Raw genomic sequence first — 66,693 nt, forward strand, 5'->3', positions numbered from 1 at the left:
TCTTTATTACAATTAGGATAATAATACTATATTTCTCCTATAGTTACTATGAAGATTAAATAAGTTAATGCTTTAAAACTGTTCCCACATGCTTAGTACATAAAAAAATGTTTCTTGGAGCATCTGGGTGGCTCAGTTGCTTGAGTGTCTGACTCTTGGTTTCAGCTCAGATCATGAACTGAGGGTCCTGGGATTGAGCCCCACATGGGCTCCATGCTCAGCAGGAAGTCGGCTTCCCCTCTCTTTCTCCCTCTGCCCTTCCCCCTGTTCATGCACTCTCTCTCTCTAAAATAAAGAAATATTTTTTAAAATGTTCCTTAAATGTGGCGCCTGGGTGGTTCAGTGGCTTAAAGCCTCTGCCTTCAGCTCAGGTCATGATCCCAGGGTCCTGGGATCGAGCCCCTCATCAGGCTCTCTGCTCAGCAGGGAGCCTGCTTCCCCATCTCTCTCTCTGCCTGCCTCTCTGCCTACTTGTGATCTCTCTCTGTCAAATAAATAAATAAAATCTTTTTTTTTTAAAGTTCCTTAAATGTTATCTAATAGTTAATATTCTTACTAACTATTATTATTATAAATATTAATATTATTACCAAGCCTTACTTGGCCCTCCAAGATGACTGTCATCATCACTTTCTGAAGCCTCTGGTATTGCTAACGGGCAAGGGATGGAAGTGAATGGTAACAACCTTTCCCAACCCTGCTCAGAAATTTCCGATGTCACTTTGGCCACCCCACTTCCATATTAGGACTCTGATGCTGCCACCCTCTTGCTTTTCCCTGTCCTCCACCATCTTAAGATCTTTGGAAAATAATTTCAACTCCTTCTCCAGAAGAAAGAAAGACTGGGGACCTCATCCATGCTGTCAAATATGAATACCTCAGCTTGGCCAGTTCTGCCCTTTGCCAACTAGGCAGACCTCTTCGTGCCCTTCCAGTCGCCACCCAGGTTTGCCACCTCCTCAGAGAGACCTTCCTAGGCCACCTGACCTTCCTAGGCCACCTGACCTAAGAAGCCCCAAATCATGACCATGATTCCATATTTTATTTTCTCCATAGCATGTGCTTCTATTTAAACCTGCTTTATTCACTTGGATATTTACTTTTTTATTGACTATCCTCCCCCACACCCTAAGTAGAATGAGAGCGAAACTGTATTTGTCCCACTCACTGTTATGTCTCCCAGGGCCTGGTTCAGTGCTTGGCAAATGGGAGCTATTCATTTATGGTGGATAAAGAAATTGACTCAACCCTAGTCCCTGCTTGGTCACTCACAGTCTATGAAACTCTGGATGAAATACTTCGTCTCTGAAATGGGGAGGGCAAGACGAAATTTTAGGAGAGCTTGGAGTACCTGACACACTGCTCCCCTAATTATTAACTCTCTTCACCTCTGATGGAAACCATCACCCAGTGCCCTAGTCACCTAACCCACTCATTTCCTGGTTGAGGCAGATGAGGGCGAGAGAGATAGTTACTTGTCTAAGGCTACCTGGCCAGCTGCTTTGCTCAGGTCATAAACTCGTTTCTCTTCACCCCTTACACAAAAATATGGCTCTAGCTAAATTAGCTAGCTTGCCTTCTTCTGACCAGAAGCTGTGGTTTCAAATGCATAACTTCATGTAAACCATTTCTTCCATCTAGGATGTCCTCTCAGTCTCTTTGGAGCCTGTGTATTTCACTCTCACCTCGTCCAGGAAACCACTTAATTTAACTCAAACCACACAGTTTTGCTCCTTGTTTCTCAATTCCTACAGTGTGTGCTTATTCCATTTCTAGCATAAGAATTTCTATTCGAACTTGTCTTTTGCTAATCAAATGTTAAACCCTTTTCTTGGACTGGGCTATGGCCACACAGGACTAGACTAGAAACTCACCAAAACCTGGGCTTCCTTTACTTTTATGTCAGCCTCCATGACAGTCCCCAGAAGAGGTGTTGACTGCTGGCTAAGTCAAGTGGGTGCAGAAGGTTCCAGTAAGAAAATCAGCCCAAAGGGATGATGCATGGAGGCATCTACAGAGGAGGCAGCTACAAGGATTCGTTTTGGAGACTTAGACTTCACTTCTTTCAGATTGTGATTATTCAGTGTGAGGACCTGCCTACCTGGAAAACCAAGCATCCTGGACTCTCTCTCCAAATGGGTGGAAAAAATCAAGGAGAAAGAGAGTGGGTAGGCAAAGAAATAAGACACAAGCTCTATGGTCTAGGCAATATTTTAATGGGGAGGGAAGGGACTGAAGGAAGTCTTCCCATTCCACAGACCAAACAGTATTAATTCATTGGTTTATCATGTTAGGATTCAGATTACGTTGTCACAGAAAATAAATTTAAGAACTTACTATTTTGGATGCTTTATGTCTTTAGCATTCTTTGTCACAGATCTCTAAAAGCTCCAGATGTGTTTGAGTGCTCTTCGTGGAAACTGTGCCACAGAGATGGGCAAAGCATACCACATCTAGAAAAGGCATGGGTTCAAGGAAGCTTCTTGGAAGACTTGGGGAGGGTTGACCTACTGAGCTGCATCATCCCCGGGCTTCCACCAGTGCTGAATTCCTTGGCCAGTCTTCTCCCAGATGTGGAGACAGCTGAAGCAGCTGGAGATTCATCTGAGGCCCCGTGAATTATAACCCTGGGCCTGGGTCCATTCTTCTTTGCTCAGAGGAAATGTTTAACTCTATTTTTCCCCTCTCAGCCACCCACTCTGATTTGTTCTCTGGAGCCAAGTATTTCATAGAAGGCCCTCTGGTACTTAAGTCCTGTATTTGTTCTCTTGGACACTAGGAAGTTAGAACAAAGGGTCCTGACTTGGCTTGGGGAAACTCATCAAATCATAGTTTCAGTTTGCCTCCTGCTTATACCCTGAATCCCTCCTTATACAGTTTTAAATAACAAACACTACCCTTAGATCCCAGACTTCCCAATTTAACAATTCATTCTATAGATTTAAACACACACACACATATAAATTACTTTGGAGTTTTTGGGTCTTGAGGACAGAGCTAGCATTCAGGTTGGTGGAGGAGGAATATCTAGACTAGGGGAGAAGAAATGAATACTAAATCCTTCACTCCTGTCTGGGGTTTAGAGAGCAGTTTTATCTGCCAGTCTTCTATCCCCTTTGCTCCTCCCAGTACACCCTTTTCCCATCACCATCAACATGCAGAATAGTAGCTTCAAGATGTGAGCTTGAACTCGAGCCTCAGGCCATGTACCAGCATCAGTAGTAAAGAATCCCCTCCACCTTTCAGAATGTCAGACAAGTCTCCAAAATAAAACACATCATTCCTCCAGGAGGCTGTGTTTTCGTCCATCAGTGTGTTCTTTTTAATAAAAGTACTTGAGGGGCGCCTGGGTGACTCTGTTGGTCGAGCATAGAACTCTTGCTTGAAAGAGATCTCAGGATCAAGGAATCAAGCCCTGAGATGGGGTATGTGCTCAGCATACAGTCTGTTTGAGATTCTCTCTCTCTGCCTGTCCCCTCCACCTCAAATAAATAAACAAATCTAGGGGTATCTGGGTGGCTCAGTCTGTTGAGCCTCCAACTTTTGATTTTGGCTCAGGAGCCCCACAGCAGGCTACATGCTAAGCATGGAGCCTATGTAGGATTCTCTCTCCCTCTCCTTCTGCCCCTCCCCCTGCTCGTGCTCTCTCTCTCTCTCTCTCTCTCCATCTCATTCTCTCTCTCTCTCCATCTCTCTCTCAAAATAAATTAATTAATAAATAATTAAATTAAATAAATAAATCTTTTAAAAATATAAATACTTGACATACACGAAAGAGTATATGGTTTGTAAAATGAGTTCCTATATATTGCCTGACTTTATCCTCACAGAAATACTTGGGGATAGAGAATGGTGGTACAGGAATTATTAACGTCTCTGCTTTGGACAAGTAAAACTGAGATTTTAAAAGGGTTAAGGGACTAGGCAAAGGTCATCTGGTTAGGGAGTAGACAAAGGAAGACTGAAACACTCAACTGGTTTTAAGTCCTAGCCCAGCCTGTTTATTCTGTACCTCAGCCAGCTGTCTCTGTTCCAGTAAGACCTGCCATCTGCGTGTGTGCCTAGGACCCTCCTTGCCCCCATCGTGGCCACAGCCCTCCTGTCCCATCATAGACTCCCACCACGCGCAGCTCTCTCCGCATCTTCCTCCCATATACACACTCCTCACACTCCTGGACCGCATGCTCACAAGCTAGTTTAAATGGGATTTACTAGAACACAGTGACTTGCCTGGAAGCCGAGCCCTACTCTGGATCAACAACTGACTTGATGGCCCCAGTGTGACTGGTCTACTGTCTTTGGAGCCTTTACAAAAAGCCACAGTGAACTCTCATAACAGAGGAGTATTATTTAATTTGTCTTACGAGAACATTTTTTTTCTCTTGTATTCATCTTCACTTCCTCCCCTCCACACTATGGCACGAAGGGGACTCAGCTCACTGGAAGTCAGCAGACATCATAGTTTGCTCTGATGTTCTTCTTAACCATTTAGAGGCTGTGGAGACATCATAAATACTGTGAAACCTCATCCGTGAAAAATACCCAGGCATGTACATACACTCAAAATTTGGCCCATAAGTTTGGGAGATCTGTACTCCCAGAAGCCCATTCCCCAGCCCATGAACTGTGCCAGCCAAGTCCCACCTATGCCCAAACAGGAAGAAACCTGTCCTCACACATGTTGTTAAAATACTTGAAAATCAGATATGGCTTTCCAGGACCTGAGCCTGAAACACCAGCCCTTCTACGACTGAGAGATCAGGAGCGTGGAACAGTCAAGCCGACTGCCCAAAATTGCAGATCTTCAATCCGGAGCTCGGCCCCAGCTCTGTCTGATGTTGGATTATTTGGGGATGCTGCTTAAATGACCCGGTCTCTGGGAACTTTGAATTCCTCACTCATGAAAGAGCAAGAATATTCTTACCATCATCAGTAAGAACACAATGAGCCCATAGAGTAAGTAGCGTTATTTGGGACTCTTGTAATTAAAAAGGATGATACAGTTCTCACTTCCGGAGTCTGCAATTTATTTGATTTGTTCTGCAAAAAAAAAAAAAAAAAAAAAAAATACTGAGGTGAGCTGCAGGCTCTTGCTCCCTACGTGTAGGTAAAATTAGGGGGTAGGCACATAGCCTGTGGAAATCCAGGGCAGCCAACCCTTCCTGTCGGCACCATGGTCCTCCACTCTGGTCTCCTCCAAGCGTTCTTGCCCCGTCCCCTCCGCCTGCTACACTCCCTTTCTTCCCTACCCCACCCCAGCCCCCACCCTGCTTTCTGCTCTCTCTCTAATTCTTCTCATAGATCCTCACTTCCCTTCCTCAAAATTTGTTGCTGCCTGCAGCTTAATTTACGCTCAGGTGAAACACAACTGATAACAGCTTTAAAATGCTCCCCATTCACATATATTTACACTTAAAAATCATCAGAGTCTTTCTCAAAACACAGTTCTGATGGTAGAATTTCAGGCAGGACCAACAAGGCAGGGTCTTGAAGAGGGGTAAAGGGAGAAAGGAGTCTCACAAAGACCTTCCCAGGCAAGGTCACCGTTAAGGTTTTGAGGGTTGTATATAGCCCAGCACTAGGGGGCACAATTCTCATATACAAGAAACAAAACACCTGCATAGAAATGGATTCCATTTCTTCACCATACACTCACTCATCATACTTATTCCTGGACCCAACAGGTTGGAAGGGTTCTTACTAAATCTCCCAGGATGGGAGGACTTCCACTTCATAAGCTACTGCCCTCAAATTTTTTATCTGGCTTTTCATTTACAAATGCTTTGTGGAATTGCTACCTCATCTCTCCCTATCTCTTATTAAGCTAGTCAATGCTCACTGCCTCATGTCATGCTTCAGGCCTCTGTTTCACTCTGGAAGTGCAGTGGGCAGACAATGGGTAATGAGCAATGGATGTCATCATGGGCAGCTCTCTCACCAAGGTGAGAGCAGTGAGCCCAGAATGACAGAGAAGATTTCCAACTGTGAGTCCACAACCTAATATGCATGAGGCTTACAGGTGCCAGTTTTCTCTGATCCTCAAGAACATCAGAAACTAAAGGGCAGAAAACTCTGGTATTTAACTACAGTAGAACATAAAACTAGAGCTTAACCCAGATTAGTGGGTTCCAGCTGTCTGGGCTCAGACTCACCTCCCACCTACATGTGGGTCTAAGAGCAGAGACCAAGGCATCCAGCAGACCCCACTCTTCTCCCACCTTGGGTGCCAATGCTCTGCTGAGAAGCCAGATGTTATCTCCTTCATGAACGCTTGCTGTTCTTCACCTGCCCTTGCTTCCTCCTTCCTGACCTCCACGCAGCCTCCCTCATCACTGCGGACACCACCAAGAGGTGATGGGACATGATGATGTCATTTCCTGCCAACCTGACGGGAGCAGCCCCTCAGTTTGTCCAATACGTTCAAGCTGTGGTTGACGAGACTTCAAATATCAAGTTACTCCAAGTGAAGATTTTTCCCTTTCTCCCCTCCTTCTCTCCCAGCTACCCAGGAATCTCCTCCTTCCCCTCAGGACACCCCATCCTGACACTGTGCATCAGCCAACAGACCAACTGGAAGACACTTGCAGACACAGAGCACCATTGGGTGGGAATCACTGCCTTTCGTAAAGGAAAACCAAGGGGGCTTGTGCTTCTGGAAGGGCCCCAGATGTGGGGGAAGAGGAAGCAAGATTAGCGATCAGACAGGCAGATCTCACTGGGCTCTTGGAAGCGTGCAAAGAGAGAAGCAGAGGAATGGGGAAACTGAAGAGTAGAAATTGGAAAGAAAACCGCTAATTTCACATACGTTCACCCAGCAGAGTGCATTCTTACGGCGTCAACTACGCGTCTCAGTATTTGACTCCCAGCTGGCAATTCCTGGTCCCCGTCACTGCTGAGCTTCCGTGATATCCCAGTGAGGCTCCAGCAGGCCCAAAACTAAACTGATTAGACCCTCCTCTCCACATGCCCTGCACAACATACACGTACATGCACACCTTCTTCTTCCTGTTTTCCCCAACTTGGCCAACGGCATCTCTACCATCTCACCCCTTAACTAGTCAGCCTTATCTTCTCCCCACCCTGGCGTCTGCACCCCCCAACTGCTCCCCCCACAGGGCAAACTCAGAGAAGTCCCCGTGTGTTCCTCTCTGTCACCACCACTTCCTTAGTCCAGGCCCACGCCATTTCTGGAAAGCTTGTCCCGATGGGTCTCCAGCTTTCCAATTCCTCTCTTCATGTAGTGCTCAGTCTACATAATTGCTAGAGAGGTTCTTCTAGAAGATAAATGGAGTCATGTTACTTTCCTGCTTTAAGTCTTTAGGGAGTCTTCATCACCTCTGGAAGAAAGCTCTCGCCCCCCACCCCCCAGGGGGACAAACACACGCCCTCCTCACACACCACCCCAGCTGATTCTTCCAGCTTCATTGCCTGCCACTCCTGGGCAGCACCTTACACTACAAACCTGCAAGACTCACTTTACCAAATGTGAGATTTCGTGTGTGTGTGTGTGTGTGTGTGTGTGTGTGTGTGTGTGTGTGTGTTTAGAGAAAGACAGCATGGCTTGAAGCTCAGCTGCCATTGTAAACAACAAAGTAACAATCCAGACCAGGAAGTTCTTGGCCAACTGACTACTTCAGTGGAAACAAATGCTCATTGGGGTTCATCACCCTGGAAAGGCAACAGTACCTAAGACAGAAATTTGGGGCAAACCAGCCAAAATGTACAAGACCACCCAGATATCATCTTTGTATTTGGATTCAGAACCCATTTTGGTGGTGGCGAGACACCTGGCCCCGGCATGGTTTAGGAGTCCTTGGAGTATGTGAAAATAATGAACCCAAACATAGACTTGCAAGACATGGCCTGGATGAGAAGAAAAAAGACATCAGGAAAACAGCAAAAGGAGCACAAGAACAGAATGAAGAGGTTATTCTTCAGAGGGACTGCAAAAGCCAGTGTGGGTGCTGGCAGAAAGTGAGCCAGAGATGGGACAGCAGGAGTCAAAGTTCTTCAGGGACTTTATCTGTGGTGATTGTGCAGATTTTTCATTAGAGGATTAATAAACTAAGAACTTTAAAAAAGAGGGAGAGAGAACTTGGCTGGGAGTGGGTGACAGATGTCACATAAACCATATGAGCTCAGGTTCTGCTCTGCAGGGGAACAGTGGGATTAGATGTGACACTGGGCTGAGAATCCACATTCTAGTTCTGAATCTCTGGGAAAATGACCACGTCGCAGATCTCAATTTCCCTATCTGTAAAGTGAGAAGTTAGAAAAAGGATCTCCTACTCTCCGCCTCTAACGTCTGTGTCCCTTCAAAATCCTGCAGTGCCAGTGAATTTGATGAAACTCCAGACAGAGAAGACTGTAAGGAAGAATGTTCTAGGAAGGCAGGTAGGCAGGCAGGAAGGAACGAACGAAGGAACAAAGGACTCACGTGACTTCAAAGGGGCCTCAGTGGACAGCTGCACAATCTGCTCTAGGCTGAGATGTCTTTAAAAAAAAAACAAAAACAAAAAAAAAAACCTGGTTTTTTTTTTTAATCCAGAATAAAAGGATGCCCATTGCCTCCGCTACTCAAGAATACTTGAAAAATAAAATGAATGAGGCCTTAAAGTTCTCCTCTCCCACCCAATTCAAGAATCCTCTTGTAACACTCCTGCAGGTGCCCTCTGTTGTTGCTGGAACAAATCCAAAGATCAAAAAGCTCTACCTCAGCAGTCTTGCAGAGATGCACACGGGAAGAGGTAACAGGGCAATTACTTGGGAGGCCTAGCATGTGTCCCTGACCTTTCCCTCTCATGGTAGAACCACAGTGTCTGAAATTCTACCATGAGTTGTTTATCTCTGTTGGTCTCTTAAAATTCAGACACTCTTGGTCCTACTTGCTATCAAACAAAAGTGTTCATGATTTAGAGAATCCCCTTCTGTTCATGAGAGCAGAAGGTCAGGTGAGCACCCTGGGCAATTCTAAAAGAAAGGAGACACTGAGGATGAGGGGAAACAATGCCGAGACAAACTCCAGATATTTGACAATTATTCTGCAAGGGCAGGTAGGAATGCATGATGATGATGATGATAGAAATTAACACTGACGTGTGCTTCATATGTGCCAACTGCTCTTCTTAGGGCTTCACATTCCAACTTGCTGTGAACACATTTCTACAAAGCAGATCCTCTTTACAGCAAGTCTCTTGAAATAAAGACCTTGAATAAGCACCTTACCTCTCTGAGAAATTACCCTCCGTCCAAAGATCCTAGTTCCTTTCTTTCGTCCATCTTTCCTTCCTAAAACAGGGAGAAAGGGTGCAGCTTTGCAAGTAAATACTATAAATCTACTTGTGTGTGTGTCTGTGTCTATGTGTGTGTTATCAGATGCAGTTAAATAAACCCATTGTTACTAGAGATTTTAGAACCTCCTAGGATCAGCTATAAAAGATATATGTGACAAGACTTCCATCTAGTGGTTAGAATCAATAATGAAGATTTGGGGGCAACCTAATATTTACATTAATAATTAACTGGATGTGCAGAAACCAAGCCATCCTCGCAGTTAAGGTGGTCCCAGGCCTTGGAGACATCTCAACTTGGCCAGCTCTCCAAGACTGCCTGTAATCTGAGTTGAGAGACACTGGACTGATGAAGACCAGAAATCAAGGTGAGAAAAGAACAGTAGGAAGGAGAGAAGCACACGTTATGATAAACAAAACAACCGCACAACACCTCCTCCAACCTTCCCCAGTAACTGGGTATAAGAAACATATTAAACACTCAGCTTCTTTTGTGTACAGTTTTGAATAATTGCTGTCTCGGACTTTCATGGCATGATAGATATTTCTAACTTTTGAAACCGTTTTTGAAAAGGTTGCTCTGAGAGCTGTAAGAGGATAAATATCAAATTGCAACGATGCCACCTGCTGGCCATCATGTGGTAAAGCAAGTATGACCTTAACTTAGTATCACAATGTCCTTTGTTATTCCTATAAGACTCAGAATCCTCAAGTTACAGTAATATTCACTGACGCACAGCACATGGAATCTTGAGCAACTTTATATGTGGGGTGCCCAACACTGAACCCAATAACTTGGCAAGTAAGTCACTGAAAATACAAACAGCGGGAATAAAAAGGCTTATTTGTGTGCTTCTTGGTGTATTAAAATCCATTACAATCCGGTCAGCAAGCAAGTCAGTGTCACCATTACACTAAAGTTTGTGCTAGATCTGGTTCTCAGAGGTAGAGATAATAGGACTGGGAGCACATCCATCGAATGGGTGTCTGTAAGCACCAGAATGACCTGATGAAGGTAAGAAACGCATTCTAATTAGCTAGCACTTTACAGAAGTTAGGAAGTTGGAACTTTAAAAGTAGCCTCAGGGGCGCCTGGGTGGCTCAGTGGGTTAAAGCCTCTGCCTTCATGTTCAGGTCATGATCCCAGGGTCCTGGGATGGAGCCCCGCATCGGGCTCTCTGCTCAGCAGGGAGCCTGCTTCCTCCTCTCTCTCTGCCTGCCTCTCTGCCTACTTGTGATCTCTGTTTGTCAAATAAATAAATAAATAAATAAATAAATCTTTAAAGGTAGCCTCAAGAGTATGAATTAGTGGTTTCCCAAATACTGGGTGAAGTTCCAAAGGTTCCAAAAGATAGAACATTTAGAACTAAGAAAGAATTAGGCAGATTAAAAATACATAGGAATACTTGGGTACTTAACAGGTGACAATCACAAAAATTTGCATGTCAAAGGGAAAATAAGGTGAATGTCACCACAAATGTGATGTCAGAAGCCAAACATAACCTTCCTGGGATAGGTGCTCAGTAGTATGACAGATAAAAACCAGGGAATTGTCTCTCTGTTATAGGCAATGCAGGGTTATGGCCATTACACAATAGCCAAAATTATAGAAAACGAACACAAATTACGGCAAAAAGTATTATTTTGTTTAGAAAGAAAGAACTCTGTTATATTTAAGAGCTATAACAGTCTTTTGAGAAAATTTGTTTATTCCCTTCTCTGGGATCTCTAAAAATGAATCCTAGAATCCCTTCCAGCTCTGTAATGCCATGATTTAATCGTTGGTTCTAAGTAAACAAAGGAATGCTAATTCAGTGCAGGACACTGTCACCAGAAAATAATATGTTTAATTGCTAGTTTATGAATGTGACCAATGAATGTCTCCACTACTTATTAACTGAGCCACCCTAAGCAAGTTACCCTCACCTCTCTCAATCTATTTATCTGTCAGATGCCTTTTTCAGAGGTCTAACCTAATGACAGAGTGGAATAATGCTTGGGAGCTGTTCAGCACAGTGCCTCGCCCCCAGCAAGCACTCTTAAAAGATGGAAGCTCTCATTTACTGAGGAGTAAACGAATATTAAATTAAAATGAGCCTTTAGAACAATGCCTGACCCAGAGTAAGCACTCGATTTTAATAAAAGTTAAGAATTACAAATGAAGACAAACCATAAGTGACTCTTAATCTCACAAAACAAACTGAGGGTTGCTGGAGGGAGGGGTGTTGGGAAAGGGGGGTGGAGTTATGGACATTGGGGAGGGTATGTGCTATGGTGAGTTCTGTGAAGTGTGTAAACCTGGCGATTCATAGACCTGTACCCCTGGGGATAAAAATATATTATATGTTTATAAAAAATAAAAAATATATATATATTTTTTAAAAGAATTGCAAATGAAATTTGACAGTAATGCAGTTTCTTTACCTTCATACAGGGGGTATCATAGTATCTTGGGAAAAAATTCACCACTAACTATGCATCTTTGGGCAAGTCACTGAAACCTCTGCGTTTCTGTTTCTTTTCTGCAAAATGGGTGTAAAGTGGATTAGATGACGACTCACATGTTTTCCAATTTGGTTCTAGAAGGAGGTTCTAGACAATACCGGAGCTTAGTATACACAATAAGTGTATAATATACACTCTGTAAAACTCCATTTGTGAGCTAAGAAATAACTAGTGACCAACAGTACAATTAAAAACTTAAAATTGGTATAATATATGGTATAAAGTACCATAGACATAAAAGTCTTTTCATTATTTAAGAGCTGATTAAATAATGAACAATTGCTAGATACAGAATCAAGCACAAACATGGATATTTGAATTTGAATTGAATTGAAATTTGAATTTCAATGTTCATATAATTGCCTTTAAAGTTAAACCAAGAAATTATTTTGAGCCTCTCAATCTGTAAAAATCACGTAGTGAGTTTAAATAATCCCATATTCCAAATGTGAGGACTCCAAACTAATGTTGCTTTACTGTAACCGAGGAGTCAGCAAACATTTCCTGCAAAGGACCAGACAGTAAATACATTTTAGGCTCACTCAACCCTGCCCTTACAAGTACAAGAATAGCCCATGTGTAAATGAATGGTTGTGACTACATTCCAATAAATCGGTAATTGTGGACACTGACATTTGAATTTCGTACTGGTTTTTTTGTTTTGTTTTGTTTTTTTGACAGAGATCACAAGTAGGCAGAGAGGCAGGCGGCAGGGGGCCGGGGGCGGGGGGGGGGGAGCAGGCTCCCTGCTGAGCAGAGAGCCTGATGTGGGGCTAGATCCCAGGACCCTGAGATCATGACCTGAGCCAAAGGCAGAGGCTTTAACCCACTGAGCCACCCAGCGCACCCCTACTGTTTTTAAGTGTCATGAATTTTTTTTCTTTTTTTCAACCATTTAAAAAACGTTAACACCATTCTTAGCTTGTGGGCTATACAAAAACGGGGAGTAAAGGATTTAGCCGATGGGCCCAAGTTTGCCATCCCCTGCTGTAATTACATACTTTGGGAAAGAATGTGATAATATAGGAAATCCAGAATTAGCAGAATACCCCTTTGGGATTTGCACTGGTTGGTTGATCGGTGTTTGTTTTGTTGTACTGTTTTCATCCACTATTTTCCTAAGGGTTTTCACCACAAACCAGGGACCTCTCAGTCCTAGGGCAAGGGCATGCACTGGGTTTAAGCATAAGTAAGGCTAGCCTGACACCTTGAGGTCGCTCTGCAAGTGGCAGGTGCCCCCCTGGAAATTGACTAGCAAGGAGCATCTCCTGGGAAACATGAATCCAGGAGGGGGCAGCCTTGCAGACTCCACTCAGCAGTGAGCCAGCTAGCAGCTGTTGTTATTGTGGAAACGGGGCAGGATAAAGTCCTCAGATCACTGTCTGACTTCTCTCTCCAAAGGGCTGTGTTTAGGGGCATTTCATACTATTGAAAAAATAAATAACTTCCAGAGCCTTCCCAACTGAGACCAGAGGGCTCCAAGGACATGCAAGACTTTCCCTGGTCTGGATAAGTCCCCGCCTGCAGTTATTAATACATTCTGTAGGAGAGAACGGGGTATGGAACACAACAGCCCCATCCCTCTCCTTTCAGATGCTTACAAAGGAAAAAGAAGGGAAATGTGTAGGGCATAACTGCTACTGAAAATCAGGAGTTTTCCTCTGGGAGATGGTGATAAGGGGCTTTAAGAAGCAAAGGCCAATGACGGAAAAGTTACAATAGGCTTGAAGTAAATAGGATTGATCATTGCCTGTCTGGGTCAGACTCTCCCAGGACTATCATGCCGTTGTGCTGGGATGCAGTGTTTTGCTCATTTTTGGAAAAGGATTGTAGGTGCAATTCTTTCCATATCCCTCTCTGTCGAAGTGTTTCCCCGAAACATCCAAGACTCAAGTTATTCTTGTCTTGTAAATTGTCCGGGAAAAACAATCCTACAGCTGCTAGTTCATCCTTGCATCTAACTGAAAGCCATCCTTCTGTGTTTCCCAGAAGGTAGACAGAGAGGACCCTTGGAGGGAATTTGGCAGGGTTTCCTCCCGGTTCTGTAGTCACAGAAGTATTTTTGCATTCGTGAGAGCCTCCTCTTTGGAGGTAACAAAGCGCTGAGGGTCTCACATGCATGTTGAATAGCCATCAGTTCATGGGCTAAAAAGCAAGAAGGATCTCAACCCTCAGTACTCCCAACACAGGCAGAGAACTGGGTATAGGGGATCTGGCTAAGGACTTAAAGGTCCCAGTCCCTGTGAATCTCCCGCACTGACAACTCAGAACAAGGGCAGAGAGGGGCGACTCTAAAGCCTATACCTAGAGAGAACAGGACACTGAATCAGATTCAGAGCTGTGCCATTAAGACGGGGGTGCCACGAACGGCTGAGCTTTGTGGTCCTTCGTGGAGACTGTAGATCATGCCACTCGGCTCTCTCTCTGAGATGCAGTCCCCTATCATCCTAGGAGGAGATGACAGGGTGGGACAGAAAGAATCAATGCTCACACATTTGCACCCACAGCTGTGGGCAGTGCCATGAGAGGGAGCTTGCCACTTTTCAGGAAGCCCCCCAGGGAACTGAGCAGTACTCAGATCAAGGGTTCAGGGCCCAACGGGCAGTTGCTGAAGATCTGCTGCCCTCCTAGGGAAACGCTCACCTTCCCTCTGGGAATTCCTCCGGATTCTGCTTTGCTACCAGCCACACCTCTGGTAATTAACCACTGTGCTGGGCTCTGTCCTGCAGCCGCTGGATAAATCAAATATCAGAGTCCTTGGTTGTGTTAACCTGGTGGTATTTTTTCTCAACGGCAGCTGGTGGTGAAAATGTGGGTTTTCATGGGGAGCAGAATTTTAGTATGACCTTTCCTACCTCCATCTTTTGCTTTACAATGAAAAGCTCTGGAACCTCTCCGGAGACCCCTCTTCTACACATCGGATCCCCAACACCAGATCTACGACAGTCAGATCCCCAGAGTGACTCTGCAGGGATGGAACACTTTCTCTGGGGGCAGTGCAGAAGCCTCTTGGAGGCTGTTTTCTGGGCACTTGGCCTTAAAGGAGATAGCGACTGGGGCCTCCGGAAGGATTCTGCCTGAAGAGCCAGTCCAGCACTGGAGGAGTTAATGTGGGACCGCGCGTAAAGGGAAGGGGAAAAAAGTTGGAGTTGACACTTGTGGAGGGGGGTGGGGGGAGCGAGTCTCTCTGACTCCTGATTGGTTTTACATTTCATCCAAAAATTTTTTTCTCTCCTCTCTCGCTCCCTCTTTTCAGTTTCTCTCTCTGATCCCAGGGGAGGGGAAACGGGAATAGTGAGAGATCAAAAATAAACCTCTTATGTCAAAGCCGGGAAGGAAGTATAAATACGAAGGGCTCGGCAGCCCACTTGGTGCTTCCCGGGGTGGGGAGGAGGCAGGAGGCGGCTGCGCGCGGATCGCGCGCGGGGCAGGGGCGGAGGACCGGCGCACGCGAGCCGGGGCGCCAGTTGCTCGCGCTCGGCTCGGCGGGCGGGCGCGGGAGGAGCGGCCTGCGCCAGCCGGAGGGGCCGCTCGGGGACCGCCGCTGTCGCTGTCGCCGCCGTCGCCAGCCCCTCACGGGCCGAGTCGGCCAGCGAGCTGATTGATTTGCTTTTTCCTGGAGAGAGCGGCCGGGCTGCGCTCGCGCAGCCAACACCTGCCCGCGCCGGGCCGCCTTCTTCCCTCTCCCGCGCCGCAGCCGGAGCCCCCATGCCCCGCGCCGCCCCCCGGTGGCCGCTGCTCCTGCCGCTGCTGCTGCTCTTGCTGCTGCCGCCGCCGCCGCCGCTCGCCCGCGGCGCCCCGGCCCGGCCCGGCGCCCAGGGGCAGGCCTCGGAGCTGGTGGAGCCCACGCGGTTGCCGGGCAGCGCGGGCGAGCTCGCGTTCCACCTGTCCGCCTTCGGCAAGGGCTTCGTGCTGCGCCTGGAGCCCGACGCCAGCTTCCTGGCGCCCGAGTTCAAGATCGAGCGCCTCGGGGGCTCCGGCCCAGCGGCCGGGGGCGAGCGGGAGCTGCGCGACTGCTTCTTCTCTGGCACGGTGAATGGGGAGCCCGAGTCGCTGGTGGCCGTCAGCCTGTGCCGCGGGCTGAGCGGCTCCTTCCTGCTGGACGGCGAGGAGTTCACCATCCAGCCGCAGGGCGCAGGGGGCTCCCTGCGCCAGCCGCACCGCCTGCAGCGCTGGGGGCATGGGGCGCGCCGTGAGACCCCCGGGCTCGCCGCCTCTGAAGCCCACCCCCTCCCCGGAGGACCTGAGTGGGAGGTGAAGGGAGAGGATCAGAGGCGGGAGAGAGGAGACGAGGAGCGGGAGAGCGAAGAGGTGGAGGAGGAGGAGGAGGAGGAGGAAATGGAGGAGGAGGAGGAAGGGGGCAAAGAAGAGGAGGCAGAAGGCGCCAGCGAGCTGCCACCACCCCTAGGGGCCACAAGTAGGACCAAGCGGTTTGTGTCTGAGGCTCGCTTCGTGGAAACGCTGCTGGTGGCCGATGCGTCCATGGCTGCCTTCTATGGAGCCGACCTACAGGTAGGACTCACTTTGCCTGGAGGCCCCCAGCCACCTCGTAGAGCCTCCCAAATCATCTCTTTACAGTTCCTCATCCTCCCAAGACCGACCCCAACAAGGTTCTTTCCTGAGAAAGTGCAAAAACTCTTTTCTTAACCTCTGACACTTGGGCCACCTACAGCGACCCCCCCTCCACTCCTGACCCGTGGCCCTTGCAGTTTAGAGTGGAGGTCCTGGTGCTTCCTCCTTTGCTGCCCACCTTCACCCCTCGCATCCTGAATCTCCTTCAGCACTTGGCAAACTGAACTAAAATGGGTTTTAAAGTGCGCCCCCTCCCCCAGGCACCTGCCTCTCCCAACAGAGATGAAAATTGAACATTTGGGAAGAACATCCACCCCACCCTCCTTTTCTCAGCCCTCCACTGTGTCCAGACCTGAGAGGTTCCCAAGGATAGTCAGCTGGGACGGAAAGATGGGTCTATTTCATTCCTTTTGCAGACAGAACTGAGGTTGCCATAAGTAAAAGATATTGTTTGGAGGGAGTTGAACCTGGAAAGGGGCTGCCCAACTTCTGTGTGCCCAGCTGGTTCTGATCAAGGGGCATGGACTACCTTGCCAGCCTGGCACTCGGCCCTGGCCCGAACTTGGCAGTGCCCGCATCAGCACAAAAAAGGGAGGGGAACAGAATTTCTGCCTGGGGGCTCAGCCTGGGAAACTGAAGCTTCAGTGGAAAAGGGAGGGGAGAAGGGAGTGGGGATATGAGCTCTTTCAGTTAATGTTCCTTGGTCCACCCCAGCGACTCTCAGCCCAGACACAGCTTTCTACTGAGCTTGGGCAGGAAAATTGAATTCAGGGGACAACTCCTGTGGCCAAACCATGTCTAACTAGACTCAGAGGTGGTGCAGCCTTGGCAGGAGGAGTCTATGTCAGCCCATGTCCCAACACCTTCCCCAAGAACCCAGTGAAGTACAAGAGTTCTGGGAGAGAGCTGTGCTTTTTCTTCCCCTGGGGAGCACAAAACCAGAGGTGTGCTAGGTAGAGAACACCTGATCTGCCCAGAGGTTGGAGATGCTTGCCACAGGGATCCTGGCCATTGCTGCAGCTCAGTTAATGCCTTTTCAGTAATGGCAATTTTGGCCAGTAGCCCTCTTCTAGGTTCATCCTATGCCTGACTGTTGGGGGGTACCGAGTGCTTCTGCATCAGCAGTACAGAACAATCTAGATGATGCATGCCGTCTTTATCCATCTGCAATCCCTGGGAAATGCATTTAGATGGAAGGCTGGGAAGAGCTAGGGGTGAGAGGTCCATGGGCTCCTTCCCTGGCTCCTGCAGGAGTAGGCCCCTTGGCACACTGTTGTAGTAGTTGCTTCTCCCAGAGCACCGTTAAGGCAGCTTTGAGCCATTAGTGCGGTCTTCCCAATGGGCTTTGGGACTATGAGGATTGAATATCCGCTTCCCTGACTACCCTGAGAGTGGGCGGGAGGCACCAGCTGACTCCTCTGACTCCTTTTCCCTAAGCAAGTCCTCAAGAGGGTGGCTAGCAGGGCTTCTCCCATCACAGGTTAGGACGACCACACCTGGCTACTAGGCAGCTCTACCAGAGAGAGGCTGAGAATACAATTATTGCAAACCCAGAGCTGAGATGCTTGAGCCCGTCCCTATGCAGGAACCAGGTTCTGACTTCGGCCTAAGAACCAGGAGATAGGAAAGACGACAAGAACACAAAGAAGCATCAGAAAATGTAACGACTTTTCAGACTTCAGAGCCAAAATGTTTTCTCTAGTGCTTTCCTACCATCTAGCTGTCTCAGCCCACCATCATCTAGTAACTTAAGATACTGAGTATTTACCTCAAGGATGTATTTGGCTGGGCTGGGTCTGCCCCAGGTTCTCTTCACATAGACACCCAGGAGCACTCCCAGATTTCTGGCTGGATGACCCAGGGCATGCTTATCCCATCCCCTCCCCCTCCACATACACCATTTCTGGGCCATTCACAGACAAACACCTTGCACCCAGCCAGCCTATGTAGGTCGGAAAAGCACATCAGGCCCCTTTGTAGGCTGAGGTCCTTTCCATAGGGTACCAGCTTCCAGGTCTTACACCGAAAGGAAAAGTGCTCTCAGCTGGACCAGCTCCATCACCACCGCCTTGGTCTCATTATGTCACAGCCCATTTACACCCTTGCTGTCACCATGCTGGGATGGGGCAGGGGCTGAGGGACGGCTGCTCCTATGACCTCCCACTGACCCCTCTGCTTTGACTGCTCACCCACTGTGGAGATGCCACAGAATAGACTTGAACTTCTCAGCTCAGTCCCTTGAGCTTCCTAAACAGGTCCATGAGCTCAGTCAAGACAAGAATGAATGTCAAGTTCTAGTTCTCCAAGAACTTCCCTGCCCAGACCCGTCTCCCTGAAATAGAATCCAGTTCTTTATTCTTCAGGGAGTCTCCTGGAGACTTCATTGACACCGATGGAAGGCAATTTGGGGATATCTTAGCAACTTGAGGTGTAGGTAAGGATGAAGAGACTTTATCCCCTGGAGGGTGCACTTCCTCATCTGTGAAGCCAGACCCAGGTCATCAGGATTAATGCAAGCATCAGTGAGGATACTTCATGATGAGTCTTCTAGAAAGTTTAGCACTCGGTGGGGAAGCCATTCTCTGAGAGCATTCAGTTTGTACAATGGTTTGCATGCATCACCTCAGCAGAAATACCTCTGAGAGAGGCAGAGGAGGAAGGTAGAGCTCACAGGGAATCTGTGACTTTCTCAAAGTCACACAGCTGGTAAGCAGCAGGGCTGGGTCATGACCCAAGTCTCCTGAATCTGGGGGCAGTGCTCTTTCTTATTGTACTGTGAGGTTTCTTTAGCAGAAGGAGGGCCTGTGACTGTGGCTCAGCTTACCCCCTACACTTGTCTATATTGTGGGAATGGGTCACAGAATCCAGCAGTCCAAAGATGCCCAGCCAAAGTGGGAGGCCCTATCCTGGGAAGAAACCACCTTCAAGGCCAAGAGAAAGAATTAGCCATGCTCTGGGCTGGTCACACTGTGAAGCGACAATGAAGTTTTCCAGAACTCTGTACACTTGAGTTCACTTAATCCCTTGACAGAAGGGGCCCCTGCCTCCCACCTTCTTATCTGGTTTCAGAGTTAATGAGCTCAGACAAAGGGGGCTTTCTGAAAGGAGGGACCACCTCAGAAAAGGCCATTAACTCTGTCTGCATCCAGCTGCCGCTGATTGTTGCCTGGACAAACGTGCCCCGGGGAAAGCAGTGTGTGGTGGGCAGAGCCGCGCCCCACGCTCAGACTGGAAATCCGACTGGCCAGTGTATCACCGGCCAGCCGAGCTCTACATTCTCTGCTGAGCAGAGAAGGTCCAGGGAGGGGCACTCCTCATCCCCAGAGGAAACCATAGTTTTCCCAAGATGTCAGGCTACCCACGAGTGATTTCAGGAGAGGGTTAAATCCCAGCCATTCCTTCTCCCCTTTACCCATAACCTCTGGGAAAATGTCTTCCACAAGCCCTAATACTAAAGTGATCACAGTTCCCAGCACAGTCCCCATTTAGGCCTGTTCTGGCATGATTATTAATAGCATCGTCTTCTTCTCAAAAGCATCCTGGTTTGGAAAATAACCAAAGCAGACACGTGCCCCATTTGCTCTGTAGCTACCTACGTCTTCAAGGAGGAGAGACATGTGTTGTGTCCACGTGTGAATTGTGTTCCCCTCCTGGCAAGCGAACGAGTCTTTTGTGTCTCTTTTGTCTGCTCCAGTCAGAATGAGTAACAATAGGAAGTCTTTCCCAAAGAAAGTGCCTTAATATTCAAAGGTGTTTGATTGACCACTTCTGCCAGGGGTAGGCTTGCTTGCTGGCATGCTTTGGGTTTGTTTTGGCTATGCTGTGGCTGTCCTTGTAGCAGCAAGGAGAGGTGGCAGTCAGTGGGGTGATGAAGAGCATATACTTTGAAGGATCATCGAAATAAGCTGAGTGTCCTTGAACAAGTTACCAATTTCTCTGGACCTTGATTTCCTCCCCAGCAAAATAGGAACAGTTATACCAATGTCCCAGCATTGCCTTGAGGATACAATAAAATACGGAAAGCACCTGACCCAGTGCCTGGCACATAGTAGGTGCTCAACAAAGCGTGGCTAATACTGAAGTTGCCTTTGGTGATTGTGTTTGTCAGGGTAGGTTGTGCCTTCACAGTCAATCCACTGCCATGTCAGCTCTGCTTTCCCACGCGGCAGGGAGGCCTTCCTTTTCAGCTTGCTCCGCTCAGAGTGTTTAAGCTTGACTCCTTGTGCTAAGTGTGTGTAGTTTTGGAGAGGTGACATTGCCCCCTGCTGTTTTGAGAACGAGGAGAGATGAAGGACATCAGTGCAGGACCCTCTCTTTTCTCCAACTGCCTCTTTACTCTTCTTTGCTTCTCCACCACCTCCTCAGCAGTCTTGGGCCCCAGAGAGACCCCCCAATAGGAAAAGTAGGGCACCAGTAGCTGAGGTCAGAGAGTTTCCATGATGCTGCTCTTCCTCTCCTTGCCTCTCCCAGGAGTGCTGCAAGAGGCAGTGATGGAACCACGGTATGAAGAGCAAATGAGCAAAGCATAGGGATGACACTCTGAGTAGAGGAGCTGCTGGAAATGAATTTGGCCCAGGCCCAGACTTCTAGACTCCCACAGCAGTTGGCTTTGGCTGCCATGGGAGCTCTGGGGGAGGAATGTCCTGAGTTGTATCACAAAGAATCAAAGAGTCTGTGACCCAGCCCAGTTGCCTAGGCCATTTCTTTCTCTTCTTCAGGTTGTAGGGGCACCAATGAAGAAGGACACTCCCTAAAATAATATCAAGTCTTTTCCTAATGAGAATCAGGAACATGAGGTCCCCAAGTCATTCAAGAGCAGGGTTGTTTGACCACCCCTGGCCAGGCTGGTCATGGGCTCCCACCTGCCTGAGATGGTTCTTGGAAGCTGTCTGCCATGGTGGGTGCCATCTTGTTCCCCCAGTCCACTAAGGGTGCCATCTCGTTCACATTCTTCAGCAAGCAGCCCACACCTCGGTGGTGCACAAAGAAGTACAAATAGACACCAGGTGGTGGAGTGAGCCTTCTGACCTTCTCCTTCACTGGCTCCTGAGCCCTCTCTTCGTGGAACTCTAAGTCAGGCTTGGCCTTTTGGCCCAGGGTACTGGCCAAGACTCGGAGGCTCACAGACCCTCAGCCACTGCCCCCACCATGTCCTTCCCCCTAGGGATCTATAAGATGCTCTGCAAATATCAGGCATCCCTGCCATGGTTTCCTAGAGGAGCTAACAGTGGGGATGGTAGTATCTCCCACCTCCAAAATCTCAGCGAGGCAAGACGAAAGGGGAGGTGAGTAGAACCAGGATTGGGGATATTAACAGAAACACTGGGACTGTGTAGTCCTTGCAGTTCTCTTGCAATGAAAATTGTCTTCTGAAATAGCACCCAGAGGACATCCAAATGCTCCCAACTCTAACCCACTGCCTTGACGGGAAATGGCTCTGAAGCCCACTCGCCTGATGGTTATTCAGTGTCTAGAGGATGCTCTGAGCTCCCTGACCTGCAGAGGAGACTCCCTGAAAATCTGAGTGTCAGGAAGCCTCCCCTGATGCCTCACCTCGTCCTTTGCACAGAAATTGACACCCTTTGTGGCACTGGCGTGCATGGTTCCCACTCAGCCACGTTGCCCCAGAACCTCAGTCTGATCTGGTCACTTGAGAACGCTGAGCCCTCTTAAACCCAAACCTTCCAGGACTGATGCTGAGCACCCAGCATCTCTTGTGTTAACATCTTCTTGGTAAACCGTCATCTCCCCAATTCTGAGATTGTGAAACTGAGACTCAAAGTGAAGAGATCTTGTGCGGAGAGTTGCAGGTTAGCTCTGAAGAAATTTCAGGGCTTGGTCCCTGGCCCATCAGACTCAACCTCTACCGGGGCAAGAGAGCAGGAGACTCTGTCTGCCCCCTGGGAGCAGCGAAGGCCTGGCCAGGAAGCAGCCTCAGCAAGCTCCCACTCCTCAGCCCTCACCCCCAGTTGCATAATGATGTGATTGCTTTTCTCCCTCAGGAATCCAGCTCCAGGAGCAAGAGCCAAGTTTCAGCTTTGCTGATAAGATGTTTACATCAGCCTAAACATAGCGAGAGTGCTTGACACGCTAAGAAACCTGCCAACCCCTGTTTGTAGGGCTTACAAAATACCTGGCTTGTTGCCCATGAGGTGAACAGACAGATCCCATTCACAAATAATAGGATTCGTCTGGAACTCCCACACGTGGCCTCAACCGACGGAGTGTCCCTCTTTAGCCTTTCACCCTCTTTGCCCCTCCTTCCACTCCTACCTTCCAGACCACAGGAGGGAAAAAATAAAGGCTTATGGGAGATGGTGCCCCAGGGAACGGGGAGCACGGCAAATGAATGGCAGCTCGGTTGGCCACACTCCCAGCTGAAGGCATGCGTGCCTCTGCCCCTTTTTCTTCTGCAAAACAATCCAAGAGGACTCACTTCTAGAGGTCCCTGAGGCAGGAGAGTGAGCTCCATCTGGCTGCCTCCAAAGCCTTGGGAGCAGTTGGCAGGCCAAGGATAGGACAGAGGCCAAGCAGTGATGTGAACTCCTTCAGCTGGCCTGGGCAAAACTGGAAGCAGGTGTGATCCTCAGCGCCTGGCTCGCATTAGGCCCACTGCCTCCTCTCAAGCCCCTGGCAGAAAGGAAGAAACCTTTCGTGGTTGTCCAGAAACCCAGCAGTCAAGCACTGGGAAACTTCATTTGAAGAGTGTAGGCCTCAGAGACAGACGTGCCTGGGCTGGTGTCCTGGCTTTCAGAGCTGTGTGACCTTAGACAGCTTATTTAACTCATGTGAACCTCTCTACTCCCTCATTTATAAAACCGGGATGACAATGCCTACTTCACAGAGTGAGCGTGCCCATTTAATGAGGTGTGGGTCTGGTGACGGGGGCAGGCTCGCCGTGAGTGGTGCCTGTTGGAACGATTTCAGGTTAACAGGGCCCATCCTGAAGAGGAGAAGTTTCCCCAGCAGGCACCAGGAAGAGGCTCCACTGGCTTCTAAGGAACACATTCTACTAAACCTGAACACTCCAGTAATTGCTTCTGGGCTGAGAACAGAGAGGGGATGGGGATGCTTGGCAGGGAGGTGCTGGGTGTCTGAGTTAAAGCAGAATAATGAGTACAGTCCCATGGGACCTTCTGGTGATGCTAGAAATGTCCTGTCTGCTCAGTTTAATACAGAAGCCTTGACCTATAGGTGGCTACTGATGTACTTGAAACGTGGCCAGTGTGGTGGAGGCACTGTAATTTTAATTTTATTGAATTTTAACTAACTCCGTTTTACACAGCCACATGTGGCTGGTCGAGACATTAAAGGCACAGACTTTGGAGCCCAGCCATCTGGGTTCCGATGTTGGCTTTGCACTCATTAGCTCTGTGATCTTGGGCCACTTACTGAGCCTCCAATTTTCTTAAATGTAAAATGAAGGGAAATCAGGCCAGGACCTCTGGGGTTTTGTGAGTCTTCAGCAAGTGGCGTATATCCAGGGCCCAGCACAGAGCCTGGCACACTGAGGGGCGGTGACAGCAGGCAGAAGGCCATGGGCTGAGAGATTGAACCCTTCCCTCCCCCTGCTCCCTCTTCTCCGACAGAACCACATCCTGACGCTGATGTCCGTGGCGGCCCGTATCTACAAGCACCCCAGCATTAAAAACGCCATCCACCTCACGGTGGTAAAAGTGCTGATCGTGGAGGATGAAAAGTGGGGCCCAGAAGTGTCTGACAATGGGGGGCTCACCCTGCGCAACTTCTGCAGCTGGCAGCGGCGTTTCAACCAGCCCAGTGACCGGCACCCAGAACACTTCGACACGGCCATTCTGCTCACCAGACAGGTCCGTGGGCTGGCTCCAGAGAGCCCAGGCAGGAAGGGAGGCGGGATGGGCGGATCAAAGGGAGGACCACAGGGCCTGCCCAAACATGGGAAATGTCTCCCTGCTGGCCCCAGCTGGACACCAGGAGCCTCGTGTGTGGAATGATGAGGGGGAGGTCATGAGGACAAGTGTGAGGTATTTGCAAGGGAAGGACAGGAATCTCGTAAGGGCTCTTTTCCAAAAGTTTGTGACCAGCTGTCTGCTGAGGTCATAGCAAGAGGAAATGGGCTCAGACTGCCCAGGCAAAACTCTGGAGTTGGAATGAAGAGAGGAGGTCCACCACAACGATTGTTAAACACAGAGGCCAGGAACCGGGGGTCACCCTCGAGATTTCTCCAAACAAGGAGGCTTGTCCTCCTAGCTGTGCAATTGAAACAGATAGCTTCCCGAAGGCTGGAAAATCCAGTAACATGTGCCAAGCCCTGTTGACGCCTTCAGTCCTCACAACAAGCCCACGCAGGCCCATTTTACAACGGAGGAAACTGAGGCACAGATTGCCCCCCACCCCCACAGTGGTGGCACCCATATAGTCAGACCTAGGCGGTCTTGCTGCAGGGTCAGTACTCTTCAGTACTATGCTATCCTGACTCCCAAACCAAGCCAGCCCTAGGACACACCAGGTCTAGGACACGAAGTTGCAGCCAGCCAGCCGTAGGACACACCAAGGTAGAAAAAGAAATAGAGGGCACCTGGGTGGCTCAGTGGGTTAAGCCTCTGCCTTCGGCTCAGGTCATGATCTCAGGGTCCTGGGATCGAGTCCCACATCGGGCTCTCTGCTCAGTGGGGAGCCTGCTTCCCTCTCTCTCTCTCTCTCTCTGCCTGCCTCTCTGCCTACTTGTGATCTCTCTCTGTCAAAGAAATAAATAAAATCTTAAAAAAGAAGAAGAAGACATTTAAAAAGAAGAAGAAGAAGAAAAAGAAATAGGCTTCCTCACATGAGTGGCCTTTGCGAAGAAATAGGGGCTTCGGCTTAAAAAGTTTCCTTTAGGGGCACCTGGGGGGTGCCGTCAGTTCAACGTCTGACTCTTGATTTCTGCTCGGGTCATGGTCATGGGGTTGTGAAACCAAGCCCTGTGTCAGGCTCTGTGCTGGGTATGGAGTCTGCTTGAGATGCTCTCTCTCCCCTGCCTTCTGTCTCTCCCCTGCCTTCTGTCCCTCCCCCTCCCTCTCTCTACCCTTCTCTTTAAAAAAAAGATTTCCTTCAACTCGGGAGGAGCAGAAATAGGAAGATTTCCTATTGTATGTCTGTTGTCACACCCTCACTCTCTCCGCCAAGCAGAACTTCTGTGGGAAGGAGGGGATGTGTGATACCCTGGGTGTGGCGGACATTGGCACAATCTGCGACCCCAACAAGAGCTGCTCTGTGATTGAGGACGAGGGGCTCCAGGCAGCCTACACCCTGGCCCACGAGCTCGGTAAGACTTCCCATGCCAAGCTGACTAGACCATATTCTGTCCGAGGGAACAGCCTCTTTCAAATCCAGGCCAGCCCAGGGGCTAAGGAAGATGCAGCTCTCACACTTGACCAGGTTCCACTCAGAGTTTTGACAGAGTGATTATATACAAATAGGTACTGTGCTTTCTCCGTTTCCACCCTGAGCTGAGGCCATAATATTAAAATAGGGTCTTGGACCATCATCAGGGGTCACCTGGGAAATGCCAAAATAAAATAAATGCTCAGGTAAAGGGAAGCAGTAACAGTAAGAATTCTGGGAAGATCAATTGTAAAGAGCACCATGTGAGGGAGTGACTCATTGAGGACAGGCTGAGGCAGAAAACAAAGGGATATCAAGGTTCCCAGGTTTTCTGCAAGAGAAAAGCCCAGAGTGAAGCCCAAACCAAAAATCTTTAAGGAATAAGGACATTGCTGCCCCTGTGAGGAGCTGGTGACTGGTTGTCCCCTGAGACGCCCTCTTTGGTCAGCGGAGAGAGAGGGGTCAGAAAGAGGGAGAGGGGCGCTGGGCCATGTGGGGAGCCCTTGGGGCGGGGCAGGGCGAGCAGGAGGGCAGTGGACACTGGCTAGGGTGGGCTTTGGGTCTGTTTCCCCTGCAGGGCACGTCCTCAGCATGCCACACGATGACTCCAAACCCTGTGCACGGCTCTTTGGGCCCATGGGTAAACACCACATGATGGCGCCCCTCTTCGTCCACCTGAACAAGACACTGCCCTGGTCTCCCTGCAGTGCCATGTACCTCACAGAGCTCCTGGACGGGGGTCACGGTAGGTGTCCCTCAGCTTCTCTTTGCTTCTTTCTGGTCAGCTGCTGGTGTTTGGGGTCTGCCCTGCCTGCCCCGGTGATCGCTGGAGTGCTATTGGCACCTAGGCACTTTCTGGCTGAGCTCCTTCACAGAGCAGCAGAGACGATTCGGGTAGAACAGACATCAGAGAGGTGTTCCTCACCCCGCCTCGTGTGCCACTGGCAGGCTAACCATCCCCGCCAAGCAGTCTTCCTTGCCCTGTCTTCCAGCAGCCAGAGTGCTGAGCTAAGTTAGATGATGAATCCCAGAGCAAGTAGAATTAGTCTGAGAAGGTTTGTCTGGAGTTTCAAAGGAATGGAAGGATGCAGTACGGAGGAGAAAAGAAAGCATCTGGGCTGGAGAGCTAGATTGTGCAGTAGCTCAGAAATGGCAAAGAGGCAGGGAACAGGTCAGTAGGAGAGCAAGGGTAGGGAGTACAGGTGGGTGACGTGCTGGGTTAAAACCATTCAGCTTTTCAGTACAACAGTGGAAACACAACTTACCCTTGGTTGTTCTCATCGAAAGAGACAGGGACACCTAAGATACAAAACTAGTAGATTATTCAAACATCAGTCCTTAGGCTTTATTTTGCATGCCATGGTTTCTGAAAGCACATTTGTGCCCCCAATTATACGTGCTGTAGACCAGTATTACAGTTACAATCCCTAGGTGCACACTGGATGTATGTAGAATGTTCTGGATAACCAAAAACATTCAGTCCTAATAAAATTGTACTTAACTGATAGTCAAAAATTGGATAAGCTCATCTTGATGATTGAGTGTTGACAGTTGTTAGGTTATGGTCAAAGAAACTATGATGGCTAGGCCTTACACCCCATGAGTAGGGATGTAAGTGTAACGTGGGAGGCCATGGGGGAGCTGAGAGGGGGAAACCCCTGCTCGTCATTCTTGTTCCTCTGCTTGCCTCCATTTCTCAGGAGACTGTCTCCTGGATGCCCCCACCTCGGCCCTGCCCCTCCCGACAGACCTGCCAGGCCGCAGGGCCCTCTATGAGCTGGACCAGCAGTGCAAGCAGATCTTTGGGCTGGGTTTCCGCCACTGCCCCAACACCTCAGCACAGGACGTCTGCGCCCAGCTCTGGTGCCACATGGATGGCGCCGAGCCCCTTTGCCACACGAAGAACGGCAGTCTGCCATGGGCGGACGGGACGCCCTGTGGGCCTGGGCACCTCTGCTGGGATGGCAGCTGTCTGCCTGAGGAGGAAGTGGACAGGCCCAAGGTGAGGGACGGCCACTGGGGGGTGTGGGAGGAAAGAGAAGGGAGGGCTATTTTCCAGGAGGAAACCACACTGGAGAGCCATGACTGAAGAGACTTTGGACCAGGCTGCAACTATGACTTCTGAGTAAAATCATTCCTCTTTTAACAAATAAAGCAAAGCTTATTTAGCCAAACTCAAGAGGAGCCCTTCGAGGCTGGACTCGGGGCAAATGGACGATGCCGCTCGTGTTCAGGGCATTCTGGGAACTCCCCCTTTGGAACTGTTTTGGAGTTTTCTTGAAGGTTTATGAGGGTAGGAGATAGGCATGAAGCCTTCCGGCACAAAGACCAGATTGTGGCCATTCAGTAAAGGGAGCCCATTATGAATTCCAGTAGAAACAGACAAAGGGATGGCAGAAGAGGAACATTCAATCAAGAGCTGAGGGAAAAGTATTCCTAGCCCACCCCTGTCGGAGCTGCATTCGTATTCAGAGGTCAGGAGAATGAGACTAACTGTGAGCCTTCCGTACTCAGGAGGAGAGAGGGAATCAGAGCTGTCTCTGACCAGGCAGAGATAACTTGGCCTAGGACAGAGTAAACTTACAAGAAAAAACAAGGCAACGTCAATGAGAGTTTTTTAAATGATTCTCTTCTTTGCCCTGCTCTTAATACTTGCAAACTGTGAGGCCGATCACATTTCTCTTACTGCGAGTCACTGAGCCCTGCCTATGAGACAGCATCCACTTAGTTTCACAGCCTGGTCCTGGCCCAGCCCTGAATCACCAGGGTGGCCTGAGCACTCACTCTCCAGAGCGCTGTCCTCAGCGGCATGTCCTTTCCACTGAGGCTCGGGATCCGGCTTGGCTCAGGTAAGCCCCACTCTGGCTAAGCTTGATCCAGGCCAGCGGTCACAGATCCATTCTCAGCCTCTTCTCATCCTCCCCATTCAGACACTGAGCTTCTCTTCTATGTACTGACTCTTTCTACCCCTCCCTCCCCAAAGCACGTGCTTCACACATTACTGAGAGTAGGGGAGGAAGTCTGTTCAACATTCCCCAGCGCCAGAGCCAAGCTCAATTCAGGGAGAGTTTGACAAGGAATGATCATGGGATGATGTTTATCATCTATTTTTAAGGGCAAAGAACAGATCATAGAACACTATACATGTAACAGAATCATAACTATGTACAATTAAAACATCACATTTTTATGATTATTCAGAGCAAAAGTGTGAGAGATTATTGATGAAAATCCCATCAGTGGTTTTACTGGGGTAGTGGTTTTTTTTTTAAGTTTTCTTTTTTATATTTTTCTGTATTTTTCATTTTTTATATAAGCAGATATTACTTCTGTCATTTTTTACAAGTATTTCCCTTTCAAAAACTCGGAAGCAATCAAGGGCAAAGCTTTGTTCTCATAGGTTGATTGTAAGGATGGAAGCAACTCTGATGATTTCCCAGGCATCATCCTACCATTGGAACTGGTAGCCGGTAGACCAATAGCAACAGCTCCCAGCAATTATTCCTTTAAACAAGGACTTCTCAACTTCGGCACTAGAGGCATTTGGGGTCACATAAGTGCTGGTTGTAGGAGACTGTCTTCTTCATTGTTAGGTTCATTGTTGGATGTTCACTGTTGGATGCTCCTTGTTGGATGCTCCTTGTTGGATGTTCACTGTTGGATGCTCCTTGTTGGATGTTCACTGTTGGATGCTCCTTGTTGGATGCTCCCTGTTGGATGTTCACTGTTGGATGCTCTTTGTTGGATGCTCCTTGTTGGATGCTCCCTGTTGGATGTTCACTGTTGGATGCCTTGTTGGATGCTCCCTGTTGGATGTTCACTGTTGGATGCAACATTACTGGATGCTCGTGGTAGGCAGTTCGTTGCTGAATGTTTAGCAGCACCCCAACCTCTACCTGCTAAAGGCCAGCAACATACGGCCTCCCCAACTGTGACAACCAAAATGTCTTCAAACATTGCCGATGTCCCCAAAGGATAAAAATGGCCCTGATGGAGAACTGCTGCATTAGACCCAACTTTATTCCTATAAAATGTTGTTTCATTCAACAACTAATACCAAGCACCTCACTAATGGCAAGGCCCTGTTTTAGACACTGGGGAGTCAGCAGTGAACAAGATCAGCACATCCTCTGTGTTCAAGAGGCCAATCTCCAAGTAAGCCACACAGTCACTAGAAAATGACTAAGGCAGTTTACCGAACAACACCCACCAGAATGAGCATAACTAGATGAGGAGGTCAGGGCCATGGCCCCTTGTTACACTGAGAGCTGAGGCCTCCCCACCTCTGCTCCTGACTCAGTGTGGCCTTGTGTGTTGCAGGCTGTGGTGGATGGAGGCTGGGCCCCATGGGGACCCTGGGGAGAATGCTCCCGGACCTGTGGAGGAGGAGTTCAATTTTCACACCGTGAGTGCAAGGATCCTGAGCCTCAGAATGGAGGAAGATACTGCCTGGGTCGGAGAGCCAAGTATCAGTCATGCCACACAGAGGAATGCCCCCCTGACGGTAATCAGACCTGACAGCCACTACTGTTGTCACTGTAGCAGATCCCCAGAAAGGAAATAGGGTGGGTCTCCCGGGATGCAGAGCTTTCCTGGGAGCCAGACGTAAAAAGACCTTGCAAGGCACCAAGTTTTAGGACAAACCCTAATGGCCCCAACTCTCATTGTGCTGGGAGAGTGTAGCAAAGCCAAGGAAAGAGATTGCCCTGATCTTTCAAGATGTGGAAATCAAGGATGTCATTCCCAACCAAACTTATTCAGGGGGTTGGGAGGAGCTCTGCAGAGAGGCTAACGTCTCAGATAATAATCCTTCTGGAGGCATCTGAACCCTCGTCTGTGTGCAGAATAGAAGTGTTTTCCAAAGCAAGTGTCAGAGCCAAACCTCCACTGTCTTTCCAGCCAACATTCAGCCCAGGGTGGAGGGAGTGTTTCTGAATCTGATTCTAATGCACATTCCTGCTGAGAAGAGTTGCCCATCTTCCCTTGAGGCCATGGCAACTGCCTGATGGAAGCTTACTAGGGAGCAGCACTGCCTCTACCTCCCCTTGACATACATTCCTACCCCCCTAGTACCACGAGAGAGCACACACATTAACTCAGAGGCAGCAGGGGTAGCAGCAGAACTGGTGAGAGGGAATCATTAGCAGTTTTTCCCCACCATCCCATCCAACTCCCCCCTTGTGCAGCTCCAGGAAATATTGGCAGACAGCAAAAGACAAGCAGAGTTTTAAGAGAGATGCATCCAAGTGCAAAGACACACTGACATTGGGTTGGTGTCTAATGAGGAAATCAGTAGGCTTTGCAGTTTTGCAAGACGGGAAGGATCCGCAGTGGCATGCGGCTCTAGAAACTTTGCCCTGGAATCATGAGAGTTTGCCTGGCACATGCAGTGAAGAGAGAGGGGGAGAGAGAGACGAAGGGGAGGGATGAAGGTAAGGCACAAGGTAGACGTTGTGATTTCAGTTACCCCGGGATCAGCCTCTCCATCAACAAGTAGTTCTTAGTGCCTCTCGTGTGGCTCGAACTATAATGGATGTTGCAAATGACTTTGTAAAAATGCACAAAGCATGCTCGTTGTCCTCAAAGAACTTGCAGGCTACTTAGAGATCCATATGCCTTTTACAAAGCAATTAAAGCCTAAAGCTCTGAGGCTTGGGCCCCCGCCTATGCAGAATCCAGAGCAAGGAAAAGCCTGGGCTAGCCAGAAGCCTCACAGGAAGTGAAGGCTGTGCAGGGCCTGGAGGCTGGAGATGGTGACTGGGTGTGGGAGGACACATGCCCACGCGGAGAGGGCGGCTTGTGAGGGCTAGCATTCACTCGGCCGGCGTCAAGCAGCCCACGAACATTTCAAGGCTGCGCAGCAAAGATCTGGGAAAGCTGAAATGGTCTCTGGAGGTTCTCCGGGCCAGCTGTCCCACGTCACCTGGGAAGCTTGTTGAAACACAGAGGCCCGGACCCCACAGATGCATTGAATCAGACTCTCAGGAGGAAGGCAGGGCCATCTGTGTTTTGGAAAGTCTCCACAGGCCATGCAGAGATACAGCTAGGATAGAGAACCTCAGTAGTAAGAGCAGCTTTAATTTCAGGATCTGGGGGTGTGGGGAACATTTCTTACTTCTGACAGACTGTTCTGGAAGCAGCATGAAGCAGGATGGGAGAAGAGGCTGGATACTAGGTCTCACAGGAAACCAAGAGGCCTGGGCTTGAGGCCTTGGTGAGAGTGGGAAGGAGACACTTAAAATCACAGATTGTCACGAATAGTGTGTAGGACACGAGGACAGGTTGGAAATAGTCAATCTAGATACTCAAGTGTTAAGCGGATACCAGATGCCCGTCTCACACCAAAATTCGGCAGTATCCCCAAAAGAAAACTAAGCCAGTTCATGGAGGAACCATTTGGGGTCGGGCTTTTTCTGAGCTGGAGGTAATTGCACTGCTGCCCATGGAGGTCCCCCAGAGACATCTGGAATTACAGCAGGTGAGCTGTAATAGGGGCAAGGTCAGAGCTAGAGATGTCGATCTGACAGTCTCTGGCCACACGTTCATAGTCACCAAGGAAGTCAAAATAGAGCATGATTAGCAGGGCCCCAAAAATAGGCTCCACGGATTGTTCAAGCTTTCTGATTGTCCCCTGTTCCTAAGTGTATTCATCTATAAGACAGCATTGGTATCTTCCCCACATGGAAAGGATATTTATCGCAGAAAGCCCAGCTTGAGGCTGGAGGCTCCTTTCCAGGCCACACGGACCTAGGTCGGACATGTCTAGGAACGTTGGGCCCAGATGACACTGAACCTATGTCCTGGGATTGGATCAAAACCAGGAGGAAGGAAGGGGCCCTGAATCCTGGCATTTCTGCTGCTGGGTCCTCCCTGCTTCAGCAAGGTATGTCAACGTCATACCGTGTCTTCCTCTTCATAGGGAAAAGCTTCAGGGAGCAGCAGTGTGAGAAGTATAATGCCTACAATTACACTGACATGGATGGGAACCTCCTACAGTGGGTCCCCAAGTATGCAGGGGTGTCCCCCCGGGACCGCTGCAAGTTGTTCTGCCGAGCCCGGGGAAGGAGTGAATTCAAAGTGTTCGAGGCCAAGGTAAGAATCTTTCTGGAGCTCAGAACCATGGGTGAGGAGGAAGGCCCCCTGCTCCGACCCCACCTATGGGCTGCCTCTGTGCACACCACGCCCTCTGTTACCTTCTACTTCCCTGCTGCAGGTGATCGATGGCACCCTGTGTGGACCAGAGACTCTGGCCATCTGCGTCCGTGGCCAGTGTGTCAAGGCTGGCTGTGACCACGTGGTGGACTCGCCTAGAAAGCTGGACAAATGTGGGGTGTGTGGGGGCAAAGGCAATTCATGCAGGAAGGTGTCTGGTTCCCTCAACCCCTCCAGGTGAGTCTCACCCATAGTTCTGTGCGTAGGTTCTACAAGAGTGGAATAGGCTTCAGCATCACACTGGCCTTAATATGAATTGTGGCAGCTACTTACTACCCATGCAGGTCTGAGCCGTAGTTTCTCTGTAAAGCATTGGGAGTCCCCTTTATCTCAGAATCACCATAACAAGTCATGAGATGGGCGGAGCGCTTGGCTCAAGGTCTGACCCATAGAGCGGATGGGGCACAGGGCAGCCAGAGGCTCTAAGGATAGGGGTGTGTCAGCTCTGAGTCAACTGGCCATAGAGCTCTGCTGAGTAACCTGGGCCCTTGCCAGAAAACGGCTCTTCTGGGCCTGTTTTGGGAAGGACATCCCACCCTACACCGGTGAGTCCCATCTTTTTGCAGGTGGATCTTTCAAAAAGGGGGTCCGAAGAAGGGGGTCTTGGTGGCCTTGCTTTCATGAATCTGAGAACTCTGGACGCTTTTGTGGACCTTAACGCCATATGTTCATGAAATTCCTAATATTGAAGAGCTTTCACTTCTTTTTTTCTTAAGTGCTTTCATTTCTATGGCCTCATTTGATTCCTAAAATAAGTCTATCAGGTGGCCAGTACTCTTATACCCAATTTACAAATGAAGAAACCAAGGCCACAAAAAGATCACATGACTGAGGTCACACTGATAGTTAATGACAGCCGGGAGCAGAGCCCAGGTGTCTTAATTCCTGCCATGGCAAACGATTCCCAGAGAGGAAGGGCCATGGCATAAGTTACGTGGCCACGCTGTGTCCCTCTTGGTCTCTCTCCATCTCTCACCTCATCCAGCTCGGAGAACAGAACAGCAGACAACTTGGCAGGCCTCAAAGTTAAACTCAAAGGATATAGAAAAAAGAAGCATGTGGTGTGGGATATTCAGATCCTGGGTCTGTTAGCTGGCTTTCTCATAGGCGTTAGACATATGGGGCTGTGGATCCTTTCAAAGCTGCCCTAGATTCAGCAGCTAGCCTGAGTGGGCAGAAGGCAAGACTAGCAGAGAACCAACTGCCTGTCCTCAATCTTCTTTGCTTTCCTCCCAGCCTTTGTAACCCAAACCCTTCGCCCCAGAAGAGAATAATAAAAACTAAGGTTTCTCCATCCCATGTAAAGTCCTAGAGCTATAGCAGAGCTGAAACACAGAGGAAGGCAACTAGAAGCAACTTCTCTCACTCTGGCTCCTGACCTGGGGCCCTATGAACCAAATGCTAGGGACTGATAGGCTCTAAGAGGTAGAGAGAGATGTCCGTTCTGGTCGGATTCTGGGACTGGTGTGTGGAGCAGATTTTCCCGCATGGGTTTGAACTCTGGGTATGCAGGGGGCCAAGCGAAGGTCTGTGGCCCTGCGGGGAGCTAAGCATGATTGAGACCTCACTTGGGCCAAGAGCTGCCAGCTTCAGCAGCTCCCAGGCAGCTTGGCAAGCCCTTCTGGGATGTCTTCCTCTGTGCTGATATCCAGGTCCACACATCCAAAGTGCGAACATTTGAAGCAGAGCCACCAAGCAAAGCAAAAACCCTTGAGAATCCCAATGTGCAAAACATTCTTGTCAGTCTCCACTGTAGTTATGAGGAACTTTAGGGCAACTACTTGATGCTTTGCTAACGCTCTATGACCGCCCCCCTAGTCACCAGCACACTAACTTGCTGAGGCGCTAGGCTGGGTCCTCAGGGTGTCTTTCTGTTCCTATCATAGTTATGGCTACAATGACATTGTGACCATCCCGGCTGGTGCCACTAACATTGATGTGAAACAACGGAGCCACCCGGGGGTCCAGAACGATGGCAACTACCTGGCGCTGAAGACGGCCGATGGGCAGTACCTGCTTAACGGGAACCTGGCCATCTCTGCCATAGAGCAGGACATCTTGGTGAAGGGGACCATCCTTAAATACAGCGGTTCCATTGCCACCCTGGAGCGGCTACAGAGCTTCCGGCCCCTGCCCGAGCCTCTGACCGTGCAGCTCCTGACTGTCCCTGGTGAGGTCTTTCCCCCCAAAGTCAAGTATACCTTCTTTGTTCCTAATGACGTGAACTTCAGTACACAGACCAGCAAGGAGAGAGCGACCACCAACGTCATCCAGCCCTTGCTCAACGCACAGTGGGTCCTGGGGGACTGGTCTGAGTGCTCCAGCAGTTGTGGAGCCGGCTGGCAGCGGCGGACAGTGGAGTGCCGGGACCCCAGCGGCCAGGCCTCCACCACCTGCAGTGAAGCTCTGAAACCTGAGGATACCAAGCCCTGTGGAAGCCAGCCCTGCCTGCTGTGATCCTGGGCAGGGTGGGGGATGGTCTCGTGCTCATGGACTCGGGGTGCTGAGGCACAGACCAGGGTACCCACTGCAGGGACCCTACTTGTGGAGGTGGCATGGTCTCCCCAGGCCTGTCATTGCCACAGCCCTTCCATGTGGCATGAATTCCTAATGGGGAGACGAGGATGTGGACGACAGATCCTAAAGTCTACTATCTGGCAGGTTGGACCTAGTGTGGGTTTGGGTAGAGGGTATAGGTTAAAAGGTAAAAAAAAATGCGCTTATTGACCCAAACAGGAGACTCAGCCTGTTTGCAAAGGACTAGCAGAGTCAAATGAAAAAAAAAAGTTTTCCTATTTGGTTTCCCCGATAAATAATCTACCTCAGAGGGGAAAAAACCTTAGTAAAAGAGAGGTGCAGAGTGGGGAGGATAATGATGAATGTCAAAGTGCCCTAGCTGCGCCCCCAAACGGTCTTCAGAAGTGACCGTGACTGTCCTCGGCATTCAGCTCCATGGCCGCAGGGGCTGCAGAGCTGCAGGACTGTGGCGAGCCGTGGGTTCTCAGGCCTCCACCTGCAGGAGTGGATCCATTTCAAGTATTTATGCAAATGTGTCTCTGAACTAAAGTGTGATCTTGTGCCAAGGCAGTGGTCTGAGCTGGTTCAGTGTTTCTTTGGAAAGGGCCAAGGACCCGGAGCCCAAGGACGGGGGCTAACACTCGGTCAGCTAACCTCGAACACACCCAGGGAAGCTGGCACCTGGCCTCAGGCTCTCAGGCCTCCCTCCTGCTGAATCCGGTTCCCTCTGGCAACTCTTCATTATAATCTACACCAGTGGTTCCCCAACTCCAGTGGGCATTAGAATCATCTATAGGGATTCTTAAAATACAGATTGCTGGGCCTTACACCAAGAGTTTCCGAGTCAAAAAAAAAAAAAATTGAGTTTCCGAGTCAGTGGGTCGGGAGCTGGCGGGGGGGTGGGAGGGGTCCTGAGAATCTGCATTTCTAGCAAGTTCCATGGTAATGTGGAGCCTGTTGGTTTGAGAACCACAGCTCTAGGGGAAATGTCCAACTCGGAGGTGGCAGTGGCAGTGAGATGCCTCTGGGCTCATTATTCTCGAGGAAGACTATCCCATCCACTCTGCGAATGCCCCATCCTCCCTTTGATATACCGACCAGCCAGAGATACCAGATTCTCCTAGGACCTGAGGAATGCTGAACTGTTTCTAAGCACCATCATCCCAACAACCTCAGCCCCTTCTCTCCACGTCAGACTTTATCCCCACCTCGCAACTCTTCTGACCCCAACACTTGCAAGGGCCCCACTCAGCCCTTTCTTTCTTTCTTTCTTTTCTGAGAGAGAATGTGCTTACACATGTGCGTGTGTGAGCAGGGGAAGGGGGTGGAGGGAAGGGGCAGAGGAAGGAGCAGAGGGAGAGGGAGAGGGAATCTTAAGCAGACCCCACGCCCAGTGCAGCAACCGATGTGGGGCTCAATCTCACGATCATGACCTGAGCCAAGATCAAGGATCGGACGCTTAACGGACTGAGACACCCAGGTGCCCCTCTCTGTCCTTTCTACACAGAATTGCATTGCCCACCTGCCCCCGAGACCTCCCTGAGAGCCCCCCAAATCCCAACTGCCTCTGTATCTCCTCCCCTCTTCCTGGCTCAGTCTTCCATATGGTCTAGTATAGGGGAGACTTAGTGTTGGTCACAAATGGGATGAAAGCAAATGAGACGAAATCACAATCACATCTCATCACAAATGAGATGAAAACAGGCGACATCAAAAATTCACATTCTAGTGAAAAAGAAGGAACATATATACATTTGCGTCTTCCCTTTTTTTTTTTATTGACTTTGACCCTTTCATCCTTCCCTTTCACTTTCTCTCAAGACCCCTTCAAATAACTGGTGACCTGGGCAGAGAGGAGGCTATACAGAGCCCTGGGGTGAATGATGACAGGGGGCCCCTCTGGGAGGACTCACCCTGAGGGGCACGAGACAAAACAAGGGATTTCAGCCCCTCCAGTGCCCTTGGCTGGTGGCTGCTGGTCGCCTCTGTGTGGTGCCCAAATCTGCACCGTGGCCTTCAACATGGAGTTGACAGCCTTTTCCCTGTCTGCCGACTCGTTAGTGAGTGGGAGCCAGGCTTACCTAAACATAAACAAGCACACACACAGGCCCGTTGAGGATGACTAGTAAAACCAGATTTTCCCTTGCTGTGTACGTTTTGTCAAGACTGATGTACATTTCTGCGACTCCTCATCTCCTTCCATTTCTCATTGTCCCCAAAATAACCGAGTCCCAGCATGTCCCTCACGCACTGCCCGTATCGGTCCAGCAGTGCCATCCCTCCCGGCTGCATCGTTAGCAGCCACAGCATTTGCCCTGGAGTTCAGCTGGCGACAGAGCTGCTGATGTGCAAAGCAGAATGGAATCCAGCTTGGCTCTTCCTTGTTGTGTGGGCTCGGCCAGGCTCACAGAATGCATACTTGTTTGTGTCTGGAAATTCAACAGCTGCAGTGCAGGGACTCAGAAAATAGATCTGCAGAGAGAGACCACACCAATGTTTCCCCTGGCCAGCCTCGACCACCCTTTTAACCCAGAGAAGGGAAGAGTACGTTTCCTCTGCTGCATTTTGTTTGCATTTTCCAGCTAGAGTTCCTGACGGAAACTGGTACCAGCATCTCCTAAAGTCCCCAGGGGCCTGACTCGACAGGTAACTCAGCCGGTCATTCGTCTGGCTCCTCCCGACACCTGCCAGAAAGATTTCAGACGTGGTACATAGCATCAGAGTTCATTTCCTCCATCCTTAAGAAAAATGAATCTTTGCCTGGGGTATGCTCTCTGCCCTTTTATTCCCCTGTAGCTGGCCAGAGGGATTTGTAAATTTACAAAACTATGCAACATTGTTGTTCCCCAGCCCACTGTAGCAAACCACCCCTCCCAGGAACATAGTCCAGGGGTGATGGGACCAGCTTCCCTCTAGCTCCAGGCCCCCCATCTTGCCATTCTGATGATGTTCACTAAGTTGGGGTTTTTAACCAAGTGAGCCCTCATGATAAGGACTGTTCCTCCTTCCAAGCATCGAAACATGTAGCTCTTCTTGCTTTCCTCCAGAGGTCTCTTCATTTTTTCCAAGCCTCCCCAACCAACCAAAAAAAAATAATAATAATAAATAAATAGAAGAAGGAGAAGAGGAAGAAGACAAGAATAGAAAAGTTCTCAAGAGTATGTTGGCTTTTCCTTTGTCCTGATATTTTCAACTTGTGGTCCAGGGCAAATAAAGAGGGAGGCTTTGTCACCATTGTATTCTTTAGTCTGTAGAGTGGTAAGGCAGTGTTGCTGCCTTGTGCTGGGCTTTCACACACAACCCAGGACTCGCAGGGTCTGAGTCTCCCCTGGTTGTAGGAGAAGAGGCTCCCAAGCCCACAGCAGTTTCTGTTCCACGTGCTCTGCCTCAGACCACCAAGCCCCTTGGGGAAGCAGCCCCATCCCCTTCACTGTTGGGAAAGAGGAGTGGTTTGGGAGTGTGAACAGAAATGCAGAGGCTACCAATGAGAATCAGATGTAGTATCATCCTTAGTTTCCCAGATTTCTGCTGCCACAGTCTTGTCCCTTCCTTGTGCCTCTTCTGTCAGCTAAAGCTCAATTACAGAAGATATAGCCAAAACAAAACATGAGGTAGGGTAAGCACAAGGAAGACAATGAAGGCAACATTTTAGGCAAGGTTAAGCTACCATCCCCAACACCCATCCTTCTCCGCCTTGACTCTGCTCTATGCGGAGTGGGAGGGAATCCCCTAAGTAAAGAGAAGTGTATCCTCACCAGCATTCCCCACTCAAGCATGCACGCCCATGGGTGCCAGGACAGAAGGCAGAGGAAGGGAGGGAGGCAGCCACAATCCTGCCCTTGAGAAGTATAAACGGGTTTGCTCGCCTTTGGTGGCCCTTGGCTGTGGGACAGTATGTCTGTGAGAAAGCTCTCTTCTGGCACAGAGTATTTTCCTGTGGTCCTTCAAGAAAACTGCATGTGGAATGCAAGAGAGAGAGAGAAGTCATTCACCTAAGCTGACATTTTTGCTGGTTCAATTTAGATAATCACTAAAGTGATATACTGCGGTCATGTTGACCTTACCTATGAAAAAATTCTAAACAAGAGAAAATATCACACTGAAGGGGGACTAAATGTTGGAGCACTGAGTGAGCAGAGTGCTGGGGCCATGACCTCCATGCTCTCCCTCCTCACTGGCATGACATCAGCCCTTGCCAGGTACCTGTCTGCTTTCTAGGTTAACCCTTGCCAACAACCTGGCCAGGCATAGCACAATAGACGTGAGCCCTTCACAGCTCGGTTCATTCTTCTTCAGGAGATAGTTGGTCTTTCTTGCTTAAAACTGAGCCCACACCCCTTAAAAACTCAATTAAAAAAAAACTCCTCATAGACACTGCCCAATATTGGGAAGAGAAAGGTAAGATGGAATGTACAATCGTAGATGCTAGTGCAGGGAGAGAGAAATTCAGGAGTTTTCAAAGCCACCTGTCTCTTTTAGAACATACTTTTCCTCGAGCCTTGGGCTCAGTGAGGAGAGACAGGAAAATTCTGGCTAGTCTTCCATCCCCATGAGCTGCCCAGCCTACCCCTGGCAGACACTTGCCTTGCCCCAGGAAGGGAGAGAATAAAGAAGCCTTCCCCAGACCTCACCGTTCCTCATTCCAAACATCTTGTAAATCCCAGGGGCACTTGAAGAGTTTGTCCTTGGCCAAACACAACTTCCTGTTTCTAAGAAAGGGCGGGGGGGGGGGGAGTTGAAAGAGGTTTTGGACGCTGAGATTTCGACTTTCAGTAAATGTAAATGAATCAGACACATGTGGAATGAATTTCTCCTGAGGTAAGAAAAGATGCTGTGATTCCCTTTGCTGGACCAGAAAGTGGGAAAGGGGTAGTTGAGGTGGGAGGTACATCAGAGGCTGAAAGGAGAGAGAAAAGCCTTGTGAACGTTGAATCAGGGAGAGGTTCCCAGTGGTGACAAGGGTCAGTGCGGGCCCTCCCAAGGCCACATCCTGAATTTGCTTATTACTCAGAACTTCTCCGCCTCTGAAATCATAAATTTAAATATCCTACTACCGACCACGACCTCCTATCCTTCCAGATATCTCACTAGCTCCAGTTTATTCTAGGGACCCCCAGATCCTTGACCACCTCCATATATACACATTCCTCAGTCTTTATTCCTCCTTGGCGTCCCCTTCATCTTTCCCTGTGCTGCTTAGACTCCGTGTTCCGGAACCTTCACTTCAGTCTTGCCAACAGCCCCATCTTCCTTATCCCGTTGACATTCTCTGGAATTCAACAAGCAGAGTCTCAGTCCAGACACCCTCACCTCTCTGCCTCGTGCTCATCACCATCGTGCTAACAACGAGGCTTCCCTCCACTGAGGGAAATCGCATAGGTGTCACTATAAAGTCGTGGTCCCCAGTGGAAACTCTGACCCAAGAAGCCTTCTTTAGTCAGTTCTATTGCTGGTTCTTGGAAATTATTATACACTTTCTCCACCATTCTCAAACTCATGATCCTGCCACGTTTCCCCTTCTATGAGTAGAGAGCTTTACCTCCTACCACCAAGTGGTACCAAACACTGCATCACCCATGATACAAGGGAGAGAGAGGACAGTCTCATTGGTAACAGGTCAAGGTACAGACATGAATCTCAAATAACATTATAATTCTACCTTATTTTGGATTCAAGTGATATATTCCAATTACTGTCAAGTCCATAGAAGAGTGACGATATGGGAGATCACTTCTCTACCTTACTAAATTAATCCCTCAGCTCCTGTGATGGTCATAGCACATCACGTCTAGACATCCAGGACTCACACATGGCTCAACTTGCCCATCCTATCATCCTTGTTGACTCCTCTACTCTCCACAGAGTAAATGCCTTTTCTACCCAGCAAAATGCCTTTCCTTGGGGTTGGCCCCTGACAGGATTTGTCAGTCATTCTGTTCCATGTAGAGTCACTGCTGCATGGAGCTAGGTCTTCAGATGTCAAGGGTGGAGGAGGGGAAGAAGGAAAAAGCCCTCACAGGGACAGGTCCAAGGACCAACCTATCTTAAAGACAGTAGACTTTCCACCATGCTAATTTTGACCTCCTGCTAGCCTATCTCTGACGTGTTGTAATGCTGAAAAAATGTCTCCCTCTTCTCCCTCTTGAGTTATTTACCAAAGGCCCATTTTGTTTTCTCAGCCTCCAAATGTGCTAGATTTCAGGAAGGGGAATGAGGAGGGGGGAAAAAGAAAAACCTGCCCAAGAAGAAAATTAAGGTCATCATACAAGATGCTCAGTTTCTTGCCACCATTCCCAAGGTCTTACCTGTAGCTCCACCTGTCCTTTTAAAACCCATCCTTTCTTCCTGTTTCTGTTACATGGTGAGTTTCTTCCCTATCACAATGCATCCATTCTGGACACCACAGCCCTCCACCTTTTCAAGTCCTTCAAGGATCCTTCCCTCTCCTGTAGATTTAGCTCCCCCTACTCTGCTGGCTCTTTCCCATGAGAGTCTGAAGGGCACGGCCTCATCCTGCTGCTGTCCTGTTGTGGTCCCATCTCTTCCCACTCCATTTGCTTGCTAAGTTCCTGCTGCTCCTCCAACGGACACACTTTTTGCTCCCTCTGGACAACCATATGCATTCTTCCCTTGCCCTGAAATGTCTTTTTTCCCTTTTCTCCTCTCCTCACTTCAACAAACTCCTATTTATACATTGAGCCCCAATTCAAGGTCACCTCCTCAAAGAAACCCCCCGGGTTGGGTTAAATATCCTCATGGTATTGTACACTTAACGTTTCAAATACCCAGCACCCTGGTAGTCCTTCCTGTCTTCACTGCTGGACCCACAGTCCATGAGAGATAGACCACGTGTTGTGTTCATTTGCATACAGCAGGCACATCATAAATGAAAAAAGAAATGATGGAGTTTTTTTCTACCTCAGTACGTTTACACCACCTCCACATTCTGCTCTTTCCACAGTCACATTTTAGAGGATTGCTTCCCCCTTCACCCCCTAACATTCCAGCTCCCAACAGAACTGCCAACAGACTGTCTTGCCAAGGTTGCCAATGACCTTGTGCTAAATCCAGACATTCCTCTCTCCTACCACCTGAGTTCTGGCCCTCCTTTGTAGTTGTGGAGATCCTCAGAGGTCTACTCAGTCTTCCTGGGTGATTTCATACGCTCCCACAGTTTCAGTCTTTCTCACATCCTAATCACTCCCAAATTTAAAGCCTGAGGCTGTGTCAGGGGACCCCAAGCCAACCCCGTCATTTGGAGACTCACTGAGGAACTCAACAGAACTCAGCATGTAGCTATTCTCATGGCTGAGATTTATTACAGAGATGCAGTTGAATTATAAGGGACAAAGACACAGGCAGAGACTGGAGGAATCCACAGGAGGCTTCCTTGTGCTCTCTCCCTCCCGTGAGGGACCACACAGAGCCCAGCCTTGCTCCAAAACCTGCTTGTGATGTTTCTGCCCCAGGAAGCCCATGAGAGACTCGCTGCCCTATATTTTAATTGGGGATCAGTCAGGTAAGCAGCCTCTGCCTAGCACATACTGAAATTCCAGACTCCCAGAAGGGAAGTAGGTGTTCAGCATAAATCATCTTGTCTTCACAAACAGTGCAGGGAACCAGCCTTATCAGTCAACTGTTGACTGGGACACCCTGAAAGCCGGGTTCCCAGACACCAGCCAGGGGCCTGCCATGCCATCAGGTCTTTCTAAGGACAGCAGTGACAGGCCTGCTGTGTTCACTGCTTTCTGGCGGGAGCTGTCTCCTGAACAGGCCCATGTCTTTCTAACTTCCCACCAGACTCAATGTCCTCAGACTCACCCTCTTCCTCCCAGCTGTTGTGACTATGATTTATCTTCTGTTTCTCCTTCTTCCCTACCCTACTATCCACTGGCCCCCAGAGGCAACCACTCCTCTCTACTCCCACTGCTGCTCAGGGTCACCCCCCCTCAGGATGGCCACAACAGGCCTCTCCCATTCTGCCTGATATTCCTCCAATCTGATGGTCACAATTTAAACATGAAAATTGGATCACTTCATTTCCCCCATTTAAACTTTATAATGGCTCCCCAATCCACTAATATTATAAATCTTAAACTCCTAACAAGACCTACCAGTTCCTAAGTGAACATGAGAGTTCTCAGTCTTATTTTATGTCACTCTCCCCCCCTATGGTGACATTTGTGTCTTATCAGTTCCTCACCAAACCCTTTCTCATCCAAGGGTTTCCCACATGCCCTTCTCAGCCCGGGATGCTCTTTCCTCTGCCCACTCCTGGCTCCCCTCAATTCATCCTCAGGGTCCCAGGTTGAAGGTCTCATCCTCAGGAAGTTCTCCCCCATTTTCCCCACTCTAAATGAGGCACCATTACTCCCTTTCACAGTTAGTAACTATAATGTGCGTTGTTGGTGTCATGCTTCTCTCTCCTCCTCACTAGACTGGAACCTCCATAAGGACAAGAACTCTTTGCGGCTGGATATCCAGAGCCAAGCTACAAACAGCCACATGGCTGTATGTGGTTTCCATTGGCTCGGGCTGCCCGAATGAAGTGGCTGAAACCCAGACACTTCTGGAGACTGGAAGTCTGAGACCAGGGTGCCCCCATGGTTAGTTCCTGGTGAGAACCTACAGACTTTGCAGATGGTTGCCTTTCCTCGGTTCACACTGATGGGGAGAGAGTGACAACCCAAGCTCTCTGGAGTCTCTTCCCACATGGCCAGAAATCTCATCATAAGACCTCACCCCCATGATCTCCTCTAAAACTACTTCCTCAAAGCCCCATCAGCCTGGAAGTTAGGACTACAACACCCAAATTTGAGGATGGGACCCAGAGTACATTCTCTCGGTGTTCAGGGAACAAATGCATGAATTGCTGACAGAGTGGGATTTCTAAAATGCATATTTAATCTTGTTACTCCTTTACCCAAAGCTCCCTCATGATTCCCTGTGCCTATAGGATAATTCCCTAAGTCCTTGGGACAACCTCTGAGATTGTGATGACCCAGCCCCTGCCTCTCTGCCCACGGTCTCTCCCCACAGTGCCCCCTGGAAACCTCCCCTTTCTCCTTCAGGAGGCTGTTGGGTGCTCCTGTCTTCTTCTGCCTCCCTGCCACCATGGGGCTGCCCTCCTCTCTGTGATGGCACCAGTTACACAGCCCCTGCTGCCCTAGGGAACTCCCCCCTACCTGCTGGGTGGAGCAGAAATAGTCCCACCACCCAGGCACCACCATCACCCTCACCAACACACCCGGACAAAACTAGGGAGAGCTGTCATATCTCTGCATGTGTCCTTGCCCAGTTTGGTGAATGAGTAACGGGTGAGTATGGCACAGCAGACAATTGATGTGCATGCTTTCTTTGCCTCTCTTCCCGTCCTCCATCTTGCAAGCCCATCCCCAGCTTCCACATTAAACCTGTGCTTTCAGCCCCAGTACTTCTCCCACCATACTTCCTCCTGCTCCCTGGATGATTGGCATTGCCCTCATCACATTATGAACTATCCCAGCGGATACCCTATCAATGCAGGAATTAGCCCATCATTTCTCTTGTCTGGATAGCTTCAATCTATCTGGGGATGGAAAGGAAATTTGAGGGAGAATTTTCTAGAACTCCAGTCTCCCACCATATTCCAAATTGAAAAGTGACTCTGATGTCACCTACGTGGTGAAAGGGTTAGCATGTGGATTAGGAAGGCAGTAGGCTCATCATCAGATGACCTGGCTTCAAGATTTGTATCTGTCACTCATCAACTAGGTGATGGTGGGCAAGTCACATAGTACCTCCAAGCCTCGGGTTCTTCATCTAGAAAATGTCCTGCCAAACTCAGAAAATCTGTGTAAGAATCAAAGGAAAAAATGTTATATGAAGGTATTTTGGCAAATTATAACATTCTACAGAAATGGACATATAACATTCTACAGAAATTCAGAGCCTTAAGTATTAGGAGATTAGGGGCACCACTTGCTGGAAGAGTGTCCTAGTTATAATCAAACCCCTGGATAGGAGAAGGATGTAGGCAGAAGAGAATGAAAAGAATAGTAGTACTAATTTAGTGAACACCGGAAATCACAGCATAATTTGCTGCATGCTGGCATGCTGGAGAGAATTAGGGAAAACAAAAGTGCAAACCTGATGTATTTGACTCAGTGGACCAGGACTTCAAATCCAGTACCAAGCTTGGCAGTTATGCGGAGAGCGACCACTCAGCTCACCACCAGCTCAGAGGGGAGCGCCGAGTCTTTGGGGAATGAACACAAGATTTGAGGACCAAAAATGTCAACTTTATTTTTTTATGGTAACAAAAAGTTGGAAACTACCAGATGTCCATCCACATGGGACCCATTAAATAAGCTATGGATATCCATTCAATGAACTACTATGCAATCATTTAAAAAGATGAAAAAACCACAAGGTATTCAACAAAATATATAGTATGCTACCAATCGTGGGGAAACATATGCACATATGTATGTATGTATTATTTGCTAATGGACTTACAAAGTATGTCCAAAAGTGTATATAAGACACTGTAGACACCAGTTACCTCTACAGAGGGGACTAAGAAGCCAGGAGAATAGGAATGCTGGAAGACTTTTCATGCTCTGCCCTTTTATGCCTTTTGAATTTTGAACTGTATAACAATAAGCCTGCATCACATGTGTGTATGTGTGTGCATGTGTGGTGTGTGTGTGTGTGTGTGTGTACATCGGCGTTATCGGACTGGATAAACGTCTTGGACCAAAAGTCAGTGGGCTCCCTATTTCCTACTACTTAGGTACCTACCCTTAGGTACCTACCCTAAATTCAGACTCCCTGACCCACATGGGGGAAAGCCAAATCCAGACAGCACCGTGAAGGACAGGAACAACAGAACACGTGTCATCAGTCTCCAGCGGGACAGCCACAGGCTATGGACGACAGCCCCCCTTTTACCAGTCTCCGCCGAGGGAAGAGAGAGATTGGAAATTCCTCCAACAGCATGTCCTCTCCTTGCTGTGGTGGTATAAGGAGTAGGATGACAAGCGTCCTCCCTAACAGTCCAAGGAAAGTTAGCATCAAGTAGAGGACTCAAAGATGGGTCACATGTATAAAAGAGTGGGGCTGGGGAGGGGGATGCCCAGAAGGAAGGTGACACGAGGCAACAGGCTAAATTGAAGGATTAGGGGGGAAAAAAATAAGTGGTGTCAGGGTGTTATGGGTCACAAACTTTTTAAGGGCCAGAAAATGAGAGAATGGACCTGAATGGGACCCAAATATTTTATATTGCATCCATTAGTGAGATCGAAGAGTAAAAAAGATGTAACCTCTGATCTGGCACAATTATCGAGGATGCTGACGAGATGGGTCAGTGACAAACCTCCCCAGAACATGATTCAGTCTGGTTCTAAGGAAGCCTCTCCCTTTCCTGATCCCTTGCTGTTCTCCACGGCATTCCCGCCCCTCCACATTTAGAAAAGTCTCCTCGTTCGGTGTTCCAATGTTCTGTTTTACATTTGGTTTTGTTCAGCAGCAGTGTCTACTTCGCCAATTTCTGCTTAGGAGCCTCAGTGCCAAGAAACGACACAAGAAGAGCAAGGCCTGGGCAGGCTCAGAAAATGCCAGAGATGTTGCCACCAAGCCTCCTCCACCAAGACTGCCAGGAGAGCTTTGCAAATGGAATCAATCTGAATGTAGCTGATGGGAAACATCTGAATGAAAGAAGCCAGTACAAACAGAAACTGTTGAGTTTCCCACTGCAGTAGCCTGGTTTCTCCACGTATACATTTGCTTTTCTATCACAAGGAGGACACATGCTTCTTCTCGGAAAAGTTTCCAGATCATGATGCTTAACCATGACCTCACAAACCCCACTTTCCCTCAAGTCCACTCAACACGCTCTGCTGTAGTTTGCCCCTTGGCTGTGGGTCCTTGTCGCCTACCCTGTTTGATATGTTTTTATACAAGGCAGGTGGGAGGTCGACTTTGCTCACAGTATGCTGCCTTCTTTTCCCTGGAATTTGAAAAGGTCAGAAAACCTCACCCACTAACCACGTATGTCCCATCACCCCCAAATAAAAGACCAAGATACCTCCCAAATGTAGGCAAGGAATCTAGTGTGTTCCAAGCACACCTGGTGTCCAACAAGCCGTGGTGGCATTCAGTGTAACACACCTCAGATGAAGTTTTTTTTTTTTTCAAAGATTTTATTTTTATTTATTTGAGAGAAAGAGAGAAAACAAGCACAAGCGGCGGGGAGGGCAGGCAGAGGGAGAAGGAGAAGCAGACTCCTGGCTGAGCAAGGAACCCGATGCAGGGCTCAATCCCAGGACCCTGAGATCATGACCAAAGCCGAAGGCAGTTGTTTAATGAACTGAGCCATCCAGGCGCCCCTCAGATGAAGTTATGATAAAGGAATATGATTCCTTCCCTAGAGCTGAGGGAAAAGATTTAGGTAATAAAACCTGGACAGAGGTTGTCCAGCAAATTCCAAGGAAGAACCGTAGCTAATATCTGGCATTAGATCCCAGGCTTCTGGGTCAGCAAGGGGGGGAAGTCAGAACAGTCTCAAGAGATATTATCAACTTTATTTAGTTTTTACATTATCAACTTTAGATAAATGCTGTTTTTTCAGGGTCCTGTTTCCTTCTCCTGATCCCATTTTTACGAAGCAGACTTCTCAATTATAGGTTAGAGCAGCTGGTCAGTTCCAGCTGCCCTCACAGACTGTGGCCACTATACCTTAACGTTGTACTTCATCAGTCTGGTGTTCTTGATGTTTCTCCAGATCTGGCCAAATGCCACACGGGGATTTGGCATCTGTAGAGCTTTGGTTCAGACCTGGGACGCATGGTGATTAAGACTGCTGTGATTCAATATTTAGGAACCCTCGAGCACCGGTCCAGAAACAATTAAACCATTGGTCAGGGAGTTGCTCTGCTTCTCAGGTTCTCTGAAGGATAACTCAGCTACGTGTTACTCTGAGCATAAACATTATGCTGACCTTGATCCGGGAATTTAAACAGTGTCATTTAATGTAAACGCTAGCAAATACCTTCTTGCTGAAGTGGTCTGTTTTCAGGATGGGTTAGGGTTTCTTCTCTGCAAAAGCATTCTGGGGCTTTGGATTTTAAACTCACAGATCTGCATTTCTTCTCTCATTGACTTTGCTTGGCCTTCCAAGCATGGATTCCAGCTTCTAAGGTTGAGGGAGCCCTCTGCTGATGGCTTGGGTGAACTTCATAGCACGAGGCCCGGAAAACTGGGCAGTCTTAAGGACTCTCGAATCTAAGAGCCATAGTGTCTCTCTAGACCTGGAGCAGACTACTGCTATGAAAAGCCAGGTTCCAGAAATATCCTAAGTTGTCTCAGATTAGCATGTTGCTTCCGGTTTTATTATTTCCGGAAGTAGAAGGCAAAAGGTCTGGAAAGTGGTTCTCGTCCTCCACATCACACGTGCACAGACGCGCACACGCATGCGCACACACGCTGCGAGGCCAGTGCCCCGATCCACTACCAGAAGGCTCTGCTCTGCGTGTGCACGCCCTGGAGTAAGGAAGTGGGAGGTGCTTGGGTATATATAGCATCCCAGAATCATGGGACTGGATTCAGGAACATTCGCCCTTTGTGGTGTGTCCAGATGAAGAACTGTGATGAGACCGCAGCTTAAAAGAGGAATTCTTCCCAGCAGCTGTGGCCTTGATGCTCGAGGTTAACGGCTTAACACCAGAGGGTGCTGCCCAGTTCCAAACTCTAAAAATTAATGGTGATAAGGGTGGGCTCCCTGCCAAGGCCTGTGGTGTGAATCCCAAGAGAAGTGCCTTCTATTTTGAGACCTCTCACAGTGCACCGATGTGCTGTCCTGTGCTTTGATGCATGTCCCACATCTTTGTCTATGTGCCTCTTTCCCCAACTCTTTTATCCTTAAACTTTCTTGAGCTTTCAACCCATAGGCAGTGATGACCCAAGTAATTCACCAAAAAGAACAGTCATGTGGTAATAGGAGCCAGATACCTGACTCGGATGCTAATCGCAGGAACCAATGGGAGAACCCTTGCCTTGCCAAAAGCATCAGAAGAGAGAGGGGAAATGGTAAATAGAAAAATCAAACTAAACTTTTTTCCCAGGCAAAAGGGGACAAAAGGACAGTAAGTATCTTTTCCTTGAGAGAGCTCCCCTAAAAAGGAAAAATAAAAGTGCAACTTGCACCAGATAACAGAACCAACACTGTCCAATAGCGAGCTGCACATACCAGAGGAGCCATCTCTGGAAAACGGAAAGATGAAAAGATGCCACACTCCTGCTCAAAAATCTTCTGAGACTCCCATTGCCCATAGCGAATCTAAACTCTTTAAGAGATTATTCAAGTGTCTTTACCTCTCCTGCTGCACCCCGCACCCCTGCTCCTGTCTGCCCCAAACTTGTACGCACACTCCCTCCCGCCTTAACTATTAAACCACTCTCACCTCATGTTTCTCCTACTGCTGTTCCCTCCTTCTCCATTTGTCAGGGAACTGCTCATCCTTCAAGAGGAAGCTCAAATATCCCATCCTCCATGAAAGCTTGTCCAGCTCTCCCAGACAGAATAACCTACTCTCCCCCACATGTTCTCAAAGAATTTTCCTTATATCCTCCCTCCACTGTCACCATTATCATACTTACGTAGTATAGTCCTCGCCATTCCATCCCCTCTAAATTTATAAATTGAGATCAAGGTCATGTACTTGTTTTTGCACCCTCCCTTGAATTCCCACCTCTATGACGTCATTCCATGCCTCACCGCCCCCCACGGCTCCTCCCTCCCATCAGGGGTCTGTCCTGGCAACTTCCACATGAGAGATTCTCAATAAGTTGTTTGTTCCATTAAATTCAATTCATAACTAAGAGGACTGACAGCGAATACGGTCACTCCAAACACAGAAGAAAGGCAGTGCCCTGATGACAGGCAAGTGAGATATCGCTTCAGATCCTGCTAAGAACTCTCATTTGCCACTTTCAAGGTGGCTCATCTAGAAGCTGCTCAGGATTTCGAATTCCTTCGGTTTAAGGATCCTGCCTTCTACACGTGACACTAGAACAATGAGAACAATTTTTAAGCAATTACCGTGGGGCGGGGGGGGGGGGACCAAAATCTTTTTTGAGACTCTCTACAGCCATCTGTTAGAACTTTGTCGTAAAAACTATCCAAACATGCTGTGAACAGGAGTTCAGTGTCGCCCCCTGGAGTTTGTAGTGAGCAGTCCTCAGAGGCCCTAACCGTGTACAGTTCCGCACATCCAATCAACTGTCCTCCACAGGGGCTCGTGGTAGTGCCCCATGGGCTTTGCAGTCAAGCAAATCTGAGTTGAAATCCAGGTTAGCCATTATTACCTTTCGTTTCCATGCCTCTAAGATGGAGCTAATAAAATCCCTCTTCATAGGGCTGCTTTTAGGATTAAATGAGATCTTAAATATCAAATACTTGATGACTCACAACAAGTATTCAGTAAGTGGAAGCTATTATTATTACAGTAATGATTCTATAATTTAATACATTTCTGAATGTTCTCTTTTAAAACCACCTTCAAAGCCCCACTATAAGCCATATCCAGAAATCATGGATTTCTCCCCACCCCCGGTTTTTTTGTTTTGTTTTGTTTTTGGTATTCCTTATTTTGTGCTAAAATATCATGATATTTGAGTCTGCATTTTATTAATCATGTTTACCTAAAAGTTATATTTAGAGCTTTAGGAAAGCCAAATAAAGCCACTACAGAAAGAAAAATTTTGCAACCACTGACTATATTTTGCAGGTACTTCCGGAATTTCAAAGACATTGTTCAAAACCTAAATTTTGTACAAAAAGTGTTCACATCTGACACAAACATCCCAGACATTCTTCACGAAATCTAGTAAAAGTTTAGACAAACGGCTCCTTGCTTAATCAAATCATCAAGTAGTGATTGAATATAAATATGGAGGCTACTATGGGATGGCAATCATAAAAATCAGGTCTTCTGAGTTCATAACGTAGAATCCCAAGAAACCTAAAACTGTGGAAGCAACCCAACATGGGAGCTGAGTTAAGCTGACATTCTAGATGGCTCCAGGGAACTTCAGTGGAGTGATATTCTCTGAGCTCCCTACTGGACCTGAGAATAACCTTAATTATTACCTCATATTGTACTGCTTAGCCAGAGAATGTCCTTGAAAGGTCGCTGGCTTCACTAATAAATACTGCCAAAGCTCTGATTTTTCAATAGGAGATTATTAATCATTCAATCAGTAAGTACTCCCTGGCCCCACTTATGTACAGGACATAGTCCTTAACACTGTCAAAGTCACAAAGAATATGATGCATGAGCCCTGACCTCGCGGGATTTCCATCCCAGAGGAGATGAGAATTCCAATCTAAAATCTGTCAATTCTAATCAGTACATGAGCTTATAAAGAATATATCACAAGTAATGCAATGACTCAATGAGTAAATAGTAGAAATAAGGCATGCTATGGAGAGAAAGACACCTGTGGATGGAAGTGGTCATGGAGGTCCCAGAATTAAACTCAGCCTAATAACTAGAAATACTTTTCCACTGTCAGAGAGAAGGAGAATGATTTTAGGGGAGGAGACCAATACAATAATGGCATAGCGGCATAAGTGGCCCAGGGAAACTGAAAATAAAGCAATCCAGTTAAACAGAAGCTAAAGTAAGGATGTGGTGAGTTATAAGATGGTAACAGTATCTGGAACCATACTGTAAAGGACCCAAACGGCAGGAATCCATACTTCATCCTGTAGAGGCCAGGAAGGGATGAGCTCCTGCAGCACATTGTAGGAAGCTGGGCAGGAGATCTGGAAATGCTGACCTTTGAATGGGCCTTTTTGACATTAGCTCCATTGTCCCAAGGATTCACAAGTGAGTGGGTCTAAATCTTCTACCTTAAGAAGAATGAAATAAAAGATTTGGGGTTTAGCTGTACATCTCATCCTCCCATGTTCACCCTGGTCTCTCTGCCCAAGGGTCCTGAGTTTTGGGTGATAGGAGCAGGAAAAGCCGAAGAAACTCAGAGCTGCTAGTGGCTGGAAAGGAATTGTTCCTGGCAGGAGATCTGCCCCATCGATGCCTGGGATAGAGCTGTGGGATTAGGTGGTTTGCTGGGCCCCACGGCCTGGTCTGTGGTGCTGTCAGCAGCCTTTCATCAAAACATGACGGAGTAACACACAGTGCAGGCTGGTCTATGTTCTGGATATTAAATACAGGCTTACATGTCCCTCTATTTATACATGCACCCCGGCCTTCTGGATGACTGCCATTCCATTCAAGAGAGATAAAATAAAACCCTCCCGTGTAGCACGCCGGGACACACACCACGCATTCCTGGAACCAGCAGGCAAGAAAGGGTCTGACCTCCAACCACAAAAAGGAATCCAGCAGGGGAAACCACAGTGGCCTACCAGACCACAAAGAGAAATCCATTCTCAGAGTGTGGAAAGCTGGTCTTGGTCAAAGTTGTAGGTGGGATTTTTTAAACAAACCACACCAATTTTGAAGGATGGGACAGCAAGGCGAGGGGCCCTGAGTCACCACGTGTCTCATTCATATCAGCTGCATTGTCAAACTACGGTCTTGTCAAAACCCTGCTGATGTGAGGCCCTGTAGATTACTCTAACTTCATCCCCTGATTCATCAGACACATCCCACGACTGTCTTTCCCAGGAGACTAAGCCAGCTTCAACCAGAAGAGACTGGATTGCGGGACTCCGTGTAGTTGGCTGGGTGGGTACTGGCTAAACGGGAGTCTGAAGGCCCCCAAACAGAGCAGCTCCCCCTGACAAAATCCACTGCTACCTATACCTTCAGTTCCACCCCACCAGCCTCTCATTCCTCCAGGTCCCCACCCTTGAGCATTTCAGACAGACCCAGATTTTTACTGGCCACTTCCTTCCTAAAGTTTTCCTAGACTGCCAGACCTGAATGCTTCTTCATTTGAACTTGTCCTAATTTCATTGTACTTTTTACATATCTCCTTTTATATAATTATTTATATGCACAGCTTTCCCTGCCATGAGTTTATAAACTCCTATAGGCAAGCTGTAATTTCCTCCCTCCCCCTACACCACCTTCAACATCAGAGACATTCAAGAAACTCTTATTGAAACTATGCACCAATTGTAAAACCTCAGTGGGTTTTGAAGAAATGTTGCTGACTCATTCATTGACTTTTAAAGCAAAACGGCACACTTAAGCAACACACAAATACCACCCAAAATGATGATCATGACGCAAATATTATCAGTGTTTGGCCAGACTCTGACCCTCTCTGAACAGATAGCTGGGTATTAAAACCAGTGCTGTTCAAAAATAAAAATTGAGGGGCAGCAGGCCTTGGAAAGTGACTACCAACCTTGATGAAAAGAAACAAATATCAAGATTCTGGCCTCCAGGCCCTCCACTCCCATCCTCTTCACTGCCACGGTCATACTTTCCTGGCCAGACTCCCATCTCCTTCTCCCCTCACCCCTTGAGTTCAAATGTTCACTAACTATCCCTTGAACTGTGGCACTTGTCTCCGAATTGGTCTTCGACTTGAATAGCCTTAAGAGTTTCCAATTTTTTTCTAGATGATTTATAGTTTCCCAAATATATCCCATACATTCCCATCTCTAGGTCTCTGCTCAGGCCTTTGCTAGGCCTGCAGAATATTTTCCCCACAACTAACTATTGACATTTTATTTATTCTTCAGTCCAACCACTTCATCCTTCATGGAATCTTCCTTGAAATTCCCTCCTGGAAGCAGTTTCTCTTTTCCTGAACTCTCATAGCGTCTGGCACTCTTCCGATGGCATTTAGCGTCTTGTACATTGTAATTTCCCATGCATCTCTTCTCTTTACAATTAAGATGGAAATTCCTGAGGGCAGAACCATTTGTCTAATAGTATCATGCATTGTTAATTTCATATACTATGTCCTCAATGAATATTTGTTGAGGGAAGGGATGTATCTATGAATGAATAGAGGCTATAAAGCAATAATAAATCACTGAATGAAAAAGGGGCATTGTCAGCATTTCCCACATTTAAGGAAAAGGAAAGTCCCTCCAGATATTTATTAGGTTGAACCTCTGGCCTTTACTGAGGTTAGTTCTTATTAGTCTCACTTTAAACAGACCAGGCAATCGAGGCCAATATAGACTAAAAGCCTTGAAAAAGTCAGACAGCCCAATGTAGAGTTCTTTCTTCTGTATGATTCTGCTCACTATTAGTCTCTGTCTTTCCAATACCTGGCAATGTACCAGGGTATTATCTTCACAAAGGCCAGAAAAGACACCACACCTGGTTCTTTTCCTCCTCTTTTCATTAACTTTCTTGGTCCCATGCCTTCAGAAAGCATACAGATGAACACTTACTTATAGTAGGATGAGATCTTTCTCATTATAAACAAGGCAGACCTGGTCTACATAATTCCAAAAAGCACAAGTCTTTCAGGATCAAAAGTAATTCCCAGAGTCTACAGACATGGCAGGAAGAAACTTAAATCAAAAGAAATATAATCAAAATGTTCTCCTTGGTAGATGGGTCCCTGGACTTGGTTCAACGCCTACAAATGGAAATTCTCAGGGCAAGCTTAGTCTTCTTTCTGCTGGCAAACTGCCACAGAAATATTCCAACGCACCCAGGCCCCACCAGAGAAGCAGGTATCAAATCAAAAGAGCAGAGCACCCACTTCTAGGGACAGGATGGACCTGGCTTGGTAGTGGCCCCAGGCCCCAGGATGTGTGAAGACCACTAAAGAGGCTAATTCTGAGATAATAGGAAGAGTTAAGTCTGCTCTTGGGAAATCTCTGGCAAATGTTCTCGAAGTTTGATTTGTGAGAACAGCAGCACCTGATAAAAGTCCAGAAAGAAGATAGTAGCTATTAACACCCTTGGCTTGAGGCCTGCAACTCTTTTGACAGTCTTTCTGCGTGTCAGACAAAAGTGCACAGAAAATTTACAGGCAGGTGGTGGTTAAAGCCACAGCTTGGCACCAAGAGGTAGTTCTCACCCAGCCTTTGTAAGAGATAAGGAGGGGCGCCCTGGTTGCTCAGTTGGTTAAGAGTCCAACTCTACATTTCGGGTCACATCATGATCTCAGGGTTGTGAGATCAAATCCTGCATCAGGCTCCACAGTGGGCATGGACCCTGCTTGAGATTCTCTCTCTCCTTCTCCCTCTGCCCCTCCCTGCTGATCAAAAAAAACCAAAAACAAAAACAAGAGAGGGAGAGAGAGAGAGCAATAAAAGCTAAATGATTCTGCACCTTTGTTTCTCTTGCTGTAAAATGGGTTTGGTCCTGAGGTTGGACTGTTGTGCTTCTTGTAAAATACCAAATCTCTGCTCCATGAGTGCAGGTCAGATGTCTCCAAGTTGCATCAGCCTGGAGTGGGAGCCCTGAAAGAACAATACAGAAGGCACCCTTCTCACCTAGGAGGGGACTTCCTCTCCTGGCTTTCTAGTCCAGGAGCTCCTGAGCATCTAATGTGTGCTCTGGAAACTCTGCTTCCTCCTGGAGCTCCATCATGCACCCAATGCCCCCAGGACACTGTGACCTTTTCCTAGCTGCACTGACCCTGTTGGTACCCCTCCTCTGGGCTGAGGGACAGGACCAGCCCCACAAACACAGGTGTGGTACCCTAGTGCTCTACTCCAACCCCGCCTTACCAAAGCATGGAAAATCTGGCCCTCCTCATTTGTATTAAATTCTCTTCCTAGGCTCTCATATCATCCTTTCAACCCTTGAGTGAAGTATTTGACTGGTTTCCATAATTAAGGTTCCCTGAAGTGTTGGGGTAAAAGACCATTGGAAAGGCATATATTTCACCATGTTACCCTCTGTCTAAAGTGTCCTTATTTAAATGTTGAGGACATTTAAAAAAAAAAGATTTATTTATTTACTTGTCAGAGAGAGAGAGAGAGAGAGAGAGAGAGAGAGAATGAATAGCGCCAGCAGGGGGAGCAGCAGGCAGAGGGAGAAGCAGACTCCCTGCTGAACGGGGAGCCCAAAGCAGAGCTCGATTCCAGGACCCTGGGATCATGACCTAAGTCAAAGGCAGATGCTCAAACGACTAAGTTACCCAGGTGCCCCAAGGACATTTTAAACATAATTACTATACCTTCAACACACTTACCAAAATAACAATAACTCCTTAATGACCTCTCCTACCAACCCCAATGCCTATTTCCTTGATTTTTCTCCAACAGGTCTTGTTGATTTGTTTGAATCAGGATCCAAGCAAGAGCCTCCCAATGATTTGGCTGTTTTCTCTCCTCAGTGTATTTTATCCTATAATAACTCTCCTTCCCTTTTTCTCTAATGCCATTCTTGTAGGCGCATAAAGCATATTTGGAGAAACAGATCACATTTCCCATAGTGTCACATCTTTGAGATCTAGCCAGTCACATCCCTGTCATTCAAGCAGTTCTTCTATCCCTCATATTTCCTGTAAACTAGTAGCAGTTCGAAAGACTAATCTTTAGTTCTAAAGACTAATTCCAATCTAATGATTGGAATAAGTTTCCATTTTTTGGGCAAGAAACACCATAAGGGATACTTCCTGGTGTATCATCTCATGTAATGTTTAGGCTGTCCAACTTTTCAGGAGGCTAAGATTGATCACAGGGTGTAAGTTGTGTCAGCCTGACCTTTCCATTATAATGTTCCCCATTAACAGTTCAGCTAATAGTTTTAGCCTCATTAATGAGTGTTGCCTAAATCAGCTATTTCATTAGAGGTCAAAAATGGTGGGGTTTTTTTTTTTTTTAATTCTATCATTCCTTCTGCATTTATTATTTGGAATTCTTCTATATAGGAATTTTATCAAATATCTAGTTTTATCAACTATCTAGTTACTATAAAATACAGTTGGCATAGAAAAGATAAAATAAAAGCTTTCTCATGATTTATTCATTTTCAGAATAATTATTATCTAGCAACTGCCAAAGGCAGGCTATTAGCTGTATTTTGTTTTTGTTGTTGTTGTTTCAGGTATTATTATGAACTCATGGGTTTAACGTATTTGACAGGTTTTAATCCATTGTAGTTATTGTTCTTTTTCATGTAGAAATGGCCCAGTTTAGCCAGTAGGAGCCCATTTGAAGTGGTTCCTGTGTTGTTTTGACATGACCTCAGTCTGGGAGAGCTTCCTTGCAAAACAAGTTGGCTCATCATGTATATTTCTTTCTCTCTCTCTCTTTTTTAAAGATTTTATTTATTCAAGAGAAGGAGAGAGTGCACACAGAGGGAGAATAAGAAAGAGAAGCAGACTCCTGGCTGAGCAGGGAGCCCAATGTGGGGCTCAATCACAGGACCTTGGGATCATGACCTGAGCCAAAGGCAGATGCTTAACTGAGTGAGGCACCCAGTTGCCCCTCAACATGTACATTTCTTTCCCAGACCTGGGATCAGCCATTTCACCAGGTGAAATGTTATTTGGAGACCTGTCTCAGGATTTTATTTTGATTAAGCATTTTTCTAATTAAGCATTAATGAATACAATTGAGACTTCCTATGCAGACATATCCCCAATCTCATTGCTCTTCTTTTTCTGTTGGAGGTAAATACTACCATGAGTACATTATTTTTATCATTCTTGTTCAAATTTTCATTTTTTTCACATGTATTTTGTATACATACGTATTAAATAGCACTGTTTTACAGTTGTTTAAATCTTACAGAATGCCATTACATTTTAAGTATCATAGTTCAACCAGTTTTTTCCTACATGGTACTATTTTTTTCATAATTATCCATATTGATAGATTCGTTGCTGGTTCATTTTAACTGCTACATGTTATTTCATGGTATATATTATGACAATTTTTTCCTGTTAATTAATTCTTAGGCTTTCAAATTTTGCTATTACAAACAATGCTGAAATGAGTATTCTTGCACAGCATGAAAACTTCTCTAGCATATATTTCTAGATGTAAAATTGTTGGGTCCTAGGGTATAAGCACCTTCAAATTTACTAAATATAACCAAATTCCTCTCTAAAATGATTGCGCAAATTTATACTTCCACCAGCAGTGTACAAAATGCTTTGTTTTTGAATTATACTCAAATTAAAAAAAAATTTTTTACGGGCACCTGTTTAGCTCAGTCAGTGGATCATTTCATTCTTTATCTTGGGATTTTAAGGTCAAGCTCCAAGCTGGGTATAGAAGTGACTTAAAAAAAAATAAGACCTTGGGGTGCCTGAGTGGCTAGTTGATTAAGAGTCCAACTCTTCACTTGGGCTCAGGTCTTGATCTCAGGGTTGTAAGATTGAGTCCCACATTAAGCTCCACACTGGGCCTGGAGTCTGCTTAAGATTCTCTCTCTTGGGGCACCTGGGTGGCTCAGTGGGTTAACCCTCTGTCTTTGGTTCAGGTCATGATCTCAGGGTCCTGGGACTGAGTCCTGCTCAGCAGGGAGCCTCCTTCCCCCTCTCTCTCTGCCTGCTTCTCTGCCTTTTGATCCCTCTCTCTCTCTATCAAATAAATAAATAAAATCTTTTTAAAAAAAAAAGATTCTTTCTCTCCCTCTCCCTCTGTGCCACCCCCATAAATAAATAAATAAATAAAATATTTTTAAATTTTTAATAAATAAGTACAACTGAAACTAAGATAACATTGTGTATCAACTATACTCAAATTTTAAAAATTTTAATAAATAAAAGATTTCATCTTCTTCCTATATCCTCACTCAAATTGGGTATTATCAGAGGTTTTTTTTTCCCAGCTCATGGGTATGAAATGATTTCTCCTTGATATTTTAATTTGCACTTCTCTGATTGCTAGTGGGACTGAGATTCTTCTTATATGTGTGTTGACTACTTGGGTTGTTATTTCTATTGAGTGTGAGGGCAGACATAGTGGCTAAGACCATAGGAACTGGAGCCAGACTTCTAGGCTCAAACTCAGTCCTACCAGTTACTTCAAGCAACTTATCAAACACTTTCTATGCCTATTTTTCATCTATAAAGTGGAAACAATAAACACCTCTCTCACAGGGACATAGTGAGTTAGTAGATGAGTTAGTAGATCTCAAATGCTTTGGACAGTGCCTGGCTATTACCATTATCATCATTATTGGTTTGTAAGGGCTCTTTCTATATTCTGGATACTTTTTCTCTGTCAGATTTTGCATTTTAAATATCTTTCCCCCAAATATCTGTATTTTTTCCTTTATACTTTGTTTATGGTATCTGTGGTTGGTGTAGAATACTACCATTAATATAATGCAATAAAAATTATCTTTATTTTTTTTCCTATACAGTTTGAGGTTTTGGTGTAAACTCTAAGAAATCTTTCTTTGTTTTTCTTTAAAGTTTATTTATTTATTTAAGTAATCCCTATCCCCCAACATAGGACTCAAACTCATAAACCCTGAGATCAAGAACTTCACACTCTGCCAACTGAGCCAGCCGGGTGCCCCTAAGAAATCTTTTCTGGAGTACGTGGGTGGCTCAGTAGGTTAAGTATCTGCTTTCAGCTCAGTTCATGATCCCAGGGTCCTGGGTCAGGTCCCACATCGGGTTCCCTGCTCAGCAAGGAGCCTGCTTCCCCCTTTCACTCTGCCTGCCACTCTGCCTACTTGTGCTCTCTCTATATAAAATAAATGAATTCTTTAAAAAAAAAAAAAAAAGAAAAGAAAAGAAAGAAAGAAATTCTTTCTCTGCACAAAGTCATGAAGACCAATATTTCCTTCTGAAATTTTAAAGTTGTGTTTGTTTATTTATTGTTTGTTTGTTTTTACTTACGGGAATTTAATCCACTTGTAAGATTAGAGAGGTACCTAATTTTGTGTTTTTCCATACCAATAATCAATTTCCCAAGCACCACTATTGAACAGCCATTATTTCTCCTCTGATTTGTAATTCTACCTTTATCATATACCAAGTGCCCATGTATGTGTGAGTGGGTTTCTGGGCTTCCATATCTTGTCCATCAATTTATTTTCAAATTTTTGCACTATCCCATGTCCTAATTTTTAAGATGTATTTAAAAACGAGTCTACATATCTCACAGAACAAGTTTCACCATCTTTTTTCAAAATGGCATCTAGGTTTCTTGGCTCCTGGCTTTACCATGAAGTCTCCTGGAACTTGAAGAACAGTGTAGACTGTTTCTAACATCTTAGAAATCTAAACAGGGAGAGGCTGGTTGGTAGCTGCTCTGAGGTAGAGCAAACAGAGGCATTAGAGAAATCCCACATCCCCAGAATTTATCTGAGCAAAGTATGGAGAAAGTTCCCATAGGCAAGTTGTGGGCCATAATATGTGCCTTTGTGGGATCATCTTAGAGCCATGTAAGAGGGCCAGCTTTTATAAAGAACCAGCATTCCTATGGGTGGAAACTAAGTAGAAAAGATGCACTCCTTTGCATGAATGAAATTGTAGGTGAGAGATTCCAGAAATAGAGGGTCTCAAAGAAAGCTTATAGAGAGTTCCATGATTAAAAAATAAATAAAAGTCAGCTTTAAGCTTCTGTCCAGTCCAGGCTCTTCTGATACCAGATCATAACAGTGCTGGGCAAGTAGGACCTTCCTACTGTTCCCCTCCCTTCCCCTGTTTCAAGCTTAGAGGAGTCAGAGACTGACTGACAAGTGCATGAGAAGGAGAAGGAAATCCAGCCGTGGGAAACAAATGAGATGCACGCCTGCTGTCTATTCCCACCACAAGCTTTCCACATGCCACAGGCTCAGGTGGGGGATGAGAATAAGCTTTAACTTTGTGAATCTCTAAGTTTAACTATTACCAGGAACTACACATCTTTATTCATAAATTGAGACAATTTTTCATGAGCAAAGGACCTTTTACTTGGAACTGCCAGAAAAGTCCCTGAATTTTCATTTATTCATAGGCAAAAAAGAACTAGCCCCATAAATCGGCTCATGAGGACAATAGCAGAAAGGAAATAATGACACTCACTACCTGGCTGCGTCCCATGGATCCTACTTATTTGAAGTATTCGCTCTTATTTTTTAAGTTTTTATTTTCATTCCAGTTAGTTAACATACAGTGTTATATTAGTTTGAGGTGTACACTATAGTGATTCAATAATTCCATATGTCACCTGGTGCTCGTCGTAAGTGCCCTCCTCCTTAATCCCCATCACCTAGTTCACCCATCCTCCATCCACCTCCCCTCTGGTAACCACCAGCTTGTTCTCTATAGTTAAGAGTCTCCTTCTTGATTTGTGCGTGTCTCTCTCTCTTTTTCCAGTTTGCTTGTTTTGATTCTTAAGTTCCACATATGAGGGAGATCATATGGTATATGTCTTTCTCTGATGGACTTATTTCACTTAGTATTATCCTCGCTAGCTCCAACCACATTGTTGCAAATGGATACCTATTATGTATATTACACTGCTTAATTAAATTTGCCAGTCCTTTATTTAGGAATCCTACATCTACATTCTTAAGTGTGACTAATAGATCATTTTCTTGTTTTGTCCTTGTCAGTGGTATCAAAGTTAAAATAATTCATAAAAAGATCTGGGTAGCTAACTTACCTTTTCTATCATTTGAAACAGGTATAATATAATGATTGTATGTTCGCAAATGATTTTTGTAACACTTGCCTCAAACCCTCTGAGCCTGTTGATATTGGGGGACAGGATAGTATGAGCTGTAATTCCCCTTAGGTGCAGATAAGGTCTCAGTAGCCTGGAAGCTGCAAAGGATGGGGGCACCATTGTGCATCGTAGGACCACTCGCTTTCCTCCTAAAACACCTCAGGTACCATAGATGCCTCACAGGTGCCTCACAGGTGCCTCAGGAAAAATTTCAGTGTCAATTTGGATATCAACTTCAGTAAAGCTGAATTTTTCTTTTTGAATAAAAATCAAATAGAAATTGGGAAAAAAGGGGGGGGAATATTGCCCCCAGACAGCAGCAGAACCTCTATGCACCCCGTCTTTGGAGACCACTGCTCTAGAGAGTGGACCAAGCATCCCAGCAGCTAAAGCAAATCCCTCAGATGCTCTGCGGGGAAAGGTAGCAGAAAGGAAGAGGGGCTAGCACAGGGTAGCGGCCATTGGCAAGATTTTTTTAACCTGTGGGAGGCAGCATGATATTGTGCATTTTTAAGCTAGTCTAATCATAAGAATCACTGAGCATGCTTGTTAACAAAAAAGATTCCCAGACTTTAGCCTAGATTTATTGAATCAGAATCTCAGGGGTGGAGCTGGGAGGAGAGGGGAGAGTTTGTCTGAAAACCTGTATTTTTGTTAAACACTCCAGAAAATCTTGCCGATGGGCAAGTTTGGGAAACACACAAAAGGAGAAAAGGCCTGCACTTTGGAGTTAGGCCAGGTTGAATAATGACTCACTTTTCGACAGTTGTGTGATATAGAGTGTGTCATTTAATCTCCCTGTGTCTCGATTTGCTTATTTCGAAGAGGGGTTAATCATACCTGCCTAGGGGCACCTGGGTGGCTCAGTGTGTTAAAACCTCTGCCTTCGGCTCAGGTCATGATCCCAGGGTCCTGGGATCGAGCCCCACATCGGGCTCTCTGCTCAGCAGGGAGCCTGCTTCCTCATCTCTCTCTGCCTGCCTCTCTGCCTACTTGTGGTCTCTGCCTGTCAAATCAATAAATAAAATCTTAAAAAAAAAATCATACCTGCCTAGCAGAGTTAAAAGAGAAGATATATGTAAAACACCCTACACAACATCAGACACTTGGTAAACAGTCAGCTTCATTATGGAGAGGGTTCTGGAAGAAGATACTAAGCTTGAATTACCAGCCTACAAAGGCGTTCATCCCTGAAGTGGAGATGAATGTACAGTACCTCAGGTTTTCTTGTTCAGCCTCCAGTCCGGTTTTTCTGGTAACTGTGCCCGTTTTTTCTTGGAGACTCACCACCACTTTCTATTGCTAGTTCACATGGTTCAAATTGATGGATCTGACCCTGCCTTTCACCCTCAGGGGTGAGCATGATTAAGGCCAGGCCACTGAACATACTCCATGTCCCTGGCCTCATAACTGATTTGGAATAAAGACCATGACCCAAGCTGATCCAGTGAAATTCCATCTTGGGACTTTCACCAGAGATGTGAGCCTGGAGCCAAGCTGCCACCTGCCATCTTGCCAGAAGAGGGGACGGCCCACCTAAGAATGCAGCAGGTGAGGAAAGAAGGGTCAAGACACGGAGAGCATGAGACCAAAGTTTGAAGATACTTTTGAGCTCTGGAACCTAGACATGCTGAAGCAACCCCATACAGGACTTTTCATTTATGTGAACCAAAAAAATGTTGACATAGACAGTTTGATTTAGATTTTCTGTTACTTGTGTTCAAAAGGGTCCTGACAATGATCTTAATGCATTTCTTCTATTTTAGTCTCCAGCGTACTGTGTAATCGTGCAAGCTTTTTTTTCTTGTCTGATACATTTCCTAACTTTATTAGGAAGAAGCAATCCCATGGCCTTAACATTTAGATTTGATGGATAATGGAAATTGCTATGGCATGATCACTCTCTGGGGATTAGAAAACTCAAATCCTTTCCATCTAAATGGATTCTTTTCTCTCAGGGTGGGAAGGAGTTGATATTTAGGTAAGTCTCTGTTTTCGTTCTCCAAACTCTGAGAAAGGTTGCCATTAAAGGGCAATACAACAATTAAAAGCTGTTGGATATGAGAATGACAAGCTTGGCTGGTATGCAACACTGTGCAGCTGAGATGATTATTCTCAATTAATGGGCAAACATTACACAATTGTCTCTTTCAAGTCCAGAGTGCTAATATATAATACACAATCAGGGGGCATTGTACATTGGAATATAACTCATTAGCCAGTGCCAATTCTTTACCCCCAGAAATAAAATAGTCCCTTGTCTATGAAAGCTGCAATTTTGAGTCTTTTAAATTTGCAGTTACAGACCAGGTGAGAGATTTCAAATTGGGAAGAATCCAAATGGAATTGGGAGTAGAAATTCCTACTGGAGTTCATTATTAAGGCAAAATGGTGGTAGAATAAGGGGCTTAGTGGAACAGTCATGGAGGGTAGACTCTGACCAACCCCCCAGCCTCCCACTGGGAACCAAAGTCAAGGACCTTTGGCAGATCTGGCTGAGGCAGCATCTGCCCTGCTGAGGGACATCCCAGAATGGACATGTCCCTGTGTGACTGCCCAGCGAATACCAAATAGATTGGGTCATTTTATTCAAACCTGGAGTACTTGGCTGCTCAGGCACATGCTCTGTGGATGAACTCACTTTTGCTTTAGTCCCACGGGGCTGCTGAAGTCTCAGAAGCTCAGACAGCAAGGGACAGAGGTGAGGAAAACACGCGGCGGGCGATCAGAGAAGTCTAAGGGGATTGGATTATTGTCAGATTTCAGCGTGTGGGAGACTCTGGGACAGATTCATGGGAGAGCTTCACCAGTTGGCACGGGGCTGAGAACTGTCACAGTCAGCTGTGCTGAGCCAGCTGCACCTTGTGTACATGCAGAGGGTAGGCTAACTGGGAGGAGGAAATCTTAACAGTTACCAAAAACACCCTGTGGTCCATCAGCCCACCTGACTGAAAAAGAAAGCATGCCTCTTGGACTCCAAATGTCACAAACCAAAGAGATATCTACAAGGTTACCCCATTTCTTGCTTCATAGTACAAGTTGCTACCAGTCTTTCAGTGGAGACTTCTTAATGTCAAGGCTGTGCTAGGCACTAGGGATATGGAGGAAATATGTGCAGAACTTTCCTCTAAGGAGATGACCACCTCATCAACAATTATAGGGAGGGAAAACTGTAATAGGAGCTGGGACTAAAGAGAGCACAGGTGCTGCAGAAGCCTGGGAAACAGGCCCCAGATCATGTACGTTGTGATCTAAAGCTAAGGAATTTGTGAGTTTCTTCAAACACATAGAAATTACTCTTCATGTGCTACCCAACATTATGCCCACCCAACAACGTTCTCTCCTCCAACCCTGTCTCATGTCTGTGACCTCACATGAGATAAAAGTATCCCCCGTGAATGTCAAGGTCTAGTAAAAATCGAATGTTTTATTCTCCTCTACGTTCTCTATGTTTTCACATCTTGGTGGCCTTTCTTTTAGAGTGTTTACTCTGGTTGGTAGAATCTGATATTAAAAGGTCAGGGCTTTAATTTTGTGGGCCATTTAGATTCATTTGGAATGAGGATAAAGACCCCACGCCCAGAGATGTAGCCATCAATCAAATCCAGAGGCCCAACTAATGTCTGCTGTGACCTTCATTACTGCAGGCCAGAGCAAGAAACCAGAGATGGTTTATTCCATTCAAACCTACCGTCATTACCAGATATGCCCTCAGTAGTGCATTGCCTTTAGTTTGACAGCTGTATATATTCATAAATAAGGGCAAATGTGCGTGAGTGTGCGTATGTGTGCATGTGTAGTTTTGCAATCCCCCTGAGGGCAGCAGAAATAATAATTACTATGAACTTACAAGCATAATCCCGGATACTGACAAGCACACTCCCTTATACCTTTCATGTCTGTGCTCAATATCACCTTCTCAGAAAGTTCTTCCCTGACCAGCACTACAATGTAAATTCACTGGAATTGCTGTTTTGTTCATTGTCCATAAAATTAAAGCCCTGAGTTTGTAAAATATCAAGTTCCATCAATTACTTTAAAGAGCACACTCAAAAAGAAAGGCAACCAAGACGTGAAAACATAGAGGACATACACATAGAAGACACAAGCATTAAATTGCCCCTAGACCTGAAGGGTCTAGGAGCTGTTTCTTCCATGCTGAAGTCATGAACATGAGACCAGATGCAATGAGAGAACATTGCTGGATGATGGGCATAAGAGAAGATGTGGCATTTCGAGAGTGGTTTATGAGACTAAAGACAACCATTAAACTCTTAGCTTTAAATCACAGCTTACATGATCTGGTGCTGTCTTCTGGGAGCAGTTCCTGGGACAGTGCCTGCCACATGGTCACTGCTCAATAACTATATATTGAGTGTCCAGTGAATTAAACAACTGAGTGCTCCTTTATGAAGCTTTAACTTAATTTTGTAAAAAGGTAGTGTGTTGGCATAGCTCAACATTTATTTCAGTGTTAGAAGATAATACAAAGTCTTTTTTAAAAAGAGATTATGCTGAGTGAAATAAGTCAAGCAGAGAGAATCAATTATCGTATGGTTTCACTTACTTGTGGAGCATAAGGAATAACATGGAGGACATGGGGAGATGGAGAGGAGAAGTAAGTTGGGGTAAATCGGGAGGGGAGACAAAGCATGAGGGACTGTGGACTCTGAGAAACAAAATGAGGGTTTTGGAGGGGAGAGG

The 66,693-nt window shown here is 47.0% G+C and overlaps 1 protein-coding gene and 1 pseudogene across 1 annotated transcript; both read left to right on the forward strand.

Moving 5' to 3' along the window:
- Nucleotides 1–6,361: 6,361 nt before the first annotated feature.
- LOC111153978 lies at nucleotides 6,362–7,978 on the forward strand (annotated as a pseudogene).
- A 7,525-nt stretch (nucleotides 7,979–15,503) lies between these two features.
- LOC111153979 (ADAM metallopeptidase with thrombospondin type 1 motif 8) lies at nucleotides 15,504–36,008 on the forward strand. Its single transcript, XM_022513333.1, has 10 exons — nucleotides 15,504–16,106; nucleotides 16,149–16,307; nucleotides 23,957–24,196; nucleotides 25,515–25,650; nucleotides 26,287–26,454; nucleotides 27,410–27,711; nucleotides 30,030–30,213; nucleotides 32,629–32,801; nucleotides 32,923–33,098; nucleotides 34,808–36,008. Exons 1-10 carry the CDS (start codon nucleotides 15,504–15,506, stop codon nucleotides 35,376–35,378), a joined length of 2,712 nt encoding a protein of 903 aa, XP_022369041.1. The 3' UTR covers nucleotides 35,379–36,008.
- Nucleotides 36,009–66,693: the final 30,685 nt, after the last annotated feature.

The sequence above is a fragment of the Enhydra lutris genome, unplaced genomic scaffold, assembly GCF_002288905.1.
Source record: "Enhydra lutris kenyoni isolate GAN:26980312 unplaced genomic scaffold, ASM228890v2 scaffoldscaffold34, whole genome shotgun sequence".
NCBI classification, from domain to species: Eukaryota; Metazoa; Chordata; class Mammalia; order Carnivora; family Mustelidae; genus Enhydra; species Enhydra lutris.

Excerpts from the sequence above, each read along its gene's own strand:
- LOC111153979 (XM_022513333.1), top strand. The coding sequence starts at position 15,504 with ATGCCCCGCGCCGCCCCCCGGTGGCCGCTGCTCCTGCCGCTGCTGCTG. Across the intron at positions 24,197-25,514 it reads CCATTCTGCTCACCAGACAG|AACTTCTGTGGGAAGGAGGG; the intron begins GTCCGTGGGCTG and ends TCCGCCAAGCAG. Across the intron at positions 30,214-32,628 it reads AGAGGAATGCCCCCCTGACG|GGAAAAGCTTCAGGGAGCAG; the intron begins GTAATCAGACCT and ends TCCTCTTCATAG.